The 72,089-nt window shown below is 46.7% G+C and overlaps 1 protein-coding gene and 1 long non-coding RNA gene across 2 annotated transcripts; one reads left to right on the forward strand and one right to left on the reverse strand.

Moving 5' to 3' along the window:
* The first annotated feature begins 10,848 nt into the window (after positions 1–10,848).
* On the forward strand, positions 10,849–13,022 carry LOC143957709 (uncharacterized). Its single transcript, XR_013270071.1, has 3 exons — positions 10,849–11,231; positions 12,248–12,618; positions 12,735–13,022. It is a non-coding gene; the product is annotated as an uncharacterized LOC143957709 (long non-coding RNA).
* Positions 13,023–31,593: 18,571 nt separating this feature from the next.
* On the reverse strand, positions 31,594–32,127 carry LOC143957697 (epidermal differentiation-specific protein-like). Its single transcript, XM_077467390.1, has one exon. The coding sequence runs from the start codon at positions 32,125–32,127 to the stop codon at positions 31,594–31,596; it is 534 nt and encodes a 177-aa protein (XP_077323516.1).
* Between the last annotated feature and the right edge of the window lie 39,962 nt (positions 32,128–72,089).

The following is a 72,089-nucleotide window of genomic DNA, read 5'->3' on the forward strand; positions in this document are numbered from 1 at the left end:
CCGCTGCAGCATGGCCAACGTTGAGTTCCATCTGGTGGGCATGTCACATATAAGGCAGTTCTTGGGCAGGTTCAACTCCTTTTGGAGCTCAGCCAGCCGAGCACAGCATTAAATAATCGGCGGAAATGCACACAGACTTTCCTGGCCTGCTTCAGGACATCCTGTAAGCCGGATACCTGCCCAAGAACCGCTGCACCACCAGGTTAAGGACGTGAGCTACACAGGGCACATGGGTCAGTTGTCCCTGTCGGAGGGCGGAGAGGAGGTTGGTGCCATTGTCACAAACCACCATTCCTGGCTTAAGCTGGCGTGGCGTCAACCACCTCTCGGCCTGCCCCTGCAGAGCTGACAAAACATCTGCCCCAGTCTGGCTCCTGTCCCCCAAACAAACCAGCGCAAGTACGGCATGGCATCGTTTTGCCTGCGTACTTGCGTAGCCCCTGGAACGCCTACGAAGCACCGCTGGTTCTGAGGACAGAGCACTGGAAGAGGCGTTTGGGGACCTGCCACTGAGGAACCGCACATTGTACAAACTCACGGAAGGGGGGCGAGTCTACCAACTGAAAAGGCAGCAGTTGAAGTGCTAGCAATTTAGCCAAGCTAGCATTCAACCGCTGGGCATGTGGATGGCTGGGAGTGAACTTCTTTCGCCGGTCAAGCAGCTGGGGCAGGGACATTTGCCTGCTATAATCGGACATGGGTGTACCGCTAGCAGAGTTCCCGGAAGCACTTGGCTGTGACACACCTAATTCTACACCTTCATTTCTCTCAGAGCAGGTTTCAGAGAAGACTGAAGGTCTAGTGGGGTTGGAGATGCCAGCTGATGGGGAGCAAGGAGAGGTCCGCTTTGTTCTTTGGTGTGGGTCTTTGAGGTACGCTTGCCAACGAGCTGCATGGCAGGTCAACATATGTCTGGTCAAGCATGTGGTGCCCAAGCGGCTGATGTTTTGGCCACGTGAGATACGCTTGAGACATATGTTGCAAATAGCAGCGGTGCAATCTGATGCACTCGTCTCAAAAAAGGCCCACACCAAAGAACTTTTAGAATAACGCGCAGAGGCAGCGCCCTGCACAGGCGGAGCTCTGCGGTGTGATTCAGTCGGTGTGCTGCCCCTAAGCTGGCCCCCGGAGGGAATCCTGCCTCGTTGGACATGTGCCTCCTCCTCCTCCTCCTCCTCTCTCCTTCCAGGCACCCACGTGGAGTCAGTGCCCTCATCATCCCCTCCCTCTTCATCGCTGTAGCAAACCTGGCAGTATGCTGCAGCTTGTGGAACATGACTGCCAGATTGCTGTCCTTCTTGAGCATCCCCTCTCTCTGCATTCACGCTACTGCCTTCCTCTAGCTGAGTGTCATCATCAGAGCCCACAAAACACTGGGCATCCTCCTGGAGCATGTACCCAACACTGTGCTCAAAGAGTTCAGGAGACTCCTCAGGAGGACGTGGTGGGTCTAGGGAAGGAGTCACTGATGATGACATTGAGAGGAGGGAAGACGATGCGTTGGCAGCTGCTTTGCTAGTACCCTAAGACTGGGTGAGAGAGGATGAGGAGGATGAAGAGGGCTTGGTCATCCACTCTACCAAGTCGTTGGCATGTTGTGGCTCAACATGTCCAGCTGCCGAAAAGAAGGACAAGCGTGTCCCATGGCCACGTGCTGATGACAATGCACCGCGTCCACGACCAGCACTGTTGTCTCTAGACACAGAGCCTGCTTGCCCTCTTTTATCGGCTCGCGCCTGTCTGCCTCTCCTTGCTGGCCTTCCAGACATGGTAATGGCCTGAAGGGAGTTGGGTAAAAAAGCAGTTGGGTAGTGTATATTGTGATAGAGGCACACAACACCCACTAACTCCTGCAGATGCCTTTATTATAGAACACCAGAGATAAAGGGGTATATACAGATGTATACTGTGCTGTGCTGGAGGCACACACAACTTCCAATAACTCCTGCAGACGGCAAGTGGTCTCAAATAGAGAAGAGCTATGTACAGTGGTGTGAAAAAGTGTTTGCCCCCTTCCTCATTTCCTGTTCCTTTGCATGTTTGTCACACTTAAGTGTTTCGGAACATCAAACCAATTTAAACAATAGTCAAGGACAACACAAGTAAACACAAAATGCAATTTGTAAATGAAGGTGTTTATTATTAAAGGTGAAAAAAAATCCAAACCATCATGGCCCTGTGTGAAAAAGTGATTGCCCCCCTTGTTAAAACATACTATAACTGTGGTTGTCCACACCTGAGTTCAATTTCTCTAGCCACACCCAGGCCTGATTATTGCCACACCTGTTCACAATCAAGGCATCACTTAAATAGGAGCTGCTTGACACAGTAAGGTCCACCAGAAGATCCTTAAAAGCTACACATCATGCCGAGACCCAAAGAAATTCAGGAAAAATTGAGAAAGAAAGTAATTGAGATCTATCAGTCTGGAAAGGGTTATAAAGCCATTTCCAAAGCTTTGGGAATCCAGCGAACCACAGTGAGAGCCATTATCCACAAATGGCGAAGACATGGAACAGTGGTGAACCTTCCCAGGAGTGGCCGGCCGCCCAAAATTACCCCAAGAGCGCAGCGACGACTCATCCAAGAGGTCACAAAAGACCCCACAACAACGTCCAAGGAACTGCAGGCCTCACTTGCCTCAGTTAAGGTCAGCGTTCATGCCTCCACCATCAGGAAAAGACTGGGCAAAAATGGCCTGCATGGCAGAGTTCCAAGGAGAAAACCACTGCTGAGCAAAAAGAACATCAAAGCTCGTCTCAATTTCTCCACAACACATCTTGATGATCCCCAAGACTTTTGAGACAACATTCTGTGGACCGATGAGACAAAAGTGGAACTCTTTGGAAGGTGTGTGTCCAAGTATATCTGGCGTAGAAGGAACACTGCATTTCGTAAAAAGAACATTATACCAACAGTAAAATATGGTGGTGGTAGTGTTATGGTCTGGGGCTGTTTTGCTGCTTCAGGACCTGGAAGACTTGCCGTGATAAAAGGAACTATGAATTCTACTGTCTTCTGCTGAGATCCTGAAGGAGAATGTCCGACCATCTGTTTGTGTACTCAAGCTGAAACGAACTTGGGTTCTACAGCAGGACAATGATCCTAAACACACCAGCAAGTCCACCACCGAATGGCTGAAGAAAAACAAAATGAAGACTTTGGAGTGGCCTAGCCAAAGTCCTGACCTGAATCCTATTGAGATGTCGTGGTATGACCTTAAAAAGGCCGTTCATGCTCGAAAACCCTCTAATGTAACTGAATTAGGACAATTCTGTAAAGATGAGTGGGCCAAAATTCATCCAGGACGCTGTAAAAGCCTCATTGCACGTTATCGCAAACGCTTGGTTGCAGTTGTTGCTGCTAAGGGTGGCCCAACCAGTTATTAGGTTTAGGGGGCAATCACTTTTTCACACAGGGCCATGATGGTTTGGATTTTTTTTCACCTTTAATAATAAACACCTTCATTTACAAATTGCATTTTGTGTTTACTTGTGTTGTCCTTGACTATTGTTTAAATTGGTTTGATGTTCCGAAACACTTAAGTGTGACAAACATGCAAAGGAACAGGAAATGAGGAAGGGGGCAAACACTTTTTCACACCACTGTAGGTGGATATAGCGGTATGTACTGGGTACAGAGCACGCAGACAGCACGCACAAGCTCCTAACACTACTGACTGCAAGCTCTATTATAAAAGATAGATCACTAGCTATATAGGTGAGGTGAATATAGCGGTGTATACTGCGGTCAGGGCACGCAGACAACAACCACTACACAACAGCAAGATCGAAAATCGTCCGAAAACTATCGGTGTGTACTGTGTTGCAGGTACACAGAACACCCACTAACTCCTGCAGATGCCTTTATTATAGAACACCAGAGATAAAGGGGTATATACAGATGTATACTGTGCTGTGCTGGAGGCACACACAACTTCCAATAACTCCTGCAGATGGCAAGTGGGCTCAAATAGAGAACAGCTATGTAGGTGGATATAGCGGTATGTACTGGGTACAGAGAATGCAGACAGCACGCACAAGCTCCTAACACTACTGACTGCAAGCTCTATTATAAAAGATAGATCACTAGCTATATAGGTGAGGTGAATATAGCGGTGTATACTGCGGTCAGGGCACGCAGACAACAACCACTACACAACAGCAAGATCGAAAATCGGCCGAAATCGATTGGTGTGTACTGTGTTGAAGGTACACAGAACACCCACTGCTTCAGACGCCAACACACTACACAAGGCCGCCGCGCTGGCGGCCTTATATAGTGTAGGGCGTGCACTACACAGCCTGAGCTATGATTGGCCACAGGCATCCTGCCTGTGGCCAATCATGGCTCTCCTCGCTGATGGCGCTGCGATTGGCCAAGCATGCGTGGTCACAGTGCATGCTTGGCCAATCATGAGCCAGCAATGCACTGCGCCATCGCAGTGCATTGTGGGCCGTGAGCGCCACACGAATTTGGCGCGAACGGACCAAAATGTTCGGACTTCGCCGAACGGACGAACAGCCAATGTTCGAGTCGAACGTATGTTCGACTCGAACACGAAGCTCATCCCTAGTGGGGAACTCGGCGTTATCAACTGTATGTTCGTCCTCAGTTGTTATGAGTAAGATAATTTATGTGGGGTTTGTGACTGTATGCTGTCCTGTCTGTCCCCTCTGTTTCTTAGGGGGGAGGCTGGCTTGATGTTCTTGTTTCTATGTGTGTGGTGTTGTTGTTTTTTTCTTTACAGAGATGGGTTCCTGCTTGATCTGGATATTGGGCCACTCGTGTCCACTGGGGAGCGAGAAGTTGATGTTCGGCCTGATGGACATCAATTGGGCATGACATTTGTAGGACTTAAGCCCAGTGTAAAGTATATCTAAAAACCTTCCGCCCCATGACCGTCACCCCTCCTCCAAATCCCATCCCACCTTAATAAATGACTGGACTAGGTTTTGGAGTAAATGGTCATCCGGCCATAATTTATTAACACAATATACTTTAATCAAATATCATAAATAACTTTTCAAATGACTGTAAACATTCCCAACCTTTTTAAACAGTTGTCTGCCATTCGGCCGTATATCCGCTCTCTTCGCACCCCAAAAAACGTAAGAGTGGCCCAAGATCCACACCAGGCCCACTTCATTAACTGCAGATAAAATTGGATTAACACAGAGAAACCAACCATAAGAACCCTACATACCCCCCACAACCTAAAGAAAAAACAGCAAGATTACCTCTAAGCTAGCAATTGTGGGTGGACATACAGTTTAAACCTATCCGAATCCCACCGCCTGATTCTCCTAACTGCCTCGGCACTCAAACCTGCCCTGGATGCCTCAGTAGCTGCCCCAATCCTGAAGGAGTGAGATGAAGAATTTTTTGGGTCAAAACCCGCTTCCACCACACACTTATGAACAACCGGGATAAAGTGAAACCTGGATAGGGATGAGCCATCAAAGTACATGAGAAAGGGGCCCGCAACCCACGGCCGTGCGTCCAAAAATCGTTCCACTGCTCTCACTGGGCAGATGTTGGATTTTCCGATCCTAGCCACTCCTACCTGTAACCCCCTGCCCGCTTGGTCCATCTTAGACTGCCGGATCCAGATTCTAACCATGTCCCAGCCTAGCTCCACGTCCTATCTTTCTAACCCCCCTACTGCCTGTTTCAACGGGCTGACCAGTTCATTGATCCTGAACGCCGCCAAGGAATGCCAGGGCGAATGCCACCCAGAACAGAGCTTGTTCGTAACCCTAGCTACAGACCTTCCCCACTGCCCAGCACAAGCCCCAAAGTAAGTTAAAAGAGACTGGTCATCTGCCATCCCTCTTCTTGTGTGCCCTCCGGTAGCCTTTTACCGCTTGCCTCAGCCAAAATTCCTTTGTGTAGTCCCGTTGTCCCTGCCATTTAAATAAAAACGCCAATCCTGCCAATATACGATCAATTGTGGCCACCGATACCCCTTTTTCTATAGTGTTGCTAAGAAAGTTTAACACTGCCTGAGCCATGCCCGCATCTCCCAGGGCCATGTCGTTCGCTGCCAAGCAAGCTGACCATTCCTGCCAAACCCTCGAGTAGGCACACCATGTAGCCTTACTCACAGACTGTTCAATCCATCAAGTCGTTATTCCAGCACTATGTTTCACAACCACGTGGGGCAGTTGATCCTGTGATGCTCCGCCTCTGGTGCCAGCCCCCGGTACTTGTCCCACTGAAAACGAGACAGAGCATCAGCTAGCGTGTTGTCCACCCCCGGCAAATGCACAGCATAGATGAAAGAATTCACCTGTAAACACTGCAGCACCAGATGCCCTAAGAGCTTGACCACCGGCCCAGAGGCTGCCGTCAGCCCATTAACCACCTGTACCATACCTAGGTTGTTGCAGTTAAACCTCACCTTCAGGTTACGGAAAGACTCCTCCCAAATCTCTACTGCCACTACGATAGGAAACAGCTCCAAAAGAACCAGGTTCTTCAGCAGTCCTGCCTCTGACCACTCTGAAGTCCAACATGCTGTGCACCATTGACCTTTTTTTTTGTTTTCAAAAGAGTTTTATTAAAGTTATTAACAGAAATACAAAGTCAGCAAAAAGCATCATATTTCAACATTGACATAAAATGTTGGAAGACCAGGTGATCAAAAGTAATAAACACATGACAGAGACCTGCTAGGTCAACCATAGATAAATTATACCCTGTATAGGTCATGGATTCCAACCATTAATCACAATAGTAACGAAAATGACAAGGTAACGAGCTGACCATCATAACCCAATTATCAAAGAAAGATCATGACAGGGAGAAGGGGGGGGGGGGAGAGCAGAGCGAAACAAGGGAAAAGAGGAGAAAAAGTAGACAGAAAAGAGAAGCAAAAAGGAAAAACCTAAGGTGCGATCATCTCTGTAAACGGAACAGGAACCATGGGTTCCATTTAAGGTCATAGATGTGTTCAGTATCATGTAGAGTGTGAAAGATCTTTTCAGACAGCATAGTCTGATCAATACGAGTGAGAACCTGTGCTAAAGGTATAGACGGGGATTTCCAGTTAAGAGCTATAGTCCACAGCACAGCAACACAGATAGAGTGCACTAGTCTTATAAAATGTTTAGGGGTGTCGGGGGGGGTCTGGAATAGAAGGCAGTGGTGAAAGGAGAGGGACAGTGTTCGGCCCGCGAACCCATCCATCAGCCTTAAGACCTCCTGCCAGACAGGTCGAATTAAGTCACAATCCCAAAAAATGTGTACAAAGGTGCCGGGTTGATTGCATCCTCTAAAACAGTTAGGGGATGTAAGGGGGTAAATCTGGTGCAAGCGTACCGGGGTATAGTACCACCTAGTGAGAACCTTGATGGCCGTCTCCCTAACAGTCAGGGATCTGGTGCATTTGCGCATGTTATTCCAACCTTCCTCCCAGTCCACCACTCCCGTCTCCAAAGCCAGTTCCTCCTCCCAGCGAGCTCTATATCGAAGGGACTGGCACTCCGACTGTCCCTCAAGGGCCCTATACATCAGAGAGATCAAACCCCTCTGTCGTGGGAAATTGAAACACACGTCCTCAAAGACAGTGAGCTGTGCCCGAGGACGGAGTCCGTACCGGGAGAGGAAGAAGTGGCGTATCTGCAAGTATCTATAGCATTCAGAGTCCGGGAGTTGGTGCCGGGCCTGCAGAGTCGAAAATTGAACAAAGTCGGGGCCCATCGCAAAGTCTTTCAGCTGGGTAAGACCACAACGGACCCAAATATCGAAAGATTCAGGATGGAGATAAGCCGGGGGGAACCTAGGGTCGCCTAGGAAGGAGGCCCCTAAAGAGCGCCCCAGTGTGATGTCGTATTTCTGTCTGAAGCGGCGCCACAATTGGAGGCAATCCGCCACTATAGTATTGCGCGTGGTTAGAGTCAGGAGGGGAAGATTTGTAGACCACATAAGGCCGGGGAGATAGAATGGAGTGATCGAGTCACCCTCAAACCGCACCCAGGGGACCTTAGAATTAGGGATCGACCACTGTGCCTGCTGGGTAAATCTACAGGCAAGGTAGTACAACCAAATTTGGGGCACCCCTAGACCCCCATTTTTCGTAGATCTATAGAGTACCCCTCTCGCAAACCTGGGGGGTCTACTGTTCCAAATAAACCTATTGAAATGAGACTGCAGGTCAAGGAGAAAGCTCTTAGGGAGCTTAACCGGTAAAGAACGAAAAAGATAAAGCAACCTGGGCAGGATGACCATTTTGAGGGCAGTGATACGACCTATAAAGGGGATACGTAAAGAAAGCCAACTTCTCAGGGTGTTTTTAAGTTTGCTAATCAGTGGGGGATAATTGACCCCAAAGAGGTCCCTGAAATTCCTGGGGAGACCAACCCCCAGATAAGAAATGTGGGTGGAGGCCCAAGTAAATGAGTAGTTTTGTTTAATAAGGGCCAAATCATTGGGTGAAAAGCCTATAGGGAGGGCCACGGATTTAGTTACATTAATGGACAGGCCAGAGATTTTCTCAAAATGAGACAGAGTCAAGAAAAGATTAGGGAGAGAGACATGAGGGTTAGTAATAAACATCAAAACATCATCCGCATACATGCAAAATTTATACGTTTCGGGCCCCTTAGTATAACCAGTGATATCAGGATGTCTAAGGAGAGCAATTGCGAGGGGCTCCAGGGCTAAGGCAAAGATTAACGGGGAAAGGGGACACCCCTGTCTAGTGCCTTTACCTATGGGGAAAAATTCTGAGTTACAGCCGGGCAACTTAATGCGAGTCATAGGATTATTATAGAGGGCATGGAATCCTGCCAGAAAGCTGCCCTGAAAGCCCATGAGAGGCAAAAGTGCATCTAAATAGTTCCATGTAACACTGTCAAATGCCTTCTGTATATCTAAACTCAACAGGAGGAGCTTACGTGAGAACAAGTTGGCATCCTGGATAACATTGGAGGCAAGGCGTATATTGTCAGTGATAAAACGATGTGGAATAAACCCAGACTGGAAGGGAGAAATTAGAGAAGGGATACATTTTGCTAGCCTGTCAGCTAAGATTCTGCTAAATACTTTGATATCATTATTTATCACGGAGATTGGCCTAAAGTTTTGAGGTAAATTATGATTCTTATTGGGTTTAGGGATCAGTGACATGTTAGCTAACAGCATTTCCTCTGGGAAGCTACCACCTAATAGAATCGTGTTGAAAAGTTGCATCATTCTGGGGGCTAAAATCATGGAGAATTTCTTGTAATAGAGGGCTGAAAAGCCGTCCGGACCCGGGGCCGAACCCAACTTCAGTGACTTGAGTACCCCCAAGATTTCCGGAACAGTAAAAGGGGCATTCAACGCCTCCGCTTGAGAGGAGGAGAGCGTTGGGAGAGGGATGTCTTGCAACCAGGACAGGTCGTCAAGAGAAGGAAGTGTATGGGGGGCTTCTAGGAGTTTGGAGTAGAACTGCTCAAAGATCTTAAGGACCTCCTTGGGATGTGACGATACAAACCCCTCATTATTAGAAAGACGGTAGACGTGAGGCGGTCGAAGTGTGCTAGACAACTTCCTAGCAAACAAGGTCGAGGCAGAGTTGTTGAATAGCAAACTGCGAGCTTTGGCCCAGCGTAGCGTCTTCTCAACCTTGGAAGACAACAAGGAGTCGAGTTCCAGGCGCTTCTGATCTATGGTGCGCCTGGACGAGTCCAAGTGCAACGAGGATGCGTCTTTGTATAGGTGATCCAATTCTCTGGTCAGTTCTACTATCCTAAGTCTGTTTGCTCTATTCCGGGCCGCGGAGAGACTAATAAGTCGTCCCCGGATGACGGCTTTATGCGCCATCCAGAGGGTCGCGGGTTGTATGTCCGGGCGAGCATTCAAGGAGAAATATTCCTCCAGAGACTGAGCTACCTGGGCTTCCACACTTGAGTCCGAGAGAAGGGATTCATTCAATCTCCAGGAGTGAGGCGTGGGGGCGAGCCTAATGAACTCTGTGGTAAAAGAAATTGCCTGATGATCGGACCAAACACAGGGGTGGATGGAGGCCTCCACCGAGTTAGCAAGAATAATTGGAGTGGAGTAAATGTAGTCTAACCTCGCATAACTGTTATGTGGGTGGGAGAAAAAAGTATACTCCCTGCAGCCTGTGTTGTGAGCTCTCCAGGTGTCGGTGAGTTGCAGTTCACGTAGGCCCCTGGAAAGCGACTTCGGGAAAGCTCTAGAAGCGATCGGTGTAGATGAACGGTCGAGAGTGGCGTTGGCAACTAAGTTAAAATCACCACCTACGATTAAGTGAGGGGAGTGGTATTGAGCAATCTTCTCAAAAAGTGACCCGAAGAACGTGGCCGATCCCTCATTGGGTGCGTAAATACTAGCAATAGTAAGTTCCCTGTCGTGGACCACACCCTGAATAATAACATAGCGGCTCTCAGGGTCTTTAAATATATGTTTGACCTCCATCGGGAGGGAGGAGTGAAGGAGAATGGCGGCACCCCTGGTCTTGGACGAGTGGAGCGAGTAAAAGGCTTGAGGGAAGTCCTTATGGAAAAATTTAGGGTGAGAGGAGCGGGAGAAATGTGTTTCTTGGAGCAGAAGGATCTTAGCTCCAAGGCTTTTATAAAAGGAGAAGGCTTTACGCCTTTTGGATGGTGAATTAAACCCCTTGACATTATGTGAAACACAAGTTATTGCCATAGCACATAAAAAAGGACAACTATAGTGGAGAGGTCATGAATGGTGGTAGGGGGAGAAGGGGAAACTCTCGGGGAATACTCGTCCAACAGGTGCCAGAGACACAGGGGGGCCCTCATGTCATCCGCAAGACAATGGAAAAATAAGACACAGTGCAATAAAAACAAGTGCATAGGGAAAGTACCAATCTTAAAGGGGTTCTGCACTGCTGCAAACATTTTTTTTTTATGGTTATGCTTTAACATTGATGTTTTTATATAAAAAGGCTTACTTGTCTTAGTTTCCTGACTGCTGCATGTCCGTTTTTGTGCAAAATGTTCATTTATATTCACAATGTTCGGCCGTTGTCATTTTTGTTGTGGGCAAGTGAAGCCAACAAGCAAAACTTCCTCTTTACTTCCTGGGTTACTAACCAGCATGCTTTGCCAGTTCTCGCACATGCTCTGTAGCTACAGAGCAGAACTGTGTCATTCCTGAATGTTGTCAGGACAACGGGGGTCGTCCTATCAAGTTTACTTCCCTGTTCTTATGTGTCAGCTATCTCAGTACGAGTAAAGAGCTTCACATGAGAGGTATGTCTAGTTATGCTCTGTGTGAGCATTTTTCATCATAACCCTTTATTTTGTATTTCTTCTAATATATTGATTGTTTTTTCCTTAATTTTAACAAATTTAATGTTAACTGTGTGCGACTCTTTTTATTTTTATTCTATTAATAAAAAAAAAAGATTTTAAAAGTTTTTTTAATTGTCTTGCCTTTCTTTATATATATATATATATATATATATATATATATATATATATATATATATATATATATATATATATATATCTAGACACATGAAACTAAAATTTTTCTTGTATGTATGTTATATAGATATATAAAGATATCGTTTATTGTGAATATATTATTTTGGTGTGTATATATATATATATATATATATATATATATATATATATATATAATTTTATATAATATCTATATATTACAGTTTAGTGCCACCCATCCATGCCACCCATCTGTGCCACCCATCCGTGCCATCTTATCTGTGCCCATCTTTGCCCATCAGTGTCGCCTTATCTATGCCCATCGGTGCCGCCTTATCTGTGCCTATTAGTGCCGCCTTAACTATGCCTATTAGTGCCCACCAGTGCAGTCTATCAGTGCTGCCTCATCAGCGCACTTCAATGAAGGAGAAAAATGACCTGTTTGCAAAATTTTATAACAAACTATTAAACATGATTTTTTTTATTTATTTTTTTTGCATCTTTTTTTGTTTGTGTAGCAAAAAAAAAAAAAACCAGCTGTAATTAAATACCACCAAAAGAAAGCTATATTTGTGGGAAAAAAATGTCATTTGGGTACAGTGTTGTATGCCCGCGCAATTGTCATTCAAAGTGCATCAGCGCTGAAAGCTGAAAATTGGTCTGCGACTGAGGGGGGTTTAAGTTCCCAGTAAGCAAGTGGTTAAATCAATAAAGATTATTTTTATTAAAATTTAAAAAAATTTTTTTTTAAACTATATTTGTATTTATATATATATATATATATATATATAATTTTTTTTTTTTTTTATTTCTATATTTAGCGTAATATAATAGTCCAGCAAATTTTGGCGAGGTATCCTGATCCTGAGAACGATCGTGCATTTCCACGCAATCCAACCATAGACTCTTCGAGTACACATTTTACAGACTCAGAATCGCAAGATTCAATCAACAATCGGATTGGTACAATTAATTGGTGTACCTGTCAGTGCTGTATCAAAATGCCCACACAAGTCGAATCGAGGTGCTGTCAAGAGGTCGACGAGGTTCAAGCCTGTATCCCTGAAGGGAAAAAATGCATCACAGAAGCAGAGATATTCCAATCTCAAATAGCGACCGAAGAACACGTTAGACTCACGTTTCTTACGATGCATCTCGAGAGTTTACCATTTGTCGATGCAGACAATAATCGGTAATATAGCTATTCTCAAAAATTTAAAATGTAGTTAGTAATTTAAATTAGATAGTTGCGATTGTAATCATGTATAGATGTCTGTTATTATTTTTTGTTGTTTTTTTTAAAAACAGGAGACTCAGAAAAACAGCATATCGTACATTTATTGCTTGGATATATGGATATTTAGGGAAGGGGAACAGAAGGGTGATTCCGTCATGTGCTGTCAAAATAGTCCGTGACGTTTTTCCTGATCCGAACGGCTCTTACGTTGGTTTTCTGTATTCGGATGATTATGATGCATCAGAAATGGCATTTCATTAGTTTTCTTGTTTTAAAAATTTAAATATTTTTTGTTATAGTTTGTTAAATTTTTGAATTAAATGTATATTTTTTTCCTAATAAAAGTAAAATAATAGCAATTATCAGTAAGTGATTTAATTTTTTTTCTTTTTTTTTTTTTTTTAATTGATAGTTAATGTTATTTTTTTGGGTTTGCTAAAAATAAAAGTCATAATAAAACAAGCAACAATATTCCTTTATTTATTGACTCAACTTAAATATATATTACATTATAAAATTATATATTATACATTACTTATTAACAAAAAAAAAATAGAAAACAAAACATGAATAATTTAATGGTTATAAATGTATTTATTAATTAATAATAAAAATGTACATATGAAGAGTTCTAGTTTGTCAGTTGCCTTTTGGAAATCTTGTCATGTGTTCAAGCACGACAGCAGATTTTTCGGGGCGTTCTATTGGGGCAATGTTTTTAGGCATTTGAGGGTTCTTTGGCTTCCATGTGCTGATTATTGTGCCCTCCACTATGCATATCATGTTACCGATCATTTCTTTTGCATGATCGGTATCCATTTTCTCATACACATTTCGGACAATCCATTTCTTACGGCCTCGGGGATACTCCAAATTTTTCCTCTCGATTAGAATCTCTGCACCACTGTCATCTTTTTTTTTTGTCAAAGCAGGTTTACGTACCACATTATGATTGTGGCTTAATGCCGCCAATTTAGTTCGAGCATCCATAGAATCATAACGATAATGTATTCGTTTAGGTCGATATTTTAGAATCATACTGTGGTACGTTTCAATAACACCGGTTTGACAAAAAAAAGTTAGATGCTTCATGTCCTTTTCTAACTTGGGATCCAAAACAATTGAAGATAACGCATGAAATGCAGGTGTTTGATGGACTAACCAGGGAACCTTTGGTGCATCAACATCAATCTCATCGTGCAAACATTTGTGCTCGATATCGCCAACCATCCATACATGTTCATTTACTACATGATGTAGTAAAGATTGCCAAAGTTCTTTAAAACGTTCCTCGTTTCCTTTGGAAGCTCTACTACACCAATAGAAATGGTTTGTTATGGATCTGATCCACGGCATAATGGCACTATGAATTTTTTTTTTGGAAATTTGTACCAATCTTCTTTTTAAATTTTTAACATAGTGCCAAATGTCAAATTGATGATTAATATTTTCATATTTTGCAGTGGTTAACAATTTGCGTATGCCGGTGTGTCTATCGGTTCCCACAAATTGAACATCGAATTTGCTTTCAATTAGTCTGTCTAAAACTTTTGTAAATCCAAATTTTTCCATGGCGACTGATGAGGTTGTTTGTGACACCTGCACCAACTCAAAATCTACAATTTTTTTGGAGAAAAGGTCCATGAATGTATAAGTGGAAAATTTGGCAGAAAAGCCAGGGCTATCGCATTGTCCGTCTCCTACAAGATACAATGGTTTTTTTTTTTAATTCTTCAGAAACATAGCCCTTGTTTTTTTGCCAACTATAGTCAATAGCGTGAAAAATGTATTGATTTTGCGCTCGATTGTAAGAAGTTTCTCCAAATATCTCGATGCCGCAAAATTCAAACATTTCTCTCACTTTGGTATAGCTTCCTCCACTCACACAAATGGCGCCTGAAAGTAAAATATTTCCTGCGGGATAATTCTTAATTTTTGGCTGGCTTTCCCACAGCTTTTTGCGGTGGTCAGCAGAGCATGTGGAAAAGACACAAACCAACGTGCCAATTAGTTGTTTTTCAATTTTTTTTATTTTTGAAATAGTCTGGATCTGGACATCGCATTTGAAACAGCAATTGATCCAGCCTGCTTTCAAAAACAATAAAAATTTTTTCGTTTACGAGGTTAAGGGGGTATTGTAGAGTGTCATCTATTTGTGTGTCTTCAACACTTTCACAAAGACTTACATCATCTTTCAAAGGAGTTTCACAATCAGACAATCGGAAAATTGGGTCGTCGTAGTATGCCAATTTTCTTTTGGGACGGATTTCAGGACTATCGACCTCAGATTGTAAGGGTGAACTCATTACTGGTGTGGGTTGGACGTTCGGTGTCCAAAGTCCAGTTGCAGTATGTGGAACCGGAGGAGGTGTCATTAAACCAGCCCCAGAACTGCAATACGGGTGATCCAAGGAGATTGATCTTGCACTAGCTATTTTACTATAGTTTTCCTGTGATTCCGGGACAGTATCCTCCAAATTTGTTGTTTGGGTTTCTGCATCTTTCATTTGCACTTTGACACATTTACATGAACATGTAGTATTTACAATTTCAGATGTTGAGGTTCCTGGCATCGCGTATTTTGATCTACGAATTTTATTAAGTCTTGTGCTCCATTTAGTATCGGAGCTGGTGATCATTGAGATTTTCGGAAAAATAGTTGGTATTGCATCTCCTTTCAATTTTCTTTTTTGCCCTTGGCCAATGAAAGAATCAGCTTGGAAGTGCGCAGAACACATCCTGTACACGTTCCCACGCACATCACTTTGGATTAGTGGAACGTATTGTTCTATCATCTCAGGCTCCATACCGGCGTTTTGAAGCCAGATTTTAAGAAGTGTCGCATCCTTCGGGAAAATATAATATTTTCTTATTGGAGGATTTGACTGAGCATCACTGTCGTGGCTGCAACAAAGTGCAAAGCAGCTCGGCATTTCTATTCAATAAAGAAGAGTAAAATTAGTCAAACAAATATATTAAAAATTATATATATATATATATATATATATATAAATATATTTTTTTTTTTTTACATTAGATATTAAAAATACAAATAAAAAAAAAAAAGACACTTGGTTTTATTTAATTAAATAATTTATTTAAGAGTATATTCAAAATTTTTTTTTTTTAACATGAAATAAAATTACATTAAAAAAAATAAAATAAAAAATTAACAACTCCATTTAAAATATAATATTTAATAAAATTTTACAGTGCGGATTACACAAGAGATGAGAGAGCGGTAGCGAGCATGGATAGAGAGAGAGCGAGGAAGCGCGAGGATGGATAGAGAGGGTGGAGAGAGAGAGAGAGAGAGAGAGAGAGAGAGGGTGGAGAGAGAGAGAGAGAGAGAGAGAGAGGGTGGAGAGAGAGAGAGAGAGAGAGAGAGAGAGGGAGCGAGGATGGAGAGAGAGAGAGAGAGAGAGAGAGAGGGAGCGAGGATGGAGAGAGAGAGAGAGGGACAGAGGATGGATAGAGAGAGAGAGAGAGAGAGGGACAGAGGATGGATAGAGAGAGAGAGAGAGGGACAGAGGATGGATAGAGAGAGAGAGAGAGGGACAGAGGATGGATAGAGAGAGAGAGGGACAGAGGATGGATAGAGAGAGAGAGAGAGAGAGGGACAGAGGATGGATAGAGAGAGAGAGAGAGAGAGAGAGAGGGACAGAGGATGGATAGAGAGAGAGAGAGAGGGAAAGAGGATGGATAGAGAGAGAGAGAGAGAGAGAGAGGGACAGAGGATGGATAGAGAGAGAGAGGGACAGAGGATGGATAGAGAGAGAGGGACTGAGGATAGAGAGCGAGCAGAAACTAGAAGAAAGAAGATGAAAACAAAAAAAAAAAAAAAAAAAAAAAATCAAAAGAAAAGGAAAACAATACATTTTTATTATGGATTAGAAAGTATCAAATCCAATTGTCTGAGGGGAAAGAGAGAGAGATAGGTGGTTTGATAGCAGTAGAGTCAAAATGCGAGATAATGGTGATATAAAATAGATGTAGAGATATAGATATAAAGAAGATGGAGACATAGACAAAGGAGAAAGAACTAAAAAGGTAAAAGAAGCCGTGATTGAGACAATACACAAAATTATACATTGATTCAAAAAAAAAAAAAAAAGTTTAAAATTATGGATTTTAATAAAATCCAATTGTCGGAGATGGAAAACAGAGAGCAAAGGCGAGAGAGAGAGCGAAGAGAGAACGAAGGTGAGAGAGAGAGAGCGAAGAGAGAGTGAAGGACAGAGGATAGAAAGTTAGCGAGGGACAGAGGATAGAGAGTTAGCGAGGGACAGAGGATAGAGAGTTAGCGAGGGACAGAGGATAGAGAGTTAGCGAGGGACAGAGGATAGAGAGTTAGCGAGGGACAGAGGATAGAGAGTTAGCGAGGGACAGAGGATAGAGAGTTAGCGAGGGACAGCGGAAGCGAGGGACAGCGGAAGCGAAGGAGCAAAGGATAGAGAGAGCAAAGGACAGAGGATAGAGAGAGCAAAGGACAGAGGATAGAGAGAGCAAAGGACAGAGGATAGAGAGAGCAAAGGACAGAGGATAGAGAGAGCAAAGGACAGAGGATAAAGAGAACAAAGGATAGAGGACAGCGGAAGCAAGGGACAGCGGAAGCGAGGGACAGCGGAAGCGAGGGACAGCGGAAGCGAGGGACAGCGGAAGCGAGGGACAGCGGAAGCGAGGGAGCAAAGGATAGAGAGAGCAAAGGATAGAGAGAGCAAAGGACAGAGGATAGAGAGAGCAAAGGACAGAGGATAGAGAGAGCAAAGGACAGAGGATAGAGAGAGCAAAGGACAGAGGATAGAGAGAACAAAGGATAGAGGACAGCGGAAGCGAGGGACAGCGGAAGCGAGGGAGCAAAGGATAGAGAGAGCAAAGGATAGAGAGAGCAAAGGATAGAGAGAGCAAAGGATAGAGAGAGCAAAGGATAGAGAGAGCAAAGGATAGAGAGAGCAAAGGATAGAGAGAGCAAAGGATAGAGAGAGCAAAGGATAGAGAGAACAAAGGATAGAGAGAGCAAAGGATAGAGAGAGCAAAGGATAGAGAGAGCAAAGGATAGAGAGAGCAAAGGATAGAGGATAGAGAGAGCAAAGGACAGAGGATAGAGAGAGCAAAGGACAGAGGATAGAGAGAGCAAAGGACAGAGGATAGAGAGAGCAAAGGACAGAGGATAAAGAGAACAAAGGATAGAGGACAGCGGAAGCAAGGGACAGCGGAAGCGAGGGAGCAAAGGATAGAGAGAGCAAAGGATCGAGAGAGCAAAGGATCGAGAGAGCAAAGGATAGAGAGAGCAAAGGATAGAGAGAGCAAAGGATAGAGAGAGCAAAGGATAGAGAGAGCAAAGGATAGAGAGAGCAAAGGATAGAGAGAGCAAAGGATAGAGAGAGCAAAGGATAGAGAGAGCAGAGGATAGAGAGAGCAAAGGACAGAGGATAGAGAGAGCAAAGGACAGAGGATAAAGAGAACAAAGGATAGAGGACAGCGGAAGCGAGGGACAGCGGAAGCGAGGGACAGCGGAAGCGAGGGACAGCGGAAGCGAGGGACAGCGGAAGCGAGGGACAGCGGAAGCGAGGGAGCAAAGGATAGAGAGAGCAAAGGATAGAGAGAGCAAAGGATAGAGAGAGCAAAGGATAGAGAGAGCAAAGGATAGAGAGAGCAAAGGATAGAGAGAGCAAAGGATAGAGAGAGCAAAGGATAGAGAGAGCAAAGGACAGAGGATAGAGAGAGCAAAGGACAGAGGATAGAGAGAGCAAAGGACAGAGGATAAAGAGAACAAAGGATAGAGGACAGCGGAAGCGAGGGACAGCGGAAGCGAGGGACAGCGGAAGCGAGGGACAGCGGAAGCGAGGGACAGCGGAAGCGAGGGAGCAAAGGATAGAGAGAGCAAAGGATAGAGAGAGCAAAGGATAGAGAGAGCAAAGGATAGAGAGAGCAAAGGATAGAGAGAGCAAAGGATAGAGAGAGCAAAGGATAGAGAGAGCAAAGGATAGAGAGAGCAAAGGATAGAGAGAGCAAAGGAGATTCAGAAAAAAGTTTGAGGCAAGAAAAGTCTCACATCTAAAATCACACACATAAAAAAAAAAAAAAAAAAAGACAGACAAAAAAATAAAGTTACACAAATTAAATTCAATATTTAATTTTTGGCATGGCTTTGAATAATCAATTCCACTTGTCTTTTGAATCTATGGGATAAAAAATAAAAATAAAAATTATTAAAAATAAAAGCAAACCAAACAACAAAAACAGTACAAGAACATAAACGTGTTTATAGTGCGTTAACCACTTGCCTACTGGGCACTTAAACACCCCTCCTGCCCAGACCAATTTTGAGCTTTCGTTGCTCTCACACTTTGAACGACAATTACTCAGGCATGTAACACCAAATCGAACTTTTATTATTTAGATTGTTTCACACAAGTAGAACTGTCTTTTGCTCTTGTATGATCACCTGTGTTTTTTTTTTCTATTTCATTTGTGCTATAAATGAACAAAGTCGCGCTGTCCCATTGATTTCGATGGGTATGAGCGGTTAATACACCGCTCCTTCATCGCTCAGAAGATGCGGCTAGCAGGACTTTTTTCAGCATCCTGCTAGCGCAACGCTCCAGTGTGAAAGCCCTCCGGCTTTCAGGCTGGGTTCACACTGCTGCGGATACAAGAACTGGATGTGATTCGCACCGCCTTGCAGTGCAAATCACATCGGATCTCTGTGCAATGCGAGTTCAGCCATACAGATAGTATGGCTGAATTCGCATCACACCCGCCCCAAACTCGCACGGGACCCTTTTTTTGGTCTGCAGCAGAATCGGATCGCATGGGTGTTCACACCATGCGATACGATTCCTGTCCGAGTTTGCAGATCGCACTGCGATATGCGAACTGATCTGGGGGTGTCATTGATGTTTCACTGACACTCCCAGCAGTTCGCATAGGGCAGTGTGAACTGCCGCCGGGAGGCATGCAATGCGGGAACCCGCCACGGATTTGCGGCGTTCCCGCATCGCTGCAATGTGAACCCATAACACTGTGGTGAAAGAGGCCAGTTTTTTCAGGCGCTACACAGGTGCTATTTTTACCGCTGTAACGCATGAAAACCGCCACAGTGTGAAAGGGGTCTTAGCGTCCGCTCTGCAGCCATCTATTGGCTATAAAGCGGGCGCAAAGTGGTTTACAGACACATACACACATTTTTTTAATGCATTAACCACTTGACCACTGGGCACTTAAACACCCTTAACAACCAGACCAATTTTCAGGTTTCGGTGCTCTCACATTTTGAATGACAATTACTCAGTCATGCAACACTGGACCTATATGAAATTTTTGTCCTTTTTTTTTCACACAAATGGAGCTTTCTTTTGGTGGTATTTAATCACCGCTGGGTTTTTTATTTTTTGTGCTATAAAAGAAAAAATACAGAAAATTCTGTAAAAAAATGAATTTTTCTTGATTTCTGTTATAAAATTTAGCAGATTAGTAATTTTTTCTTCATATATTTTGGCCAAAATTTATACCACTACATATCTTTGGTAAAAATAAGTACAAATTGGTGGATATTATTTGGTCTTTAGAAGCACCGGAGGGCGGCGGGAGGGGGGGGGGTGTCTATGGCTGGGTATTGCAGGGTATCTCAGAGTATGGCGTTGCAGAGTATTGCATTGCAGAGCATTGCAGGATATTGGAGGGTGTTGCAGAGCATTGCACGGTATTGGCGGGTGTTGCAGAGCATTGCAGAGTGTTTCAGGGTATTGGTGGGTGATGCAGAGTGTTGCAGGGTATTGGCGGGTGTTGCAGAGCGTTGCAGGGTATTGCAGGGTAATGGCAGGGTAATGGCAGGGTAATGGCAGGGTAATGGCAGGGTAATGCAGAGTAATGGCAGGGTATTGCAGAGTATTTGCAGGGAATTGAGGGGTTAATTTTCGGTGAGCAGCGATGTGAGCACTGCAGATGCAGCCCACATCGCTGCTGACACCGATCTCCTCCCCCTCCGCTGTTCCGATCGGTAGAGGGGGAGGGAGGAACCGGCGTCACAACATGACGCCGGTTTGTTTACAAGTGATCGCTCCGTCATTTGACGGAGCGATCACCTGGTAAACAGCCGCGACGAGCGGCCGTTTACCGTGATCCGTCACGGATGCTCTCGAGTGCGCGCCCCAGGGGGCGCGCGAGAGCGGAATTCTGGGAGGACATCATATGACGGCCTCGCACAGTTAAGAAACCGCCCTAAAGCCGTCATTCGGCTATGGGCCGGTTATTAAGTGGTTAAATAACTTACTTGAATCCGATGTAGATTAAACAGCTAAGAAATCGGTCACAGAATTTTCTATGCAGTAGTTCGTTAACTGAAAGGAAAGAAATATAAAATAAAAATACATTAGTAAAGTTTAATAATTATGTTATAAAAATAAAAAAAAAAGGATTAAAAAAAAAAAAAAAATTATAAAAATGGCTTTTTAATAATTTTTGTAGTTAGCAAAATATTTTAAAAATAACATTTTTTAAAGTATTAATGCGAAAAATAAAAGTATAAACGCAGCCAAAAAAAAAAATATAAAAAAAAAAAAAGTTGGAACTTACCTTATAATTGAAGGTTTTGATTGACAATGATAAAGATCTTCAATTTAAAAGGCACAATCAGAGTACTATATAAAATCTGAGAAGACAATTAAAAAATATTTTTAAAAAAATTTCCTAACATATAAATTAATGTAAAAAAAATAAAAGACTAAAAAAAAAAAATTATTAAATTATATATATATATATATTTTTAAAATTACACATTATTAAAGTAAAATCAAGAATTAAAATATAACATTGAGATCGAATTAACAAACATAGTTAAATAAAAACAAATAAATGGGTTAAACAAAAAAAAAAAAAAAAAATGGTTGACGTATATATTCTAAAATAAATAAAAATAATTTTAATAAATGTATACGTGTGTTCTAAAAAATAATAAATTACAATACAAATATAAAAAATTAAAATTATGAACATGATAAAAAAAAAAAATATATATATATATATATATATATATATATATATATATATATATATATATATATATATATATATATATATATAATTTTAGACATAGATAGAGCCAATTCTTGATTATACATTTCGATTTTTTTTAAAACAATATAATATAACAGCAACCGAAAAAAAAAAATACGATTAAAAAAAAATAAAAAAAAAAATAAAAAATTAAAATAAAAAAAAATCGATAAAAAAAATAAAAATAAAAAATAAAGACAAAATAAAACAAAAATTTACGGTTGTTTATATTCTAAATTAAAACTAACATTGACATAACATTTAACAGTAAAAAATAAATATAAAAAAAAAAAATGACACACATTTATATATATATATATATATATATATATATATATATATATATATATATATATATATATATATACACACACACACACACACATACAAAGCATTGTGATATAATTACAGTGCAATTTAAAAATTTGTAAAGACAATAAGATTACTTACCTCTGAGCTTGTGTCTGGGGCAGCTGTACCGCGTGGAGTCCGTTCGCCTCTTGTTCTCAGGTAAAACTGGTAATGTTTACCTGTTTGCCCTGGAGAACAATGGCGAAATTCAAATCGCCCTCCAAACGTGGCCGGCGTGATGACGTCACGTCCTCGAAATCTCGCGAGATTTTGGCTCCATGAGCCGAAATCTCGCGAGATTTCGTCTGCATGAGCCGCAATGTCTCCTGGGATTACTTGGACGAGATCCCAGGAGACGCGTGCGGGGGTCAACAGGAAGTGATGCTGATCCCCGCAAGAGACCGCCCATCGCCGCAGGGAGGAATTTTTAAAAGGACAAATTAAACAAGGTATATTAATTAAAAATCGGAAAAATGTGGCATTGTAAAATGTGCGATATAGAGGCAACAGAATGGGATCATTTTATTATTATGAGTGCAGAACCACTTTAAGTATAAAAGGCATCTGAGTAAATATAAGAGCATAGAACAAGGAATATGATCGACCTAAAAGGGAGAAAATCAAAAAACATAAAAGAGGGGAATATGCGTCAAAAGGAAAGGGCCCAAAGCCCAAGAAGGGCCAGGGGCAAGACATTAAAGCTAAGTTTAATAGCGTGTGGAGAAACATAGCCACACCAAAAAAACGATCAAACATCGAGACCACAAGGTCTCGTGTCCAGTAGGGTTGCGCAATGGTAGGAGGTGCCCACCAAAGAAGCAACCGACCACTGGGAGGGGGAGCCATACAACAGCTCCTAGGGACTTGTAAATGGCTGGAGGATTGGGTAGGAAAAACCTTAGGACACATAAGGCCCCCACTCCGACAAGCTCCACCATCGCCCGATAGGACTGAGGTGTGGAGCAAGCGGGAGCTAAGGGGGGGAAACAGTATAAAACCAGAAACTTAAATATACACTACCCTGTACCATATAAACACGAGCAGCATATAAACAGCCATTGAGGACTTATAACAAACCACAGTCTGAGCCTTCCATTAAAGAAGAGCAAAACAACCTCATCGAGGACTATTATCCACCCGATCATCTGCGCCGTATCTGATTCTACGTCTGTCTCTTCTGGTCGGAGGGGTTTGCCAAATAGGCGTAGCTCTGGGGGTGGAGGGTAATCTGCGAACCGCTGCGGCGTCCAGAAGCCCCAGCTTCACCAGGATCTCCTGACCCTCCAGGACCGAGGTAGCAGAGTATGTCGAGCCATTATGTGGAATCACAAGACGAAACGGGAACCCCCAGCGGTACCTGATGCGGGCCGACTGTAGGACAGTGGTTATCTCCTTTAGGTTCCTTCTACGCTCCAAGGTCGCAGGTGCGATGTCTGGGAAAATTTGGATAACTTTGTCATCGAGAGTGATCCTCTGTTTGTTCCGAGCCGCTCTCAAAATCTCCTCCTTGACCAGAAAGTCTTTCATGCAGAGAATGATGTCTCTGGGAGGTTTGTCCTCCGGGGGTTTGGGGCGCAGAGCTCTGTGTATCCGATCACATTTGAACATAGTGGCTTCATGTTCAGGGAGCAAAGATTTAAACAACCTGATAACTACCTGAATAAGCTCAGATTCGGACTCCGGGATGCCACGGATACGCAGATTATTACGTCTATTTCTGTTGTCGAGGTCTTCTATTTGAGACTGTAGAAGTTGGACCGTGGAGGAAAGGGCTTCGTGTTCCCGGCTGAGGTCATTATGAGCTATTGCCAACTCGTCATGTTTAGTCTCTAGCCTTTCAGTCCTTGCTCCAAGGGCCGAGATCTCCTGTGAGAGAGCATGAGAAGTTTTCTGAAGTTCTGACTGAAACTTGGATGCCAGTCAACCATTGACCTTTAAAGAAGGCCCCCGAAACCCGTGGACCCAGCCGCGTCTGTGAATAACTCTAGGTCACAGTTGCTGATAAGCCCGGACATCCAAATGGCTCGGCCATTAAAAGACTCCAAGAAACCCTGCCATACCTTCAGGTCCTCTCTGTGGTCCTGGTTGAGGGTGATAAAGTGGGTCGGAGCCCGGATGCACGCAGTAGCCGCCGCCAGCCAGCAACAAGACACACGGCCCATCTGAATAATCCAACAGGCAAAGTTCAGTTTCCCTAGTAATGATTGCAACATTACTGATTGTACCAGCCACTGGGAATCCTACCAAAGGACCATCTACAGATGGTATTTAACACCCTACTGACTACCTAAAATGTACCCAGGCCACCCACCATACTGCTGGAGAAACTGCGGCAGTATAGGCTCCATCGCACATACCCTATGGTTTTGCAAATCCTTAAGTTCCTTCTGGAACCAAGTATTCGCATTGGTCTCCTCCATCACTGGGATTTTGTGGCCCCCGGCTCCTGCACTAGCCCTCCTACACATAGGCATAGAAAAATTTCCACCTCAATCTAGATGTGCAGTCCTCCACTTACTATATGCTGCCAAATTAAACATTACCAGATTGTCAGGAAGGACAAGCCAGCAATCAAGATGGCGACCTTAAACGTCCCCCTGTTCTACATGTTCCACTGAAAAAGGACTGTGCAGGAACATTTGCACGCAACTGCGCACACACGCAACTATGCACACACCTGCACCTATGCTCACGCGCACATGCCTGCGACATGCACACGCCTGCAACTTCCTTGTTCCCTTGCATCAGTGCTGTCTGGTCTGCAGCGTTTACCTGAAACCCCTGATTGTCGTCTGTCTGTATCCTGCTCCAGTTGACCCTACCCGGCTTGCTCCTGATGATCCCTGCTATCGTCCTGCATCTGACCTCAGCCTGTTTTACTACATTCCCGCCTGCTCCTTCTGCTACCTCGCTGCCTGCCTGCTGCCAAACCTGCCTGTACCCAAGACCACGTTCCTGTCTGCTCCTCCTCCTACCTCGCTGCCTGCCTGTTGCCTGCACCTGACCCTGCTCCAGTGTTCACCTGCTTGGACCTGTTTGCTGATGCTTCCAGTCCAGCTGCCTGCACCTGCCTGAGCTTAAGCTTTCTGTCTGACAGCTGTTCCTGAGTCCATTCCAGCTCCTGCTGCAGTTCCGGTCCAGCTCGTCTACTAGCAACCTTGCCAGGCACTTGTGCGACTCTGCACTCCTGCGCCTCCTGTCTGCTCTATCAGGGGCCTCAAGTCAGAGGTGTAAGAGAGGCCCCCCTCTGCATACCAGACTCTACCACCAGGCACGTGACACAGACTATAGAAATTTACTACAATCCCCTCCATTTCAAACAATATCGCTGATCTCAACTTCCAGTGTGAAATGGAAAGGATAGTAGCTAGGAAAAACTTGCATGTAGGAAAATGTATGGGTATGTGGTCACTAGGGATGAGCCCAATGATTAAATCGAATGTAAGTTCAACGAATAGCAAACAATTTGGGGTGTTTGCAACAAATTCGAAAGCCGTGGAACACCCTTTAAAAGTCTATGGGAAAAATCAAAAAGTGCTAATTTTAAAGGCTTATATGCATGATATTGTCATAGAAAGTGTTTGGGGACCCGGGTCCTGCCCCAGGGGACATATATCAATGCAAAAAAAAGTTTTAAAAACTGATTTTTTGTCAGGAGCAGTGATTTTTATAATGCTTAAAGTGAAACAATAGAAGTGTAATATTCTTTAAAATTTCGGGGGGTGTCTATAGTATGCCTGTAAAGGGGCGCATGTTTCCCGTGCTTAGAACTGTCCCTCCCCCAAATTCAATTACCAGGCCCTTCGGGTCTGGTATGGATATTAAGGGGAACCCCGCGTCAAATATCCATACCAGACCCTTTATCCTAGCACACAACCTGGCAGGCTGCAGAAAAAGGGGGGGATGAGAGAGTGCCCCCCCCCTGAACCGTACCAGGCCACATGCCCTCAACATTGGGAGGATGTTTTGAGGTCCCCCCAAAGCACCTTGTCCCCATGTTGATGAGGTTGTGGGGGTCTGCGGGCGGTGGGCTTATCAGAATCTGGAAGCCCCCTTTAACAAGGAGACCCCCAGATCCACCCCTGTTTGAAATGGTAAGGGGGTACAAAATTACCCCTACCATTTCACAAATAAAGTGTAAAAAATAGTTAAAAAAGACAAACACACAGTTGCAAAAGTCCTTTATTAATTAAAAAAAAGTTTCCAGTGGTGGTAATCCACTCTTGCTATCCAGCGACGGATGATCATCTCTCTGAGGTCCAGTGATGGCTGATCTGATCCAGTGATGGGGGACACTTCTTATATGAGGAGGGCAGGGCCACCCGTCACCTGACCCCGCTCCCCTCTGATGCAAGGGGAAAGCCGGGCTTCCCAGTGACTAGGGGTGACCCCGCCCCCCTCTGATGTAATGCAGTTTTCCGTTACATCAGAGGGGGGTGGGGTCACCCATACGTCACTTTGGGGGACCCCAAAGCATCCTCCCAATCTTGAGGGCATGTGGCCTGGTACGGTTCAGGCGGGCACTCTCTCGTCCCTCCCTCTTTTCCTGGGGCCTGCCAGGTTGCGTGCTCGTATAAAGGGTCTGGTATGGATTTTTAGGGGGAACTCCACGCCATTTTTTTTTAATTTGGTGTGGAGTTCCCCTTAAAATCCATACCAGACCTGAAGGGTCTGGTATGGATATTTGGGGAGAACCCCACATCATTTTGTTTTTTTTTATTTGATGCGGGGTTCCCCTTAATATCCATACCAGACCTGAAGGGCCTGGTAATTGAATTTGGGGGAACCCCACGCTTTTTTTTTTATCAATGACTTTCAATGACTGTTCTCTGTATTACGGGGAGCCGACAATTCATTATAGCCGCGAGTGATTTTAAATGACTTTTTTTCCTGCAGAAATTGCACTTTGTGCAGGGACAGTTCTAAGCACGGGAAAAATGCGCCCCTTTACAGGCATACTATAGACACCCCCCAGGTATGAAATTTAAAGGAATATTTCACTTTTATTGTTTCACTTTAAGCATTATTAAAATCACTTCTCCCGAAAAAACTGCAGTTTTTAGAACTTTTTTTTGCATTGATCCATGTCCCCTGGGGCAGGACCCAGGTCCCCAAACACTTTTTATGACAATAACTTGCAAATTAGCCTTTAAAATTACTTTAGATTTCTCCCATAGACTTGTACAGAGTGTTCCGCGGCTTTTCGAATTTTCCGCAAACACCCCAAATTGTTCGCTGAACTCGAAGCTCATCCCTAGTATCAATGCAAAAAAGTTTTTAAAACAGCTGTTTTTTTGAGAGCAGTGATTGCAATAATGCTTAAAGAGAAATATTCCTTTACCTTTCGTACCTGGGGCGTTTCTATAGTATGCCTGTAAAGTGGCGCATGTTTCCCGTGTTTAGAACAGTCCGAGAGCAAAATGACATTTCTAAAGGAAAAAGTAATTTAAAACTACTCGTGGCTGTAATGAATTGTCGGGTCCCGGCAATACAGATAAAAGTCATTGAAAAAAACAACATGGTATTCCCCCACAGTCAATTACCAGGCCCTTAGGGTCTGGTATGAATATTAAGGGGGAATCAGAACCAAATTGTAAAAAAAATAAATAAATACGTGGGGGTCCCCCCAAATTCCATACCAGGCCCTTCAGGTCTGGTATGGATATTAAGGGGAACCCCGCGCCAAAAAAAAAAAAAAAACATATGGGTCCCCCCAAAAATCCATACCAGACCCTTATCCAAGCACTCAACCTGGCAGGCCACAGGAAAAGAGGGGGGATGAGAGAGTGCCCCCCTCCTGAACCATACCAGGCCACATGCCCTCAATAAGGGGAGGGTGCTTTGGGGTACCCCCCAAAACACCTTGTCCCCATGTTGATGGGGACAAGGGCCTCATCTCCACAACCCATGCCCGGTGGTAGTGGGGGTATGCGGGCGGGGGGGCTTATTGGAATCTGGAATTCGCCTTTAACAAGAGGACTCCAAGATCCGGGCCTCCCCCGTGTAAAATGGTATTTATACCCCTACCATTTTACAAAAAAAGTGTGAAAATGGTAAAAATTACAAGACTTGGCTTAGGGACAAGTCCTTTATTAAAAAATAAAAAAAAATAAAACTGTCCTACAAAGGCTTCTTGGGGACATCCCTATGGATTTCCTGTAGCATTAGAGGGGGAGGGGCCACGCGGTGACATCGCCGGGTGACACCACCCCCCGAGGCACGGGGACATCCCTAAGGCTTTTAATGTAGAGTCAGAGGGGGCAGGGCCACCCCTCTGATGCTATGGGAAAGCCATAGGGATGTCCCCTTGTGTCGGGGGGGGGGGTCTCCCAGTGACATCACCGTGTGGCCCTGCCCTCAGTTATAAAAGAGCTGTCACCTGAGAGGACGGTCAGTTCGACAGGTGTCTCCCATTTTTTTATTCTTTCTTTTTCGGCCTGTCAGCAGAGCAAGAGATGAAGAAGAAGACTCTGTGGGACAGTTTTATTTTTTTATTTTTTTAATAAAGGACTTGTCCCAAGCCATACCTTGTCATGTTTACCATTTTCACACTTTTTTTGTGAAATGGTAGGGGTACATTAGTACCCCGTTACCATTTTACACAGGGGAGAGGCCAGGATCTGTGGGTCCCCTTGTTAAAGGGGGCTTCCAGATTCCGATAAGCACCCTGCCCGCAGACCCCTACAACCACCGGCCAAGGGTTGTGGGGATGAGGCCCTTGTCCAAATCAACATGGGAACAAGGTGTTTTGGGGGGTACCCCAAAGCTCCCTCCCCATGTTGAGGGCATGTGGCCTGGTACAGTTCAGGAGGGGGGCTCTCTCTCTTCCCCCCTCTTTTCCTGTGGCCTGTCAGGTTGCGTGCTCGGATAAGGGTCTGGTATTGATTTTTAAGGGGACCCATACGCCATTTTTTTTTGGAGCGGGGTTCCCCTTAAAATTGAATTTGGGGGGATCCCCAAGCAATTTTTTTTTCAATTTTGGTTAATATTCTTTTTTTTGCATTGATGCATGTCCCCTGGGGCAAGACCCGGGTCCCCAAACACTTTATGACAATACCATGCATATAAGTCTTTAAAATTAGCACTTTTGATTTCTGATATTCGTGTCCCATAGACTTTAATGGTGTTTGTGTGTTCAATCAAACTTTTTTCCTGTTCGCATGTTCTGCTGCGAACTGAACCGGGGATGTTCGGCTCATCCCTAGTGGTCACTCTGGTTACAACATCCAAAATGTACTGTTCAAGTATAACCATACCGATATGAAATGTTCATTGATCATCAATGTCTTTATCTCTGGTCCTCTGGTGCCCTTCTTTCTCCTCCTTCCTTATACCCCTATCCCTTACCCCCCTCCTTCCCACCCCTGCCCCATTTAGATCCTCTCCCTACTCGACTACCTTGGTTCACCCCTCCCCCACTTAGAAAATTACTGTTTGCATTTAACACATTATTACTTGTTAGAAGAGCTTCTTTCTAGCTGGAACATCTGTTTCTGTTACTGCAGTTATGGCTATAACATGTATGTACCTTCTCTGAAACTCCAATAAAGAAATATATTGAGAAAATAAATCAATGTGTGTGTGTGAGTGTGCATTTGTCCTTCTGTGTGTGTCCCCCCAGGGATTCTTCTCTTCATATCCCAGCCCAGTATATCTCATACACAGACACACACAGATCACTGCCATGCAAAGCCATTTATTTCTAGAGAGAGAAAAGCAGAAGAAAGAATTACATTGTCTCAATAAACATGTTACAGGAGAAGATCACACATCTGATCTGATCAATATGAAGATTATTGATGAACCTCCAACTAATCAATGTCACTTTCCTGTGATCAGAAGAAAAGAATGTGTACAATGGATCATTTATATAGAATTAAACCTTTATATAAATAAACTGCAGGAGGTTTGAACCCAATTAAACTTTTTTTTTCCCAACCTGGCTATGGTGTCTATTTCTAAAACATTTGTTGCACGAATATCAGAAGTATTGGTCAAGTTGAACAAAATGTCCCGTATTTTTTCCAAGAGATAAATGTCTGTATCATCAGCTCCATCTAGTGGTCAAAATGCTGATTATTTTCCCCATGGAGGTATTTCAGGAAAGCGCTGTATACTGCATGGTGGCCACTATATGGGGCTGACGATACAGGAATTTATCTGTTAGAAAAAATACTGGACATTTCCTTCAACTTACAACGATGCTTCTGACATTTGTGCAGCAAATGTTTTGAAAATTTACCCCCCCCTCCCCCCCAAGTATTTAACCATGAAATAGAAGAATCTCCTCTCAGTCCATATTTTATCCAGGATTTGGTTCTGATTTGATCCGGCTGGTATTTTGCAGACTCAGAAGGTATGAAGAAAGGATAACTTTAGACAGTTCAACTGATAATTGTTCCAATCAGGTCTTTTCCTCGAGATTTATAGAGAAACAGAAAAGTCTCTTCATTTATAGACATTGGAAGAGGTAAGACATTTCTTGCCATATTGACTTACAAAATGTAAACTGTCCCAAAACCTAAAAATAACAAACTCCAGGTATGGAGCTCAGACCAAAGTAAGTATGCAAATGCCATAGCTGTGGACCTACCTGTTGTTTCTCAATGATTGCAAAGTGTTCTCTGATTGGACAAGGTGGGGATGATGATGTCACCACCCCACCCCTCCATAGAGATCACCTTGTATTCATTGAGAAAAAAGGTTGGCGCTCTGTGAATGGTGACTGTGCCGAGCAAGTGACTCCCGGTGTGTGCTATGCAGGAGGGCAGTCGCTTGGCACAGGACCTAGAAGACAGCAGTGATCACTGTAATAGTAACTGCTACAGTGATTCCCCACTTCTACGGGATCCCATATGTATGACACATGCATACTTGTCCAAGATGGACCAATGTTACTATGTAATAAAACACATACCTGGAGTTCACCTTTAAAACCTATGTCTTGGAACTTGGATGCAATTGATTTGGGTTCTCCAAACCTGTAGAGGACAATATTTTACTGTCTGGTGGTCTTCAACAGATCAGAGTTGATGTTTACTGGCAGTCCTCATGAGATCAGAATTGGTGTTACGGGTGGTGGCTTTGAACAGATCAGAATTGGTATTACAAGTGGTGCTTTTCTTTGGATCAGAATTGGTGTTATAGGTGGTGGTCTTCATAAGATTGGAGTTGGTGTTCTCTGGAGGTCTTCATGAGGTAAAAATGGATGTTAAGCGTGGTGGACTTCATTGGATCAGAATTGGTGTTACAGGTGGTGGTGTTAATCGGGTCAGGGTTGATGTTTTCTGCAGGTCTTCATTGAATCAGAATTGGTGGTATGGGTGGTGTTCTTAGACCATAATATGTGTTCTCTGGAGGTCTTCATTGGATCAGAATTGGTGATATGGGAATCTGGGTTCTCTGTAACAGGCAGGCCTTGTATATAAGCAGAAATCAGCAGAATAGAGGGAGACGCAGAGAACAGCGCTGACTCGGGATGTCATGGTAGGGCGCTGGAGAAGGGCAGTTCACCATCTTCATTCATTTATAAACTTCATAAGCCAGCACAGGCTTTAGGGAGCTCACTTTATTATTCCAGCCAATTTTACGGTAATCTGGAATTTCATCTCCTGCCAGAGTGACGATCTGATTACCTGTATAAAACTCCCCTTCATACAGGATCCAGGCCCCGCTTACATATTTATGTGATGAAACCTTGTTGTCAAATTTATAGGGACGAAGGGTATCTGTAGGTCTTTCCAGGTTGATAGATTCTCCCCCATAACTTAAGCCCTCATACAGAGTAATGGTGGGGTTATGCAGACCGCCCTTCACATGTCTCACAGAGCTGATGGTCTTCTCATATCCTGGGAGTGAGTTGTAGTTGCCTTCTTTGAAGACTCCGAACTTCCCTCCATAATTGGTTCCACTGAAGACAAACCATGGTTCTCCGGTGATTTTGAGCGATTCGGCTTTCTCTAGGAATCCAACAGTTGCCAGGTCAGCAGTGTCTTTCTTTATAGACACAGAGGATCCCTTGAAATCCGGGAACTGAAACAGCTCAAGAGTGTTCATCTTCCAGTTCTATGTTGAAGATCAGATGATGGGAACTGATATCTCTGGAGGTCGGTGTAAGTATAATCCTTGGCTGCTGGAGATTGGGGAATTTATACAAAAACCTTGGTGGTGAACCCAGGTGCACTTGGAGATAACAACTTGTAAGAGTTGTGAAATAATTACGCAACTTGTAAGAGTTGTGAAATAATTCACAACTGCTGGGAAATGTATACATAAGTATAATTTATAATAATACATAATAAATTTATACATAAGCCTCAGTGCTGGACCCAGCTGTTTGGATATATTTTACTAATTACTCTACATTTATCCTCACTAGGGCCAACATCTTAACCATTATCTTGTAATATTTTTTTTTTTTATTCTTAGTATTATTATCTTCACTAATATAATTATTATTACAATTTTTTTATTGTTTTATGATTGTATATATAGATTGTGTAATGTATCTTTCAAGTTATATACATATCATTTTACACATTTTTCATACATTTATTCTTATTAGGTCAATTTATTACAGAAATTGTATCATTTTAATAATAGTGATTATTAATATTATTATTTATTTATTTATTTTTTGGTTTGCAGATCATTGTAAAGATTGGTACAGTGTATGGCTCAGCTGTCTGGATATATTTTACTAATTTCTATACATTTTCATCTCTAGGTCCAAAATTGTAACTAGAATGTATTATCTCATAGTAAGTATTATAATTCTCAGTATTGTTATTATTTTTATATCATTTTTCATGCAAATTCTATAAGTTATACACATATATTTTTTTATATTTTTTTTTTTCTTCTTTGGTCAATTTATTACCGAGACTGTATCATTTTAATAGTAGTGATTAATATTATTATTGATTTGTTTATTTTTTGCATTGTTTTACAATGTTGTATAATGTGTGGTTCAAGTTATACACATATCATTTTTTATACAATTTTTCTTCTTAGTTAAAATAATACCCTAACCCTAATAAATGTAACAGTAGTGTTGATTATTATTACTATTATTGATTTTTTTTTTTTTTTTGTTGCATTGTTTTACAATGCAAACTCGGGATGTATAATGTATGGTTCAAGTTATACACATATAATTTTTTTATACTTTTTTTTTTTTTTTAGGTAAATTTATTACCGAGGCTATATTATATTAATAGTGATTATTATTATTATTATTATTAGTATTATTGATTAATTGATTGATGTTGCATTGTTTTACAACTGTAAACTCAGATTGTATAATGTATGATTCAAGTTATACTTGACATAACATAATATATAATTTTTTTGTACATTTTGTTTTTTAAGGTAATTTATTACCGAGACAGTATAATTGAAATAGAAGTGATTATTATTATTATTAGTAGTAATACATTTAATACATTTTTTTTCTTGCATTGTTTTAAGATTGTACAGTCAGATTGTATAATGTATGGTTCAAGTTATAAACATGTCATTTAATAAAGTTTTTATACTTTTTTTTAGATAAATAAAGCTTTATTGAACAACCATTGAAAACAGGAAGCTGTATAATGACCGTAGCATTATTGTCATTATACATGATGGTCGGCCTCTGCCAAATGGGTAAATGTTCTGGTGTTTGTCTGAATTCCTGAACAGCTAAGGTTTGGTCTGAACTTGTGTTCGGAATGAAAGTTCATCCATAGTTCTCCTTGGTACAGAAATAGAGGGAGATCTTCCAATGGGCACTCCAGTTCTAGGAGACAACCAGGAATTCTCTTCCTTTTTAAGTGATTTCATTTGGGGGGTGTTTGTACTTTCCTGGCTTGTTAGGCCGCGTACACACGCGCGGACTGTTCGCCCAACTTTGTCCGTCCAACAGTTTCGGCAAACAGTCCGCTCAAACTTAGCATGGACGGACATGGCCACACACGACGGACGAACAGTTTGCTGAAACCGTGCGCGATGACGTTTCGGCACGCACGACGGATCGAAAATTTCGACGTCCAATACACTGCAATGCAACCTTCCGACGTGGAAATCCTTTCTGAGCATGCGCGAGACTTAGTTGGCCGAACAAGCCTACACACGAGCGAACAGTCCGCTGAAACCTTGTTTCAGCGGACAGTTTTTCGGAATTTCCGTAAGACCTTGTTCGTCCAACTGTCCGCTGAAACTGTCCGCTGAAGCCCCACACACGAGCGGACTGTCCGCCCAAACACTGTTCAGCGGACAAGGTTGGGCGAACAGTCCGCGCGTGTGTACGCGGCCTTAGAGTCTCAAGAAATGAGCAATGCTGTCAGTACATCAGGTGTGATCAATTTTCAGAGATTGGCACCATAGATTGTAGACTCTATAACTTTCACAAAGACCAAATAATATATACCAATTTGGATTATTTGTACCAAATATATGTAACAGTATAAAATGTGGCCAAAATGTATGAAGAAAAATTACTAATTTGCAAAATTTATAACAGAAACAAAGAAAAATATATTTATTTTTTGAATTTTCAGTCTTTGTTCATTTATAGAGAAAAAAAAACCCAGCGGTGATTAAATACCACCAAAAGAAAGCTCTATTTGTGTGAAAAAAGGACAAAAATGTCATATGGGTACAGTGTTGTATGACTGAGTAATTGTCATTCAAAGTGTGAGATCACTGAAAGCTGAAAATTGGTCTGGTTAGGAAGGGGGTTTAAGTGTCCAGCGGTCAAGTGGTTAAAGAAATTAGAATTTTTACACTTTTTATTGGATATGTTTTATAGCAGAAAGTAAAAAATGTTTTACATTGGTAGGCTGGTGATAAGATGAACTGTCCTGGGCTCAGCTCAGAAGGAGTTCCGTGAATTTCAGACACCAAACCCTTTTTTTCTTAGAAAGTAAAATGATCCCCGATAAGAATTAATCTATTTCTCCATCCTGAGAACATTTCTCACAAGTCATTAATCTTTCCCTTTCATGCACACTGGGCGTGTTTACAGCGGCTGTTTTTGTCTTCAGACATTTATTTTCTACAGTCAATAAACTCCCCAGAATATTATCCTATGTGTCCATGCCCACATAGACTGGCATCAAATGTTTTTGGCTTTAAAAAAAAACTAAAACTAGGGGGTCACTGGTCCCAAAATAGTGTCAAAAGTGTCCAATCCATCCACTGGTCACTGCCATTACTAGTAAAAGAAATAAAAAATAAAAAATGTCATAAATCAATAACCTATTTTGTAGACGTGATAAGTTTTGGGAAAACCAATCAATATACGCTTTTTCTTTTTTTTTTTTTATTTGGGATATTTATTATAGCAAAAAGTAAAAAATATTGTGTTTTTTTTTTTCAAAATTGTCACATTTCTTTGTTTAAAGCACAAAAATTAAAAACCGCAGAGATGATCATATACCACCACAAGAAATCTCTATGTGTGTGGGAAACAAATGATAATTTAATTTGTGTACAGCGTCGCACGACCGCGCAATTGTCCTTCAAAATGTCACAGCCCTGAAAGCTGAAAATTGGCCTGGGCAGGAAGGGGATGAAAATGCCCGGTATTGAAGGGGTTAATGCATTGAATGCAAACCATGAGGCTTTACAACCCCTTTAACCTCCCTGGCGGTATTGCCGAGTATGGCTCGGGGTGGATTTTCAGTACCAAAAGCGGTAACCCCGAGCCACACTCGGGATCGCAGTATCCTGGTAGATGTCACTTACCTTGTCCCCAGGATCCTGCGATGTCCCCTCGCTGTGTGCGGCGGCTGTGTCTCCGCTCCATTCATCACAGAGCCGGGCTCCGTTCCCTGCCAGCGTTGTGACGCACGGGGGGCAGAGCACGGCGCCAAATTCAAAAAGTGAAACACACACAATACATACAGTACAATGTAATCTTACAGATTACAATACTCTATCAAATCATTTCACATCCCTTTTGTCCCTAGTGGTCTGTCCAATGCCCTGCATGCAGTTTTATATTATAAATACTGTTCTTTCTGCCTGGAAACTGGAGATTGTCCATAGCAACCAAAACCGTCCTTTTACGTCAAAAGCGGTTTTAGACCAGCTAGAAAACAGCGATAATAAATTAGAATCACTCGCAGAATTGAGCGATAGTGATTGGTGGGGAGATCCGTCATCAAACACTGAAAGTAATGACAGCAACAATCCTGCAAGTGAGCAAATCTCCGTGTTTTTGATTTGATTACATTATTGAATAATTGTTATTTTATTATTATTATTATTATTATTATTATTATTATTATTATTATTCGTTATAATTATTTATAGTTCTTTATTATATTATCATTTATGATTTTGTGTTTCAAACTTTATTATACTCGGGATGTGTACTACACTCTTGTTTGAACAGATTTAAGTGAGTTATTCCTAAGAATTTCCATGAAAAAGAATTGTACCACTTTGAGCATCAAAAATCTGAAATAATCATACCGCCAGGGGGGGTTAAGCACTTCAGCCCTGGAAGATTTGGCTGCTCAATGACCAGACCACTTTTTGAGATTCGGCACTGCGTCGATTTAACTGACAATTGCGCTGTCGTGCGATTTTGCACACAAACAAAATTGACGTCCTTTTTTTCCCACAAATAGAGCTTTCTTTTGGGGGTATTTGATCACTTCTGTGGTTTTTATTTTGTGCGCTATAAACAAAAGAACAGCGACAGTTTTGAAAAGAAACTCAATATTTTTTACTTTTTGCTATAATAAATATCCCAAATTAAAAAAAGAAAAAATATTCTCAGTTTAGGCCGATATGTATTCTTTTGGGGAAAAAAAATTTCAATAACTTCTACAAAATAGGGGATAGATTTATGATATTTTTTATTTTTATTATAATTGTTTTACTAGTAATGGCAGTGATCTGCAATTTTTATCAGGAGTGCGATTATATGCCGATCAGTGCTATAAAAATGCACTGATTACTGTATAAATGTCACTGGTAGAGAAGGGGTTAACACTAGGGGGCGATCAAGGGGTTAACTGTCTTCCCTGGCTATGTTCTAACTGTGGGGAATGGGACTTACCAGGGGAGGAGAGAGATCGGTGTTCATACTCAGTAGGGATGAGCCGAACACCCCTCGGTTCGGGTACGCATCCAGTACATGCGAACGAACCGAAAGTTTACGTGAACATTCGAACACCGTTAAAGTTTATGGGACTCAATTGTGAACAATCAAAAGTGAACATTTTAAAGGTTAATATATAAGTTATTGTCCTAAAAAGTGTTTGGGGACCCGGGTCTTTCCCCCAGAAAGTTTTAAAATGAAAATTTTTCCGGGAGCACTGATTTTAATGATGCTTAAAGTGAAAAAATAAAAGTGAAATAAAAGTAAATAAAAGTGAAATATTCCTTTAAATATCGGACCTGGGGGGTGTCTATAGTATGTCTAGTGTCATGTGTTTCCTGTGCTTAGAACAGTCCATGCACAAAATTAGATTTCTAAAGGAATAAAAGTCATTTAATATTGCTTACGGCTGTAATGTAATGTCAGGTCCCGGCAACATGGATGAAAAATATTAAGAAAAACTGCATCCCTCTGCCCCCCAGCCCATTACCAGGGCCTTTGGGTCTTGTATGGATATTAAGGGGAGCCCCACACCCAAATTTAAAAAAAAAGGTGTGGGGCTCCCAGGCACTATATACTCTGAACAGCAGTATACAGGTGGTGCAAACAAGACAGGGACTCTAGGTTTGTTCTTAAGTTGAATCTGTTTGTAATTTGGAACAGGTACATTTTTTAAGGGTAGCTCCAGCCAAAAAAATCTATTTTTAAGCTTTTTGGAAAACATAGGGAAGGGTTATCATCGCCCCTGCAACATTTGTTTTGCTGTCTGTGCCCCTATTCAGAAGATTTCACCTCACTTTCTGTCCCAATGACAATTGGATTTTAATAATGTGTTTTTTTTTTTTTAGGGAAACATGGATTGGTGATAATAAAGCATCAGTGGAGGAGACACCTTTTTTCCATATTAACTCTTAAGCCGCGTACACACGGGCGGACTGTCTGGCCAACTTAGTCCGTCAGACAATCCGACGGACAGTCCGTCATACTTTCGAATGAACGGACTTGACCACACACGGATACACAAACAGTCCGTCGAAAGCTTGCGCGATGACGTGTACAGACGTACGACGGGACTAGAAATAGGAAGTCCAATACACAGCAATGCAACCTTTCGCCATGTAAATCCTTTCTGAGCATGCGCCATACTTAGTCCGTCCAACTAGCCTACTCACGAGCGGATTGTCCGCTGAAACCAAAGTATGACGGACAATATTACGGAAATTCCGAAATACTTAGTCCGCCAGACTGCACGCTGAAAAAGTCAGCTGAAGCCCACACACGAGCGGACTGTCCGCTGAAATGTGTTTCGACGGACTAAGTTGGCCAGACAGTCCGCCCGTGTGTACGCGGCTTTACAGGAGAGAATTTCCCTTCCTAGGGTTAAATTTCCTCTCACTTTCTGTTGTCTCCTTCCATTTGTAAGTAGGAGTCATTTGTAAGTCGTATATTTGAAAGTAGGGGAACGCCTGTATATACTATACGGCCTGCCCTATATACTCTGCATAAATGTCGGCCTTAGTTGTTGGTGGAACCAGAAGACAGTAAGCCCTCACAGTTACTCTTGGTGGACACTGGAACGGGCCCTGCTGTGAAATATTATATCAATAATTGTAATTACATGCCCCTGTTTAACAGGGTCAGGAAAATTGGGCCTTTGGAGGTGGTGTGGTGGTGTTGCCAACACTGTAAGCCCTCACAGTTACTCTAGTTGAGTGCAGGAACGAGCCCTACTGCAAAATATTAAAGCAAAAATTGCAATTACACGCCGCTGTTAAATAGGGGCAGAAAAATTGGGCTTTAGGCAATGGTGCTGGTGCCCAGAACCAAAAATGTTCTGAGAAGCTATCAACATGAACATTGAGGAGGAATAGAATAGTCACTCAGCATAACTGGATAGTCATTCAGCATCAGCATAAGCAGCCTTCAAGGGATCTCACATTCATAAAAAAAAATTGGTTGCATCAGCATCAGGTGCTTGGTAGCTGGTGATCCAAGACTGATTAATTTTTATGAAAGTGAGCTGATCAACGGAGTCTGTGGACAGGCGTACTCTGTGATCAGTTACAAAGCCTCACTGAATGCACTGAATGTGCATTCAGATAGAACGCTGGATGCAGGACAGTCCAGTAGCTCAATTGCATATCGGGCAAGCTCTGCCCAGTGATGCATCCTCAAGACCCAGTAACCCAGTGGATTTTCAGTTGAAAAGGTCCCCAAGTCTGATCTTGCACCAAGGTATTCCTGCACCATATAAATTAGACGCTGGCGATGGTTGCTGGAACTGATCAGACCTTGGGGCTGCGGACTAAAAAATTGTCTGAACGCATCGGTCAGACAGACACCTTCTCCACTGCTCCTTCTGTGACTGATCAAAGCCTCAGCAACAGGAGGACCAGGAAATTTTAACTTCTCAGGCTCTAGAAACGCATTGCACAAACCTTTCTGCAAGGCCTCCCAAAGATGTTTCATCCTCTGTTCCCTCTGCGAAGACTGGATAAGTTCCGCAACCTTACTCTTGTAACGTGGATCTGATTCCTCTCCTTGATACCACAAATCCGAGGGTCCTTTTGCAGGTTTGCAGGATCAGGGAGGCCATGCAGTGTAGGTTTGCTGAGGCATTCGGTCCAGAGTCCTCTGGGTCACGAAGGACGACGTGATCCGCAGCCACCTCCTCCCAGCCACGTACAAGTCCTTGGGTTTCTGAGGACTCAAAACAATCCTTTGAAGACTGCTGCTGATGCTGAATGCCAGACTCCACCTCCATGCTGACAAAATCCTCCTCCTCCTCCTCCTTCTCTTCCTGTGTTATAGGCAGGCCTTCAGGAATACTATTTGGATAAAAGGGGCCTTGAGAGGTAAGGAAAGTCCTCCTCTTCCTCCCTCTGTTCTACCTCGAGTGCAATTTCCATTATTCCATGCAGCGTGTGCTCCAATGGGAAGACAAGAGGGACAGTATCACTCTTGTATGCACTGTCACTGCTCACCATCCCCGTGACCTCCTCAAATGGTGACAGGATCATTACCCACTGGCATGGCAGTGCAATTTCCATTATTCCACGCAGCGTGTGCTCCAGCGTGTGCTCCAATGGGAAGACAAGAGGGACAGTATCATTGTTGCATGCACTGTCACTGCTCACCATCCTTGTGGCCTCAAATGGTGACAGGATCATTATCCACTGGCATGGCAAAAAAAAACAAGCTCCCCTGCCCTGGTGCCATAGTCGCACAGGTACTCATTGATGGCCCTCTGCTGCACGTGCAGCTACTGAAGCATTGCCAACGCTGAGTTCCACCTGGTGGACATGTCACAGATGAGGCAGTTCTTGGGCAGGTTACATTTCTTTTGAAGGTCAGCCAGCCGAGCACTGGCATTATATACTGGCGGAAATGCTCACAGACTTTCCTGGCCTGCCTCAGAAGATCCTGTAAGCCCGGGTACCTGCACAAGCACCACCAAATTAAGGATGTGAGCCAAACAGGTCAAGTGTCCCTGTTGGAAGGCTGAGAGGAGGCTGGTGCCCATGGGCGTCCGCAGAACTTTTTTCAGGGAGGGCATAATTTTAGGCTAACCCATGTGCCACCCCTTTTCGACAATGTCATTATCACATTATCATGGTCATAGACTGCATAGGTAGTACAGACCCTAGGATAAGTAATGGATAATGACCAACAGGCCCTCAGACTTACCAGACCCAGTGAAACTACAGCAGTAATCCCTCCAGCTGGATTATTGCTCACTCTGGGTTCCTCGGGGGCTACTCTAGTCAGTAGTGTAGCATGTCTGTAGCCTGGCAGTGGCTCAGTCTTTCTCTCTCTGGCAGTGCTGGGCAGCGGGGCTCTCTCTGGTGGCACTGGACAGCATGGCTCTCTCTGGTGGTGTGGGGCAGTGTAGCTCTCTCTCTGGTGGTGCTAGGCAGTGGGGCTCTCTCTCTCTGGCTTCTGCCCAGCACACTCCTCATTCTTTTTTCTGTAGCACTCTTTCCCTCAGCTTTTTTCCAGGCTGCAGTCTCTCAATCTTTCTCTTGATCAAGCTGTAGCCTCCTCCCTGTGGAAAATGGGGCTGCCAATCTTTGGGACTACATGTCCCATGATGCTCTACTCTCCTAATCTCAAGCGGCAGGAAGCTGGGTGAGGGACCTGGTGACAGCCGTCTTCTCTCGTCCCTGACAGGAGAAAGGGGGGTGACCGGGGGAAACCTGATAGCCCACAGCTCACCTTTCTCCTGTTACAGCTTCTCTGCTACAGTTCTCTGCTGGATTGAGCAGGGAAAAGAGCCTGCAGTCACACTACACTGAAAGGGGGGTTTGACAGAACCTTGATGGTGTCACCCCACTGGTGGTTTGCACACAGGTGTGAGCTGCCTGCACCCCAATAGTGATGGAACCGTGTTGAATTTAAGATCTGATCCCTGATTCTGGGGGGAGCACTTGACCCCCCTTGCCCCTACCTGCAGATGCCCATGCTGGTGCCATTGTCGCAATCCACCATTCCTGGCTGATGCTGGCATGGCATCAACCACCTCCGAGTCTGCCCCTGCAGAGCTGCCAGAATCTCTGCCCCATTGTGGCTCCTGTCCCCAGAGCAGACCAACTAAAGCACCCCATAGCATCTTTTTGCCTGAGTGCTTGGGTAGCCCCTAGAATGCCTACAGAGTAACGCTGGTTCCAAGGACAAATCTGCACAAGAAGAGGCCATAGAGGAAGAAGAAGAGGAGGGGTGGAGGAGAGAGGTGTGGCAGAATCACCACTACCAGCATTTTGGAGGCGTGATGATGGAACAAGCTCCAACATTACTGCATCCTGTCCTGTATTCTTCCAAGCTGCCAGCAGGTTTGTCCAGTGCGCCATGAAAGAAACATAATGTCCCTGTCCATGCCTGCTGGACCATGAGTCATCAGTAATACACACCTTACGGCTGACCACTCTGTCCAACGAGGCCAAGACATTGCCTTCCACATGCTGGTAGAGAGCCAGAATGGCCTTCCGAGAAAAAAATTGCATTTGGGAACCTGCTACTGAGGTACCGCACATTCTCGAAAGAGGGTAGGGTCTAACAGCTGAACAGGCAGCAGATGAAGTGCTAGCAATTTAGTCAAACTAGCATTCAGCAGCTGAGCATGTGAATGGCTGGGACCAAATTTCTTTTGATGGTTTAGAAACTGGGGTAGGGAAATTTTCCTGCTACAATCGGATTTAGATGTACTGCTAGCAGATTGCCCGCAAGTGCTTGGGATACCTAATTCTACACCTTCATTCCTATCAGTGCAGGTCTCTAAGAGGACCGAAGGTATAGTGGGGTTGGAGATCCCAGCTGATGAGGAGCAAGGAGAGGTCTGCCTTGTTCTTTGGTGTGGGTCTACTGTTGCCAACCAACTGCATGGGAGCTCAACATATGTCTTGTCAAGCATGTGGTGCCCAAGCGGCTGCTGTTTTGACCACGTTTGATATGCTTCATACATATGTTGCCAACAGCAACAGTGCAATCTGCTGCACGTGTCTCAAAAAAGGCCCACAGCAAAGAGCTTTGGAAAAAATGTGCAGAGTCAGAAGAGGCCTGCACATGCTGAGCTATGTGGTGTGATGCAGTCGGTTGGCTGTCCTTAAGCTGGCACCTAGAGGGCATTCTGCCTCATTGGAGATGTGCCTCCTCCTCATTCTCTATTCTATCAGACATCACGTAGAGTCAGTGACCTCATCATCCCCTCCCTCCTCACCACTGGAGCAAACCTGGCAGTATGCTGCAGCTGGGGGAACATAACTGCCAGTTTCTTGTCCTTCTTGAGCACCCCCTCTCTCTGGGCTCACGTTACTGCCTCCATTCTCAACCTGGGTACCATCATTGGAGCCTTCAAAATGCTGCACATCGTCCTGCACTGACTCCTCAGGACATGATAGTGGGGCTAGAGAAGGAGTGAATTATGCCATTGAGCTGATGGAATAGGCCGCTTTGGCAGCTGCATTGGCAGGCACACTTGTCTTAGCCTGAGTGACAGAGGATGAGGAGTAGAGATGGACGAACTTCAGACGGGACATTTCGCGGCCAAAAGTTTGCGAACCGCAAAGTTTGCGGCGGGCCCCATTGACTTCAATGACAGGCAAACTTTAAAAACCTACAGGTCATATTTTCAGCCACAAAATACTTACTAGCTGTGCACACATAGTCCCACCGCATGGCCACTGACATAACACATGTATGAAGTGAATCTGGGATCGACAACTACAAGCATTATTTTTTTATCTGTGAAATTTTGACAATTCAGGACTCAGGAGCACATGAAGGCAATGGGGGAGAGGAAAGGCCAGGGTAGGCTATGAAGCGGGTGCAGGAGATGATCACCAGCACCGTGATATAGAGCACTGACACCATCACCGTGATAGAGTGCACTGAAACCAGCACCATGATATAGAGCACTGACACCAGCACCGTGATATAGAGCACTGACACCAGCACCGTGATATAGAGTACTGACACCAGCCCAGTGATAGAGTGCACTGACACCAGCACCATGAGAGCACTGACACCAGCACCGTGATAGAGTTCACTGACACCAGCATCGTGAGAGCACTGACACCAACACCGTGATAGAGTTCACTGACACCAGCACCGTGATATAGAGCACTGACACCAGCACCATGATAGAGTGCACTGACAACAGCACCGTGATATAGAGCACTGACACCAGCACCATGATAGAGTGCACTGATACCAGCACCGTGATAGAGTGCACTGACACCAGCACCGTGATATAGAGCACTGACACCAGCACCGTGATAGAGTGCACTGACACCAGCACCGTGATATAGAGCACTGACACCAGCACAGTGATATAGATCACTGACACAAGCACCGTGAGAGCACTGACACCAGCGCCATGATAGAGAGCACTGACACCAGCACCGTGAGAGCACTGACACCAACACCGTGATAGAGTTCACTGACACCAGCACCATGATATAGAGCACTGACACCAGCACCATGATAGAGTGCACTGACAACAGCACCATGATATAGAGCACTGACACCAGCACCATGATAGAGAGCACTGACACCAGCACCGTGATTTCTTGATCATACATCATGGGACACAGGAGCTTCATTACATAGTGGGTTATATAGGCACATCTGGTGATTAGACACTGGTTGACCCCAATTATGGAGAATTCATCCCCTATATAACCCCTCCTATATGGGAGGCACCTCAGTTTTTTGCAGCAGCACTGTGATAGTGTGCACTGACACCAGCACCATGAGAGCACTGACACCAGCACTGTGATAGAGTGCACTGACACCAGCATCATGATAGAGCGCACTGACAACTGCACCGAGATAGAGCACACTGACACCAGCACTGTGATAAAGAGTACTGGCACCAGCACCATGATATAGAGCACTGACACCAGCACCGAGATAGAGAGCACGGACACCAGCACTGTGATAGTGTGCACTGACACCAGCACCATGAGAGCACTGACACCAGCAACGTGATAAAGCGCACTGACACCAGCACTGTGATAGAGAGCACTGAGAGCAGCACTGTGATAGTGTGCACTGACACCAGCACCATGAGAGCACTGACACCAACACCATGATAGAGTGCACTGACACCAGCATCGTGATAGAGAGCACTGACACCAGCACCGAGATAGAGCTCACTGACACCAACACTGTGATAAAGAGCACTGACACCAGCACCATGATATAGAGCACTGACACCAGCATCGTTATAGAGTGCACTGAAACCAGAACCATAAGAGCACTGACACCAGCACCATGATAGAGTGCACTGACACCACAACCGTGATATAGAGCACTGACACCAGCACCGTTATAGAGTGCACTGACACCAGCACCGTGATAGAGAGCACTGACACCAGCACAGTGATATAGAGCACTGATACCAGCACCGTGATATAGTACACTGACACCAGCACCGTGATATAGAGCACTGACACCAGCACCGTGATATAGAGCACTGACACCAGCACCGAGATAGAGAGCACTGACACCAGAACTGTGATAGAGAGCACTGACACCAGCACTGAGATAGAGAGCACTGACACCAGCACCGTGATAGAGTGCACTGACACCAGCACCGTTATATAGACCACTGACACCAGCACCGTGATAGAGAGCACTGACACCAGCACCGTGATATAGAGAACTGAAACCAGCACCATGATATAGAGCACTGACACCAGCACCGTGATATAGAGAACTGAAACCAGATCTGTGATAAAGAGCACTGGCACCAGCACTGAGATAGAGTGCACTGACACCAGCACTGTGATAGAGAGCACTGACACCAGCACTGAGATAGAGAGCACTGACACCAGCACCAAGATAGAGAGCACTGACACCAGCACCGTGATAGAGAGCACTGACACCAGCACCATGATTTAGAGCACTGACACCAGCACTGTGATAGAGTGCACTGACACCAGCACCATGAGAGCACTGACACCAGCACCATGATAGAGTGCACTGACTCCAGCACTGTGATAGAGAGCACTGATACCAGCACCGAGATAGTTAGCACTGACACCAGAACCATGATAGAGTGCACTGACACCAGCACCATAATATAGAGCACTGACACCAGCACCGTGATATAGAGCACTGACACCAGCACCGTGATAGAGAGCACTGACACAAGCACCAAGATAGAGAGCACTGACAACAGCACTGTGATAGAGTGCACTGACGCCAGCACCAAGAGAGCACTGACACCAGCACCGTGATAGAGTGCACTGACACCAGCACCAAGATAGATAGCACTGACACCAGCACCGTGATAGAGCGCACTGACACCAGCACTGTGATAGAGAGCACTGACACCAGCACTGTGATAGTGTGCACTGACACCAGCACCGTGATAGAGTGCACTGACACCAGCACCATGATAGAGTGCACTGACACCAGAATCGTGATAGAGAGCACTGACACCAGCACCGAGCTAGATGCACTGACACAAGCACCATGATATAGAGCACTGACACCAGCATTGTTATAGAGTGCACTGACACCAGCACTGAGATAGAGGGCACTGACACCAGCACTGTGATAGAGTGCACTGATACCAGCACCGTGATATAGAGCACTGACACCAGCATGGTGATATAGAGCACTGACACCAGCACCGTGATAGAGTGCACTGACACCAGCACCCTGAATTAGAGCACTGACACCAGCACTGTGATAGAGAGCACTGACACCAGCACCGATATAAAGAGCACTGACACCAGCACCGTGATATAGAGCACTGACACCAGAACCATGATAGAGTGCACTGACACCAACACCGTGAGAGCACTGACACCAGCACCGTGATAGAGTGCACTGACACCAGCACCGTGATATAGAGCACTGACACCAGCACCTTGATATAGAGCACTGACACCAGCACCGTGAGAGCACTGACACCAGCACTGAGATAGAGAGCACTGACACCAGCACCAAGATAGAGAGCACTGACACCAGCACTGAGATAGAGAGCACTGACACCAGCACTGTGATAGCGAGCACTGACAACAGCACCGAAATAGAGAGCAGTGACACCAGCACCATGATAGAGTGAACTGACACTAGCACCGTGATATAGAGCACTGACACCAGCACCGAGATAGAGAGCATGGACACCAGCACTGTGATAGTGTGCACTGACACCAGCACCATGAGAGCACTGACACCAGCACCGTGACAGAGCGCACTGACACCAGCACCGTGATAGAGAGCACTGACAGCAGCACCGTGATAGAGTGCACTGACACCAGCACCATGAGAGCACTGACACCAGCAGCGTGATAGAGTGCACTGACACCAGCACTGTGATATAGAGCACGGACACCAGCACTTTGATAGTGTGCACTGACACCAGCACCATGAGAGCACTGACACCAGCACCGTGACAGAGCGCACTGACACCAGCACTGTGATAGTGTGCACTGACACCAGCACCGACATAGTGAGCAGTGACACCAGCACTGTGATAGAGAGCACTGACACCAGCACAGAGACAGAGAGCACTGACACCAACACCGAGATAGAGAACACTGACACCAGCACCATAATATAGAGCACTGACACCAGCACCGTGATTCAGAGCACTGACACCAGCACCGTGATAGAGAGCACTGACACCATCACCAAGATAGAGATCACTGACACCAGCACTGTGATAGAGAGCACTGACAACAGCACCGAAATAGAGAGCAGCGACACCAGCACCGTGATAGAGTGCACTGACACTAGCACTGTGATAGAGAGCACTGACACCAGCACCGTGATAGAGAGCACTGACACCAGCACCGAGATAGAGAGCACTGACACCAGAACTGTGATAGAGAGCACTGACACCAGCACTGAGATAGAGGGCACTGACACCAGCACCATGATAGAGTGCACTGACACTAGCACCGAGATACAGAGCACTGACACCAGAACTGTGATAGAGAGCACTGACACCAGCACAGAGACAGATAGCACTGACACCAGCACCGTGATAGAGTGCACTGACACCAGCACTGTGATAGAATGCACTGACACCAGCACCATGATAGAATGCACTGACACCAGCACCGTGATAGAGAGCACTGACACCAGCACCATGAGAGCACTGACACCAGCACCATGATAGAGTGCACTGACTCCAGCACTGTGATAGAGAGTACTGATACCAGCACCAATATAAAGAGCACTGACACCAGCACCGAGATAGTGAGCACTGACACCAGAACCATGATAGAGTGCACTGACACCAGCACCATAATAGAGAGCACTGACACCAGCACCGTGATATAGAGCACTGACACCAGCACCGTGATATAGAGAACTGACACCAGCACCGTAATAGAGAGTACTGACACCAGCACTGTGACAGAGAGCACTGACACCAGCACCGTGATTCAAAGCACTGACACCAGCACCGTGATAGAGAGCAATGACACCAGCACCAAGATAGAGAGCACTGACATCAGCACTGTGATAGAGTGCACTGACACCAGCACCAAGAGAGCACTGACACCAACACCGTGATAGAGTGCACTGACACCAGCACCAAGATAGAGAGCACTGACACCAGCACTGTGATAGTGTGCACTGACACCAGCACCGAAATAGTGAGCAGTGACACCAGCATCGTGATAGAGTGCACTGACACTAGCACCGTGATATAGAGCACTGACACCAGCACCGAGATAGAGAACACTGACACCAGCACTGTGATAGTGTGCACTGACACCAGCACCATGAGAGCACTGACACCAGCACCGTGATATAGAGCACTGACACTAGCACTGTGATAGGGTGCACTAACACCAACACCATGATAGAGTGCACTGACAACAGCACTGTGATATAGAAAATTGACACCAGCACCGAGATAGAGAGCACTGACCCCAGCACTGTGATAGAGAGCACTGACAACAGCACCGAAATAGTGAGCAGTGACACCAGCACCGAGATAGAGAACACGGACACCAGCACTGTGATAGTGTGCACTGACACCAGCACCATGAGAGCACTGACACGAGCACCGTGATAGAGTGCACTGACACCAGCATCGTGATAGAGAGCACTGACACCAGCACCGAGATAGAGAGCACAGACACCAGCACTATGATAGTGTACACTGACACCAGCACCATGAGAGCACTGACACCAGCACTGTGACAGAGCGCACTGACACCAGCACTGTGATAGAGAGCACTGGCACCAGCACAATGATATCGAGCACTGACACCAGCACCGTTATAGAGTGCACTGACACCAGCACCAAGATAGAGCGCGCTGACACCAGCACTGCGATAAAGAGCACTGACACCAGCACAATGATATCGAGCACTGACACCAGCACCGTTATAGAGTGCACTGACACCAGCACCATGAGAGCACTGACACCAGCACCATGATAGAGTGCACTGACACCAGCACCATGATAGAGTGCACTGACACCAGCACCGTGATATAGAGCACTGACACCAGCACCGTGATATAGAGCACTGACACCAGCACCGTGAGAGCACTGACACCAGCACTGAGATAGAGAGCACTGACACCAGCACCAAGATAGAGAGCACTGACACCAGCACTGAGATAGAGAGCACTGACACCAGCACTGTGATAGCGAGCACTGACAACAGCACCGAAATAGAGAGCAGTGACACCAGCACCATGATAGAGTGCACTGACACTAGCACCGTGATATAGAGCACTGACACCAGCACCGAGATAGAGAGCACGGACACCAGCACTGTGATAGTGTGCACTGACACCAGCACCATGAGAGCACTGACACCAGCACCGTGACAGAGCGCACTGACACCAGCACTGTGATAGAGAGCACTGACAGCAGCACCGTGAGAGAGTGCACTGACACCAGCACCATGATATAGAGCACTGACACCAGCACTGTGACAGAGCGCACTGACACCAGCACTGTGATAGAGAGCACTGGCACCAGCACAATGATATCGAGCACTGACACCAGCACCATTATAGAGTGCACTGACACCAGCACCAAGATAGAGCGCGCTGACACCAGCACTGCGATAAAGAGCACTGACACCAGCACAATGATATCGAGCACTGACACCAGCACCGTTATAGAGTGCACTGACACCAGCACCATGAGAGCACTGACACCAGCACCATGATAGAGTGCACTGACACCAGCACCATGATAGAGTGCACTGACACCAGCACCGTGATATAGAGCACTGACACCAGCACCGTGATATAGAGCACTGACACCAGCACCGTGAGAGCACTGACACCAGCACTGAGATAGAGAGCACTGACACCAGCACCAAGATAGAGAGCACTGACACCAGCACTGAGATAGAGAGCACTGACACCAGCACTGTGATAGCGAGCACTGACAACAGCACCGAAATAGAGAGCAGTGACACCAGCACCATGATAGAGTGCACTGACACTAGCACCGTGATATAGAGCACTGACACCAGCACCGAGATAGAGAGCACGGACACCAGCACTGTGATAGTGTGCACTGACACCAGCACCATGAGAGCACTGACACCAGCACCGTGACAGAGCGCACTGACACCAGCACTGTGATAGAGAGCACTGACAGCAGCACCGTGAGAGAGTGCACTGACAACAGCACCATGATATAGAGCACTGACACCAGCACCGAGATAGAGAGCACGGACACCAGCATTGTGATAGTGTGCACTGACACCAGCACCATGATAGCACTGACACCAGCACCGAGATAGAGCGCACTGACATAAGCACTGTGATAAAGAGCACTGGCACCAGCACCATGATATAGAGCACTGACACCAGCACCGAGATAGAGAGCACGGACACCAGCACTGTGATAGTGTGCACTGACACCAGCACCATGAGAGCACTGACACCAGCACCGTGACAGAGCGCACTGACACCAGCACTGTGATAGAGAGCACTGACAGCAGCACCGTGATAGAGTGCACTGACACCAGCACCATGAGAGCACTGACACCAGCACCGTGACAGAGCGCACTGACACCAGCACTGTGATAGTGTGCACTGACACCAGCACCATGAGAGCACTGACACTAGCACCGAGATAAAGCGTACTGACACCAACACTGTGATAAAGAGCACTGACACCAGTACCGTGATATAGAGCACTGACACCAGCATCGTTATAGAGTGCACTGACACCAGCACCATAAGAGCACTGACACCAGCACCATGATAGAGTGCACTGACACCAGCACTGTGATAGAGAGCACTGACACCAGCACTAAGATAGAGAGCACTGACACCAGCACCGTGAAAGAGTGCACTGACACCAGCACCGTGATAGAGTGCACTGACACCAGCACCGTGATATAGAGCACTGACACCAGCACCTTGATATAGAGCACTGACACCAGCACCGTGAGAGCACTGACACCAGCACCGTGATAGAGTGCACTGACACCAGCACCGTGAAATAGAGCACTGACACCAGCACTGTGATATAGAGCACTGACACCAGCAGCGTGATAGAGTGCACTGACACCAGCACCGTTATAGAGAGCACTGACACCAGAACTGTGATAGAAAGCACTGACACCAGCACTGTGATATAGAGCACTGACACCAGCACTGTGATATATACCACTGACACCAGCACCGTGAGAGCACTGACACCAGCACCGAGATAGAGAGCACTGACACCAGCACCATGATAGAGTGCACTGACACTAGCACCGTGATATAGAGCACTGACACCAGCACCGAGATAGAGAGCACGGACACCAGCACTGTGATAGTGTGCACTGACAACAGCACCATGAGAGCACTGACACCAGCACCGTGACAGAGCGCACTGACACCAGCACTGTGATAGAGAGCACTGACAGCAGCACCGTGATAGAGTGCACTGACACCAGCACCATGAGAGCACTGACACCAGCACTGTGACAGAGCGCACTGACACCAGCACTGTGATAGTGTGCACTGACACCAGCACCGAAATAGTGAGCAGTGACACCAGCACTGTGATAGAGAGCACTGACACCAGCACAGAGACAGAGAGCACTGACACCAGCACCGTGATAGAGTGCACTGACACCAGCACTGTGATAGAATGCACTGACACCAGCACCGTGATAGAATGCACTGACACCAGCACCGTGATAGAGAGCACTGACACCAGCACCATGAGAGCACTGACACCAGCACCATCAGAGAGTGCACTGACACCAGCACCGTGATAGAATGCACTGACACCCACACTGTGATAGAGAGCACTGACACCAACACCATGATTTAGAGCACTGACACCAGCACTGTGATAGAGTGCACTGACACCAGCACCATGAGAGCACTGACACCAGCACCATGATAGAGTGCACTGACTCCAGCACTGTGATAGAGAGCACTGATACCAACACCAATATAAAGAGCACTGACACCAGCACCGAGATAGTGAGCACTGACACCAGAACCATGATAGAGTGCACTGACACCAGCACCATAATAGAGAGCACTGACACCAGCACCGTGATATAGAGCACTGACACCAGCACCGTGATATAGAGAACTGACACCAGCACCGTAATAGAGAGTACTGACACCAACACTGTGACAGAGAGCACTGACACCAGCACCGTGATTCAAAGCACTGACACCAGCACCGTGATATAGAGCACTGACACCAGCACCGTGATAGAGAGCACTGACACCAGCACTGTGATAGAGAGCACTGACACCAGCACTGTGATAGAGTGCACTGACACCAGCACCAAGAGAGCACTGACACCAGCTCCCTGATAGAGTGCACTGACACCAGCACCAAGATAGAGAGCACTGACACCAGCACCGTGATAAAGAGCACTGACACCAGCACTGTGATAGAGAGCACTGAGAGCAGCACTGTGATAATGTGCACTGACACCAGCACCATGAGAGCACTGACACCAGCACCGTGATACAGTGCACTGACACCAGCACCGAGATAGAGAGCACTGACACCAGAACTGTGATAGAGAGCACTGACACCAGCACTGAGATAAAGGGCACTGACACCAGCACTGCGATAGAGTGCTATGATACCAGCACCGTGATATAGAGCACTGACACCAGCATGGTGATATAGAGCACTGACACCAGCACCGTGATAGAGTGCACTGACACCAGCACCGTGATAGAGAGCAATGACACCAGCACCAAGATAGAGAGCACTGACATCAGCACTGTGATAGAGTGCACTGACACCAGCACCAAGAGAGCACTGACACCAACACCGTGATAGAGTGCACTGACACCAGCACCAAGATAGAGAGCACTAACACCAGCACTGTGATAGTGTGCACTGACACCAGCACCGAAATAATGAGCAGTGACACCAGCATCGTGATAGAGTGCACTGACACCAGCACCGAGATAGAGAACACGGACACCAGCACTGTGATAGTGTGCACTGACACCAGCACCATGAGAGCACTGACACCAGCACCGTGATATAGAGCACTGACACTAGCACTGTGATAGAGTGCACTAACACCAACACCATGATAGAGTGCACTGACAACAGCACTGTGATATAGAAAACTGACACCAGCACCGAGATAGAGAGCACTGACACCAGCACTGTGAAAGAGAGCACTGACAACAGCACCGAAATAGTGAGCAGTGACACCAGCACCGAGATAGAGAACACGGACACCAGCACTGTGATAGTGTGCACTGACACCAGCACCATGAGAGCACTGACACCAGCACCGTGATAGAGTGCACTGACACCAGCATCGTGATAGAGAGCACTGACACCAGCACCGAGATCGAGCGCGCTGACATCAGCACTGCGATAAAGAGCACTGACACCAGCACAATGATATCGAGCACTGACACCAGCACCGTTATAGAGTGCACTGACACCAGCATCGTGATAGAGAGCACTGACACCAGCACCAAGATATCGAGCACTGACACCAGCACCGTTATAGAGTGCACTGACACCAGCACCATGAGAGCACTGACACCAGCACCGTGATAGAGTGCACTGACACCAGCACCATGATAAAGTGCACTGACACCAGCACCGTGATATAGAGCACTGACACCAGCACCGTGATATAGAGCACTGACACCAGCACCGTGAGAGCACTGACACCAGCACTGAGATAGAGAGCACTGACACCAGCACCAAGATAGAGAGCACTGACACCAGCACTGAGATAGAGAGCAGTGACACCAGCACCATGATAGAGTGCACTGACACTAGCACCGTGATATAGAGCACTGACACCAGCACCGAGATAGAGAGCACGGACACCAGCACTGTGATAGTGTGCACTGACACCAGCACCATGAGAGCACTGACACCAGCACTGTGACAGAGCGCACTGACACCAGCACTGTGATAGAGATCACTGACACCAGCACAATGATATCGAGCACTGACACCAGCACCGTTATAGAGTGCACTGACACCAGCACCATGAGAGCACTGACACCAGCACCGTGATAGAGTGCACTGACACCAGCACCATGATAGAGTGCACTGACACCAGCACCGTGATATAGAGCACTGGCAGCAGCATCGTGATATAGAGCACTGACACCAGCACCGTGAGAGCACTGACACCAGCACTGAGATAGAGAGCACTGACACCAGCACCAAGATAGAGAGCACTGGCACCAGCACTGAGATAGAGAGCACTGACACCAGCACTGTGATAGTGTGCACTGACACCAGCACCGAAATAGTGAGCAGTGACACCAGCATCGTGATAGAGTGCACTGACACTAGCACCGTGATATAGAGCACTGACACCAGCACCGAGATAGAGAACACTGACACCAGCACTGTGATAGTGTGCACTGACACCAGCACCATGAGAGCACTGACACCAGCACCGTGATATAGAGCACTGACACTAGCACTGTGATAGGGTGCACTAACACCAACACCATGATAGAGTGCACTGACAACAGCACTGTGATATAGAAAATTGACACCAGCACCGAGATAGAGAGCACTGACCCCAGCACTGTGATAGAGAGCACTGACAACAGCACCGAAATAGTGAGCAGTGACACCAGCACCGAGATAGAGAACACGGACACCAGCACTGTGATAGTGTGCACTGACACCAGCACCATGAGAGCACTGACACGAGCACCGTGATAGAGTGCACTGACACCAGCATCGTGATAGAGAGCACTGACACCAGCACCGAGATAGAGAGCACAGACACCAGCACTATGATAGTGTACACTGACACCAGCACCATGAGAGCACTGACACCAGCACTGTGACAGAGCGCACTGACACCAGCACTGTGATAGAGAGCACTGGCACCAGCACAATGATATCGAGCACTGACACCAGCACCGTTATAGAGTGCACTGACACCAGCACCAAGATAGAGCGCGCTGACACCAGCACTGCGATAAAGAGCACTGACACCAGCACAATGATATCGAGCACTGACACCAGCACCGTTATAGAGTGCACTGACACCAGCACCATGAGAGCACTGACACCAGCACCATGATAGAGTGCACTGACACCAGCACCATGATAGAGTGCACTGACACCAGCACCGTGATATAGAGCACTGACACCAGCACCGTGATATAGAGCACTGACACCAGCACCGTGAGAGCACTGACACCAGCACTGAGATAGAGAGCACTGACACCAGCACCAAGATAGAGAGCACTGACACCAGCACTGAGATAGAGAGCACTGACACCAGCACTGTGATAGCGAGCACTGACAACAGCACCGAAATAGAGAGCAGTGACACCAGCACCATGATAGAGTGCACTGACACTAGCACCGTGATATAGAGCACTGACACCAGCACCGAGATAGAGAGCACGGACACCAGCACTGTGATAGTGTGCACTGACACCAGCACCATGAGAGCACTGACACCAGCACCGTGACAGAGCGCACTGACACCAGCACTGTGATAGAGAGCACTGACAGCAGCACCGTGAGAGAGTGCACTGACACCAGCACCATGATATAGAGCACTGACACCAGCACTGTGACAGAGCGCACTGACACCAGCACTGTGATAGAGAGCACTGGCACCAGCACAATGATATCGAGCACTGACACCAGCACCATTATAGAGTGCACTGACACCAGCACCAAGATAGAGCGCGCTGACACCAGCACTGCGATAAAGAGCACTGACACCAGCACAATGATATCGAGCACTGACACCAGCACCGTTATAGAGTGCACTGACACCAGCACCATGAGAGCACTGACACCAGCACCATGATAGAGTGCACTGACACCAGCACCATGATAGAGTGCACTGACACCAGCACCGTGATATAGAGCACTGACACCAGCACCGTGATATAGAGCACTGACACCAGCACCGTGAGAGCACTGACACCAGCACTGAGATAGAGAGCACTGACACCAGCACCAAGATAGAGAGCACTGACACCAGCACTGAGATAGAGAGCACTGACACCAGCACTGTGATAGCGAGCACTGACAACAGCACCGAAATAGAGAGCAGTGACACCAGCACCATGATAGAGTGCACTGACACTAGCACCGTGATATAGAGCACTGACACCAGCACCGAGATAGAGAGCACGGACACCAGCACTGTGATAGTGTGCACTGACACCAGCACCATGAGAGCACTGACACCAGCACCGTGACAGAGCGCACTGACACCAGCACTGTGATAGAGAGCACTGACAGCAGCACCGTGAGAGAGTGCACTGACAACAGCACCATGATATAGAGCACTGACACCAGCACCGAGATAGAGAGCACGGACACCAGCATTGTGATAGTGTGCACTGACACCAGCACCATGATAGCACTGACACCAGCACCGAGATAGAGCGCACTGACATAAGCACTGTGATAAAGAGCACTGGCACCAGCACCATGATATAGAGCACTGACACCAGCACCGAGATAGAGAGCACGGACACCAGCACTGTGATAGTGTGCACTGACACCAGCACCATGAGAGCACTGACACCAGCACCGTGACAGAGCGCACTGACACCAGCACTGTGATAGAGAGCACTGACAGCAGCACCGTGATAGAGTGCACTGACACCAGCACCATGAGAGCACTGACACCAGCACCGTGACAGAGCGCACTGACACCAGCACTGTGATAGTGTGCACTGACACCAGCACCATGAGAGCACTGACACTAGCACCGAGATAAAGCGTACTGACACCAACACTGTGATAAAGAGCACTGACACCAGTACCGTGATATAGAGCACTGACACCAGCATCGTTATAGAGTGCACTGACACCAGCACCATAAGAGCACTGACACCAGCACCATGATAGAGTGCACTGACACCAGCACTGTGATAGAGAGCACTGACACCAGCACTAAGATAGAGAGCACTGACACCAGCACCGTGAAAGAGTGCACTGACACCAGCACCGTGATAGAGTGCACTGACACCAGCACCGTGATATAGAGCACTGACACCAGCACCTTGATATAGAGCACTGACACCAGCACCGTGAGAGCACTGACACCAGCACCGTGATAGAGTGCACTGACACCAGCACCGTGAAATAGAGCACTGACACCAGCACTGTGATATAGAGCACTGACACCAGCAGCGTGATAGAGTGCACTGACACCAGCACCGTTATAGAGAGCACTGACACCAGAACTGTGATAGAAAGCACTGACACCAGCACTGTGATATAGAGCACTGACACCAGCACTGTGATATATACCACTGACACCAGCACCGTGAGAGCACTGACACCAGCACCGAGATAGAGAGCACTGACACCAGCACCATGATAGAGTGCACTGACACTAGCACCGTGATATAGAGCACTGACACCAGCACCGAGATAGAGAGCACGGACACCAGCACTGTGATAGTGTGCACTGACAACAGCACCATGAGAGCACTGACACCAGCACCGTGACAGAGCGCACTGACACCAGCACTGTGATAGAGAGCACTGACAGCAGCACCGTGATAGAGTGCACTGACACCAGCACTGTGATAGAGAGCACGGACACCAGCACTGTGATAGTGTGCACTGACAACAGCACCATGAGAGCACTGACACCAGCACTGTGACAGAGCGCACTGACACCAGCACTGTGATAGTGTGCACTGACACCAGCACCGAAATAGTGAGCAGTGACACCAGCACTGTGATAGAGAGCACTGACACCAGCACAGAGACAGAGAGCACTGACACCAGCACCGTGATAGAGTGCACTGACACCAGCACTGTGATAGAATGCACTGACACCAGCACCGTGATAGAATGCACTGACACCAGCACCGTGATAGAGAGCACTGACACCAGCACCATGAGAGCACTGACACCAGCACCATCAGAGAGTGCACTGACACCAGCACCGTGATAGAATGCACTGACACCCACACTGTGATAGAGAGCACTGACACCAACACCATGATTTAGAGCACTGACACCAGCACTGTGATAGAGTGCACTGACACCAGCACCATGAGAGCACTGACACCAGCACCATGATAGAGTGCACTGACTCCAGCACTGTGATAGAGAGCACTGATACCAACACCAATATAAAGAGCACTGACACCAGCACCGAGATAGTGAGCACTGACACCAGAACCATGATAGAGTGCACTGACACCAGCACCATAATAGAGAGCACTGACACCAGCACCGTGATATAGAGCACTGACACCAGCACCGTGATATAGAGAACTGACACCAGCACCGTAATAGAGAGTACTGACACCAACACTGTGACAGAGAGCACTGACACCAGCACCGTGATTCAAAGCACTGACACCAGCACCGTGATATAGAGCACTGACACCAGCACCGTGATAGAGAGCACTGACACCAGCACTGTGATAGAGAGCACTGACACCAGCACTGTGATAGAGTGCACTGACACCAGCACCAAGAGAGCACTGACACCAGCTCCCTGATAGAGTGCACTGACACCAGCACCAAGATAGAGAGCACTGACACCAGCACCGTGATAAAGAGCACTGACACCAGCACTGTGATAGAGAGCACTGAGAGCAGCACTGTGATAATGTGCACTGACACCAGCACCATGAGAGCACTGACACCAGCACCGTGATACAGTGCACTGACACCAGCACCGAGATAGAGAGCACTGACACCAGAACTGTGATAGAGAGCACTGACACCAGCACTGAGATAAAGGGCACTGACACCAGCACTGCGATAGAGTGCTATGATACCAGCACCGTGATATAGAGCACTGACACCAGCATGGTGATATAGAGCACTGACACCAGCACCGTGATAGAGTGCACTGACACCAGCACCGTGATAGAGAGCAATGACACCAGCACCAAGATAGAGAGCACTGACATCAGCACTGTGATAGAGTGCACTGACACCAGCACCAAGAGAGCACTGACACCAACACCGTGATAGAGTGCACTGACACCAGCACCAAGATAGAGAGCACTAACACCAGCACTGTGATAGTGTGCACTGACACCAGCACCGAAATAATGAGCAGTGACACCAGCATCGTGATAGAGTGCACTGACACCAGCACCGAGATAGAGAACACGGACACCAGCACTGTGATAGTGTGCACTGACACCAGCACCATGAGAGCACTGACACCAGCACCGTGATATAGAGCACTGACACTAGCACTGTGATAGAGTGCACTAACACCAACACCATGATAGAGTGCACTGACAACAGCACTGTGATATAGAAAACTGACACCAGCACCGAGATAGAGAGCACTGACACCAGCACTGTGAAAGAGAGCACTGACAACAGCACCGAAATAGTGAGCAGTGACACCAGCACCGAGATAGAGAACACGGACACCAGCACTGTGATAGTGTGCACTGACACCAGCACCATGAGAGCACTGACACCAGCACCGTGATAGAGTGCACTGACACCAGCATCGTGATAGAGAGCACTGACACCAGCACCGAGATCGAGCGCGCTGACATCAGCACTGCGATAAAGAGCACTGACACCAGCACAATGATATCGAGCACTGACACCAGCACCGTTATAGAGTGCACTGACACCAGCATCGTGATAGAGAGCACTGACACCAGCACCAAGATATCGAGCACTGACACCAGCACCGTTATAGAGTGCACTGACACCAGCACCATGAGAGCACTGACACCAGCACCGTGATAGAGTGCACTGACACCAGCACCATGATAAAGTGCACTGACACCAGCACCGTGATATAGAGCACTGACACCAGCACCGTGATATAGAGCACTGACACCAGCACCGTGAGAGCACTGACACCAGCACTGAGATAGAGAGCACTGACACCAGCACCAAGATAGAGAGCACTGACACCAGCACTGAGATAGAGAGCAGTGACACCAGCACCATGATAGAGTGCACTGACACTAGCACCGTGATATAGAGCACTGACACCAGCACCGAGATAGAGAGCACGGACACCAGCACTGTGATAGTGTGCACTGACACCAGCACCATGAGAGCACTGACACCAGCACTGTGACAGAGCGCACTGACACCAGCACTGTGATAGAGATCACTGACACCAGCACAATGATATCGAGCACTGACACCAGCACCGTTATAGAGTGCACTGACACCAGCACCATGAGAGCACTGACACCAGCACCGTGATAGAGTGCACTGACACCAGCACCATGATAGAGTGCACTGACACCAGCACCGTGATATAGAGCACTGGCAGCAGCATCGTGATATAGAGCACTGACACCAGCACCGTGAGAGCACTGACACCAGCACTGAGATAGAGAGCACTGACACCAGCACCAAGATAGAGAGCACTGGCACCAGCACTGAGATAGAGAGCACTGACACCAGCACTGTGATAGCGAGCACTGACAACAGCACCGAAATAGAGAGCAGTGACACCAGCACCATGATAGAGTGCACTGACACTAGCACAGTGATATAGAGCACTGACACCAGCACCGAGATAGAGAGCACGGACACCAGCACTGTGATTGTGTGCACTGACACCAGCACCATGAGAGCACTGACACCAGCACCGTGACAGAGCGCACTGACACCAGCACTGTGATAGAGAGCACTGACAGCAGCACCGTGATAGAGTGCACTGACACCAGCACCATGATATAGAGCACTGACACCAGCACCGAGATAGAGAGCACGGACACCAGCATTGTGATAGTGTGCACTGACACCAGCACCATGATAGCACTGACACCAGCACCGTGATAGAGCACACTGACACCAGCACTGTGATATAGAGCACTGAGAGCAGCACTGTGATAGTGTGCACTGACACCAGCACCATGAGAGCACTGACACCAGCACCGTGATAGAGCGCACTGACACCAGCACTGTGATATAGAGCACTGAGAGCAGCACTGTGATAGTGTTCACTGAAAACAGCACCGTGAGAGCCCTGCCACCAGCACCGTGATAGAGTGTACTGACACCAGCACCGTGATAGAGTGTTCTGACACCAGCATCGTGATAGAAAGCACTGACACTAGCACCGAGATAAAGCGTACTAACACCAACACTTTGATAAAGAGCACTGACACCAGCACCGTGATATAGAGCACTGACACCAGCATCGTTATAGAGTGCACTGACACCAGCACCATAAGAGCACTGACACTAGCACCATGATAGAGTGCACTGACACCAGCACTGTGATAGAGAGCACTGACACCAGTACTGAGATAGAGAGCACTGACACCAGCACCGTGAAAGAGTGCACTGACACCAGCACCGTGATAGAGTGCACTGACACCAGCACCGTGATATAGAGCACTGACACCAGCACCTTGATATAGAGCACTGACACCAGCACCGTGAGAGCACTGACACCAGCACCATGGTAGAGTGCACTGACACCAGCACCGTGAAATAGAGCACTGACACCAGCACTGTAATATAGAGCACTGACACCAGCACCGTGATAGAGTGCACTGACACCAGCACCGTTATAGAGAGCACTGACACCAGAACTGTGATAGAAAGCACTGACACCAGCACTGTGATATAGAGCACTGACACCAGCACTGTGATATATACCACTGACACCAGCACCGTGAGAGCACTGACACCAGCACCGAGATAGAGAGCACTGACACCAGCACTGTGATAGAGTGCACTGACACCAGCACCATGAGAGCACTGACACCAGCACTGTGATAGAGAGCACTGACACCAGCACCGAGATAGAGAGCACTGACACCAGCACCATGATAGAGTACACTGACACCAGCACCATAATATAGAGCACTGACACCAGCACCGTGATATACAGCACTGACACCAGCACCGTGATATAGAGAACTGACACCAGCACAGTAATAGAGTACACTGACATCAGCACCGTAATAGAGAACACTGACACCAGCACTGTGCTATAGAGCACTGACACCAGCACCGTGATTCAGGGCACTGACACCAGCACCGTGATATAGAGCCCTGACACCAGCACTGTGATAGAGTGCACTGACACCAGCACCATGATAGATTGCACTGACACCAGCACTGTGATATAGAGCACTGACACCAGCACTGAGATAGAGAGCACTGACACCAGCACTGTGATAGAGAGCACTGACAACAGCGCCTAAATCGAAAGCAGTGACACCAGCACCGTGATAGAGTGCACTGACACCAGCACCGTGATAGAGTGCACTGACACCAGCACCGTGATAGAGAGCACTGACACCAGCACCGAGATAGAGATCACTTACACCAGCACTGTGATATAGAGCACTGACACAAGCACCGTGATTCAGAGCACTGACACCAGCACTGTGATATAGAGCACTGACTCCAGCACTGTGATAGAGTGCACTGACACCAGCACCATGATAGCGTGCACTGACACCAGCACTGTGAAATAGAGCACTGACACCAGCACCGAGATAGAGTGCACTTACACCAGCACCGTGACATAGAGCACTGACACCAGCACTGTGATAGAGTGCACTTACATCAGCACCGTGATAGAGAGCACTGACAGCAGCAAAGCATTGCATCAAAAATTGTACTTAAACGCCCCTGTTAAACAGGGGCAAAAAAAATGGGCCTTAGGCACTGGTGCTGGTGCCACCACACTGCAATCTCTCCCATATACTCTAGTTTTATTGCAGGAATTAGCCCTGCTGCAAAGCATTGCCTCAAGAATTGTAATTAAACGCCCCTGTTAAACAGGGGCAGAAAAATTGGGCTGATATCATCACCCAGAACCAGAAATGTTCTTCCAACATATCAGCAGAGGAGGAAGAGGATAGACAATCAACATAACAGGACAGTCACTCAGCATCAGCATAGGCAGTCTTGAAGGGATGTGATATTTCAAAAAAAAATATTCCGTTACATCAGCTTCAGGTGCTTGGTAGCTGTGGGTGATCCAAGACTGATTCATCTTGATGAAGGTCAGTCGATCAACTGATTCGGTGGACAGGCGCACCCTGTGATCGGTAACAAAGCCACCAGCAGCACTGAAGGTACTGGCCTGTCCTGCATCCGAAAGAACGCTGGATGCAGGACAGGCCAGTAGCTCAATTGCATACTGTGCAAGCTCTGGCCAGTGATCCATCCTCAAGACCCAGTAAGCCAGAGGATTTTCGGTGGGAAAGGTGTCCAAGTCTGACCTTGCCCCTAGGTATTCCTGCACCATGTAAATCAGACGCTGGCGATGGTTGCTGGAACCGATCATACCTTGGGGCTGCGGACTAAAAAATTGTCTGAAAGCATCAGTCAGACGGCCACCTTCTCCACCGCTCCTTCTGACCGATGCCTCAGCAACACGTTGTCCAGGACCAGGAGTTTGTAACCTCCCTGTCTCTGGGAACGCGTTGCACAGACCTTTCTGCAAGGCCTCCCGGAGATGTCTCATCCTCTGCTCCCTCTGCGATGGCAAGATAAGGTCGGCAACCTTACCCTTGTACCGTGGATCAAGGAGAGTGGCCAGCCAGTAATGGTCCCTCTCCTTGATCCGAAGAATACGAGGATCCTTCCGCAGGCTTTGCAGGATCAGGGAGGCCATGCAGCGTAGGTTAGCTGAGGCATTCGGTCCGGAGTCCTCTGGGTCACTAAAAGCAACATGATCCGCAGCTACCTCCTCCCAGCCACGTACAAGTCCACGTGTTTCTTGGGACTGTAAATCATCCCTACAAGACTGCTGCTGCTGATGCTGAGTGCCAGCCTCCACCTCCATGCTGACACAATCATCCTCCTCCTCCTCTTCCTCCTCCTCATCCTCTTCCTGTGTGATGGGTGGCACAGCAGGAACACTGTCTGGATAAAGGGGGCCTTGAGAGGCAAGGAATTCCTCCTCTTCCTGCCTCTGTTCTGCCTCAAGTGCCCTGTCCATTATTCCACGCAGCGTATGCTCCAAGAGGTGGACAAGAGATACAGTGTCACTGATGCATGCACTGTCACTGCTCACCATCCTCGTGGCCTCCTCAAATGGTGACAGGACAGTGCATGCATCCCTGATCATGCCCCACTGGCGTGGGGAGAAAAAAACGAGCTCCCCTGACCCTGTCCTGGTGCCTTAGTCGCACAGGTACTCATTGATGGCCCTCTGCTGTGTGTGCAGCCGCTGCAGCATGGCCAACGTTGAGTTCCACCTGGTGGGCATGTCACATATAAGGCGGTTCTTGGGCAGGTTCAACTCCTTTTGGAGCTCAGCCAGCCGAGCACAGGCATTAAATGATCTGCGGAAATGCACACAGACTTTCCTGGCCTGCTTCAGGACATCCTGTAAGCCGGGGTACCTGCCCAAGAACCGCTGCACCACCAGGTTAAGGACGTGAGCTACACAGGGCACATGGGTCAGTTGTCCCTGTCGGAGGGCAGAGAGGAGGTTGGTGCCATTGTCACAAACCAGCATTCCTGGCTTAAGCTGGCGTGGCGTCAACCACCTCTCGGCCTGCCCCTGCAGAGCTGACAAAACATCCGCCCCAGTGTGGCTCCTGTCCCCCAAACAAACCAGCGCAAGCACGGCATGGCATTGTTTTGCCTGCGTACTTGCGTAGCCCCTGGAATGCCTATGGAGCACCGCTGGTTCTGAGGACAGAGCACTGGAAGAGGCCATGGAGGAAGAAGAAGAGGAGGGGGTGGAGGAGAGAGGTGTGTCACAACCAATAGTAGCATTTTGGAGGCGTGGTGGCGGAACAACCTCCAACACTACTGCACCTTGTCCTGCATCCTTCCCAGCTGCCAGATGAGTGACCCAATGGGCCGTGAAAGACAGGTAACGTCCCTGTCCATGCCTGCTGGACCATGAGTCAGAGGTAATATGCACCTTACCGCTGACCGCCCTGTCCAGCGTGGCAAGGACATTGCCTTCCACATGCCGGTAGAGAGCCGGAATCGCCTTCCGTGAGAAAAAGTGGCGTTTGGGGACCTGCCACTGAGGAACTGCACATTGTACAAACTCACGGAAGGGGGCCGAGTCTACCAACTGAAAAGGCAGCAGTTGAAGTGCTAGCAATTTAGCCAAGCTAGCATTCAACCGCTGGGCATGTGGATGGCTGGGAGTGAACTTCTTTCGCCGGTCCAGCAGCTGGGGCAGGGACATTTGCCTGCTATAATCGGACGTGGGTGTACTGCTAGCAGAGTGCCCAGAAGCACTTGGCTGTGACACACCTAATTCTACACCTTCATTCCTCTCAGAGCAGGTTTCAGAGAGGACTGAAGGTCTAGTGGGGTTGGAGATGCCAGCTGATGAGGAGCAAGGAGAGGTCCGCTTTGTTCTTTGGTGTGGGTCTTTGAGGTACGCTTGCCAACGAGCTGCATGGCAGGTCAACATATGTCTGGTCAAGCATGTGGTGCCCAAGCGGCTGATGTTTTGGCCACGCGAGATATGCTTAAGACATATGTTGCAAATAGCAGTGGTGCAATCTGATGCACTCGTCTCAAAAAAGGCCCACACCAAAGAACTTTTAGAATAATGCGCAGAGGCAGCGCCCTGCACAGGCGGAGCTCTGCGGTGTGATTCAGTCGGTGTGCTGCCCCTAAGCTGGCCCCCGGAGGGCATCCTGCCTCGTTGGACATGTGCCTCCTCCTCCTCCTCCTCTCTCCTACCAGGCACCCACGTGGAGTCAGTGCCCTCATCATCCCCTTCCTCTTCATCGCTGTAGCAAACCTGGCAATATGCTGCAGCTTTTGGAACATGACTGCCAGATTGCTGTCCTTCTTGAGCATCCCCTCTCTCTGCATTCACGCTACTGCCTTCCTCTAGCTGAGTGTCATCATCAGAGCCTACAAAACACTGGGCATCCTCCTGGAGCATGTACCCAACACTGTGCTCAAAGAGTTTAGGAGACTCCTCAGGAGGACGTGGTGGGTCTAGGGAAGGAGTCACTGATGATGACATTGAGAGGAGGGAAGACGATGCGTTGGCAGCTGCTTTGCTAGTACCCTGAGACTGGGTGAGAGAGGATGAGGAGGATGAAGAGGGCTTGGTCATCCACTCTACCAAGTCATTGGCATGTTGCGGTTCAACATGTCCAGCTGCCGAAAAGAAGGACAAGCGTGTCCCATGGCCACGTGCTGATGACAATGCACCGCGTCCACGATCAGCACTGTTGTCTCTAGACACAGAGCCTGCTTGCCCTCTTTTATCGGCTCGCGCCTGTCTGCCTCTCCTTGCTGGCCTTCCAGACATGGTAATGGCCTGAAGGGAGTTGGGTAAAACAGCAGTTGGGTAGTGTATATTGTGCTGGAGGCACACAACACCCACTAACTCCTGCAGATGCCTTTATTATAGAACACCAGAGATAAAGGGGTATACTGTAATGGAGTCACACAACACCCACTAAGCCCTGCAGATGGCTCTATTAGAGAACAGCAATAAACGTTAGATACAGGTGTATATTGTGCTGGAGGCACACAACACCCACTAACTCCTGCAGATGCCTTTATTATAGAACACCAGAGATAAAGGGGTATACTGTAATGGAGTCACACAACACCCACTAAGCCCTGCAGATGGCTCTATTAGAGAACAGCAATAAAGGGTAGATACAGGTGTATATTGTGCTGGAGGCACAAAAAATCCACTAACTCCTGCAGATGCCTTTATTATAGAACACCAGAGATAAAGGGGTATATACAGATGTATACTGTGCTGTGCTGGAGGCACACACAACTTCCAATAACCCCTGCAGATGGCAAGTGGGCTCAAATAGAGAAGAGCTATGTAGGTGGATATAGCGGTGTGTACTGGTTACAGAGCACGCAGCCAGCACGCACAAGCTCCTAACACTACTGACTGCAAGCTCTGTTATAAAAGATAGATCACTAGCTATATAGGTGAGGTGAATATAGCGGTGTATACTGCGGTCAGGGCACGCAGACAACAATCACTACAGAAGAGCAAGATCGAAAATCGGCCGATAACGATCGGTGTGTACTGTGTTGAAGGTACACAGAACACCCACTAACTTCTTCAGATGCCAACACACTACACAAGGCCACCGCGCTGGCGGCCTTATATAGTGTGGGGCGTGTACTACACAGCCTGAGCTATGATTGGCCACAGGCATCCTGCCTGTGGCCAATCATGGCTCTCCTCGCTGCTGGCACTGTGATTGGCCAAGCATGCAGGGTCACAGTGCATGCTTGGCCAATCATGAGCCAGCAATGCACTGCGATGACGCAGTGCATTGTGGGCCGTGAGCGCCACACAAATTTGGCGCGAACGGCCCATAATGTTCGACTCGAACATGAAGTTCATCCCTAACCAGCACCATGATATAGAGCACTGACACCAGCACCGTTATAGAGTGCACTGACAACAGCACCGTGATAGAGAGCACTGACACCAGCACCGAGATAGAGAGCACTAACACCAGCACTGTGATAGAGAGCGCTGACACCAGCACTGAGATAGAGAGCACTGACACCAGCCCCGTGATATAGAGCACTGACACCAGCACTGAGATAGAGAGCACTGACACCAGCCCCGTGATATAGAGCACTGACACTAGCACTGTGATTTAGAGCACTGACACCAGCACCATGATATAGTGCACTGACACCAGCACCGTGCTAGAGAGCACTGACACCAGCACCAAAATAGAGAGCAGTGACACCAGCACTGTGATAGAGTGCACTGACACTAGCACCGTGATACAGAGCACTGATACCAGCACTGTGATAGAGTGCACTGACACCAGCACTGTGAGAGCACTGGCACCCGCACCCTGATAGAGTGCACTGACATCAGCACCGTGATATAGAGCACTGACACCAGAACCGAGATGGAGAGCACTGACAGCAGCACTGATACCAACAACTCACTGCTGGGCCCCAAAAATATGACACCGCTCAACCTCTTCAAACAGGAGGGTACGGGCATATAGTACAGTGTGCTTTTTTTGTACAAGGAAGTGAGCCAAAGGTAAAAAAAGGTCCGTGTGCTTGATTAAATAAATCGTTTATAGGGTTATGCATATACATGGTCTACTGGTCACATGTATTGAATTCCCCCGAGATCCATGCCTCATTCATTTTTAGAAATGTGAGGTAGTCAACACTGTTGTGAGCTAGGCCAGTGCGCTTATTGGTCACAATCCCCCCTGCTGCGCTGAATGTACTTTCGGACAGGACACTGGACGATGGGCAACCAACAGTTCCATTGAAAATTGTGCAAGCTCTGGCCAGAGGTCAAGCCTGCCCACCCAGTAGTCCAGGGGTTCATCACTCCTCAGAGCGTCCAAATCGGCTGTTAACCCGATGTAGTCGGACACCTGTCGGTCTAGGCGTTCCCTGATGCTGGATCCGGATGAGACCTGTCGATGGGTCGGCTGAAAGAATGACCTCATATCAGAAGTCACAACACATCTTCAAACCGCCCTCTTCTTGCAGGCGCTGTTGGATTGGTACCCGCAACTCTTTCTCTGGGAGTGAGAATTCCTCCCTGCCAGTGCACGCAAAAGCAGAATGCAGCATTTCTCGAAGCAAGGCCTGGAAGTGCTCCATTCTGACAGTGCTCTGTGACGGTGGTAACATTTCCGGCATTTTGTGTTTGTACCGGGGGTCTAAGTACATTGCCACCCAGTACTGGTCCTTGACCCTTATGCTTTTTATATGGGGGTCCCTGTTAAAACACTGGAGCATGAAGGCCCCCATTTGCATTAAACTGGAAGCGGTGTGGTGGCCTGGCTCCTGCTCATCATCCAGGATAATGTCGTCCTCTTCATTCTCCTCTCCCCATCCACGCACAACAACAGGGATCCCAGAAAGGTTTAAAGCATGCTCTTCTTGGTCCTCCTCATCTGCCCCGGCACCATCCTCCTCTGACTCCTCTTCAGACTCCTGTTGTTAACTTGTCTCAGATAGAGTAGCCCCCCCTGGGAATTATTCCAGCATTGCGACTTCCCCATTTTCCTACTCCTGCTCCTCCACGGCTTGATCAATGACACGACGCAATGCACGCTCCATAGAGAAGGCATAAGGTACCATGTCACTGATGGCGCCATGGCTGCGACTGACCAGTTTGGTGATCTCATCAAATGGCCGCAGAAGTCTGCATGCGTCGTGCATGAGCAGCAACTGGCACGGTGAAAAAAAACAAGCTCCCAGAACCTGTTCTGCCGCAGAGTTCGTACAGGTAGACGTTAACTGCACATTTCTGCTGGAGCAGCCTATCAAGCATATAGAAGGTTGAGTTCTATTGCGTCGGGCAATCGCAAAAAAGACGTCTGACCAGCAGATTGTGTCATCGCTTAATGTCAGCAAGGCGAGCCATGGCCGTGTAAGATCTTCTGAAATGGGCTGAGATTTTCCTTACCTGTCGCAAGATATCCTGGACCCCAGGGTATTTGACAACGAATCGCTGCACTACCAAGTTTAAGATGTGTGCCATGCATGGCACGTGCGTAATTTTGGATTGTTTCAATGCGCTAAGCAGATTGGCACCGTTGTCACACACCACTTTACCAACTGTCAAATTGAGCGGTGCTAGCCACTGATCTGCCTGTGAATGCAAAGCTGAAAGGAGTGCAGGGCCAGTGTGGCTCTTGGCTTCCAGGCACAACAGACACAGCACAGCATGGCAATGTCTCACCTGGCATGTCGAATAGGTTCTGGGGAGCTTGGGCGGTGCAGCGGAAGAGACGCTAGCAGCGGAAAAAGGAGGAGTCAGTCGAGGAGGAGAGGGAGGAGGATGGAGTAGGAGGAAGAGAAGAAGAGGAAGTCCTGCATGCAATCCGTGGCGGTAAAACCAAATCTACACGGGTGCCACGGGTTACATGCTTGACGACCGTCAGAAGGTTCACCCAGTGGGTGGGTGTTTGCTAGACCACGTGTCTGTGATCAGATGTATCTTGGCACTGACACTGTGTGCCAGAGATACATTCACTTGCCGCTGAACATGGCCATATAGCTCTGGGATGCCCTTCTGTGAGAAATACTTCCTTCCTGGGACCTTCCATTGTGGTGTTCCAATGGCCACAAATTTTCTAAAGGCCTCCGAGTCCACCAGTTTATATGGCAGTAGTTGGCGGGCTATCAGTTCTGACAAGCCAGCCGTCAACCCTTGAGCAAGAGGATTATCCGGCGTCATCATTTTTTACGCTCAAACATTTGGCTCACGGAAGCCTGCCTTTTTGCAGAAAAATGTGACGATGGCGTGATGGAAGGTGGAGTGGAGGACAATTGTGAAGAGAGGAGAAGGAGAAGTAGAAGACAAGGCTGGACAGTGAGAGCCTGGAGTGTGGCTTTGTGTGTTCCGTTGCTCCCACTGGGCTCGGTGATGGCAGCTAATGTGCCTTCTTAAGGTGGTCGCCCCTAGGTGAGTGTTGGGTTTATCGCGACTTATGCGTTGATTGCAAAGATTGCAGATGGCAACACTATTGTCAGCAGCGGACACGTTAAGAAAAGCCCACACTGCGGAGCCATGTGCCGGCATCCTGGGAGTGCCAGATGTGACCGTACATGGTTGATGCCTTGCTCCTGATACATTAGCAGTCTGCTTTGTCCCTCCTGTGCAATGTAAGCTCGTCCTGCTTCTCCTCCCTATCTGCTGCTCCATATATCCCTCTGAACTCCCCTCCTCTTCCTCTCTTGTGGGCACCCACGTGACATCACTAGACACATCATCATCGACGTCACCTTCCCCACCACTATAATTAGAGATCTCGGAGTAGGCAGCAACACCGGGGACCAACCTCCTCCTTGAGCTGATCTGGGTACTGTCGTCAGACTGCTGAGTGGTGGTTGTTGCTACCTCCTCTTCCTGATCCAATGCCAAGAGTGGCTGCGCATCGGAAATGTCTTGATATGGATCGGAAAATAATTCCTGTGACTCAAGCGGAAGGTATATGGTAGTGGTGGTGTTGGTGGTAGTGTCTTTGGGAGTGTACACAGCAGAGAATGAAGAAGAGGGTGCAGATAGAGAGGATGAGGAGGGTGCAGAAGAGTAAGGCTGAGTGAGCCACTCAACCAAGTCTGGTACGTCCTTTGACGTAATTGCAGGCACCTATACCAGTCCTTAAAAGGACCTTTGTGGACCTATTAGTAATAGCTAGCTAAGGATTAAACTGACTTCCCTGTCATTACACTGACAGAAGACAGCTGCAATTACCAGCACAGTAGTGCACTAAACCCTATATACTGTACTACACCTATAACAGTCCTTAAAAGGACTTTTGTGGACCTAATAGCTAGTGATTTGTGTCACTACAGTCTCTCCCTGTTGCACACAGCGTCCTGTCCCTACACTGACATAAGACAGAATGTAAAATGGCCGCCAGATCAGGTCTATTTATAAGGTAGGGGGAATGTCCAATTGTCCATGTGCTGAAATGTTTCAATTGGCTGTCCTGTACCCCATGATGGATGTGTCATCATGGGTCAAAGTTCTTTCACACTGTAAACACATAAGTCCGCTGGGCGAACAGCGGCAATAGTCCGCCAATCAGTGAATCGCGAACACGCAAAATTTGCCGCAAACCGACCACCGGACGAACAGTTCGGCCATCCCTAATGAGGAGGATGAGGATGGCTTTGTGATCCACTCTACCAACTCTTCTGCATGTTGTGGCTCAACATGGCCAGCTGTCGAAAAAAAGGACAAGTGTGCCCCACGGCCACATGCTGAGCACGCACTGTGTCCATGACCAGTACTGTTGGGTGTAGCCACAAAGCCTGTTTGCCCTCTTTTAGTGGCCTGTGAGTGTCTGCCTTTCCTTGGTGGCCTTCCAGACATGCTGTAAAATTAGATTAGCAAAACACTGCCTGAAGTTTTCTAGAAAAATTACACCAGGAATGGCCTGCAGTCAGGTATAGGCTTGGCTAGACTAGAATGCAGTGGGTATATATGTAGGAGACTGTATATATAAAAAATTACAACTTCAAAAAACTCACCATGCCACTTTCTAAATACCTTTTAATGTCTACTTTCCAAAAAGGGGTCATTTGGGGGGTGTTTGTACTTTCCTGGCTTGTTAGAGTCTCAAGAATATA

Source organism: Lithobates pipiens, unplaced genomic scaffold (genome assembly GCF_037356315.1).
Source record: "Lithobates pipiens isolate NorthernLeopardFrog02 unplaced genomic scaffold, aLitPip1_a1.2 Scaffold_55, whole genome shotgun sequence".
Lineage (NCBI taxonomy): Eukaryota > Metazoa > Chordata > Amphibia > Anura > Ranidae > Lithobates > Lithobates pipiens.

Bases quoted from the DNA above. Each gene is read 5' to 3' on its own strand.
- LOC143957697 (XM_077467390.1), bottom strand. From the start codon at position 32,127: ATGAACACTCTTGAGCTGTTTCAGTTCCCGGATTTCAAGGGATCCTCT.